The 72,089-nt window shown below is 39.6% G+C and overlaps 6 protein-coding genes and 1 pseudogene across 6 annotated transcripts; 5 read left to right on the top strand and 2 right to left on the bottom strand.

Moving 5' to 3' along the window:
• Window positions 1–2,900: 2,900 nt before the first annotated feature.
• LOC112197905 (L-ascorbate oxidase) lies at window positions 2,901–5,984 on the top strand. Its single transcript, XM_024338866.2, has 5 exons — window positions 2,901–3,228; window positions 3,333–3,425; window positions 3,870–4,082; window positions 4,177–4,365; window positions 4,604–5,984. Exons 1-5 carry the CDS (start codon window positions 2,938–2,940, stop codon window positions 5,588–5,590), a joined length of 1,773 nt encoding a protein of 590 aa, XP_024194634.1. The 5' UTR covers window positions 2,901–2,937; the 3' UTR covers window positions 5,591–5,984.
• An 11,146-nt stretch (window positions 5,985–17,130) lies between these two features.
• Window positions 17,131–18,156, top strand: LOC112199290. Its single transcript, XM_024340326.1, has one exon. The coding sequence runs from the start codon at window positions 17,131–17,133 to the stop codon at window positions 18,154–18,156; it is 1,026 nt and encodes a 341-aa protein (XP_024196094.1).
• A 35-nt stretch (window positions 18,157–18,191) lies between these two features.
• LOC112199289 lies at window positions 18,192–20,585 on the top strand. The gene is made up of 2 exons (XM_024340325.1): window positions 18,192–19,550; window positions 19,932–20,585. The coding sequence occupies exons 1-2, from the start codon at window positions 18,192–18,194 to the stop codon at window positions 20,583–20,585; spliced, it is 2,013 nt and encodes a 670-aa protein (XP_024196093.1).
• Window positions 20,586–49,733: 29,148 nt separating this feature from the next.
• Window positions 49,734–52,285, top strand: LOC112200968 (PLASMODESMATA CALLOSE-BINDING PROTEIN 3). Its single transcript, XM_024341977.2, has 3 exons — window positions 49,734–50,187; window positions 50,298–50,331; window positions 51,872–52,285. The coding sequence occupies exons 1-3, from the start codon at window positions 49,860–49,862 to the stop codon at window positions 52,092–52,094; spliced, it is 585 nt and encodes a 194-aa protein (XP_024197745.1). The 5' UTR covers window positions 49,734–49,859; the 3' UTR covers window positions 52,095–52,285.
• A 485-nt stretch (window positions 52,286–52,770) lies between these two features.
• On the top strand, window positions 52,771–53,772 carry LOC112199288 (putative ubiquitin-conjugating enzyme E2 39). Its single transcript, XM_024340323.1, has one exon. It carries the CDS (start codon window positions 52,771–52,773, stop codon window positions 53,770–53,772), a length of 1,002 nt encoding a protein of 333 aa, XP_024196091.1.
• Window positions 53,773–56,305: 2,533 nt separating this feature from the next.
• Window positions 56,306–59,556, bottom strand: LOC121052848. The gene is made up of 3 exons (XM_040518749.1): window positions 59,286–59,556; window positions 58,556–58,928; window positions 56,306–56,454 (listed from the first exon to the last, which is right to left on the bottom strand). Exons 2-3 carry the CDS (start codon window positions 58,866–58,868, stop codon window positions 56,306–56,308), a joined length of 462 nt encoding a protein of 153 aa, XP_040374683.1. The 5' UTR covers window positions 58,869–58,928; window positions 59,286–59,556.
• A 4,380-nt stretch (window positions 59,557–63,936) lies between these two features.
• On the bottom strand, window positions 63,937–67,645 carry LOC112199287 (annotated as a pseudogene).
• Between the last annotated feature and the right edge of the window lie 4,444 nt (window positions 67,646–72,089).

Here is a 72,089-nt window from a genome sequence, read left to right as displayed (position 1 = left end):
TGACTTTGGAGGGAACTGATCAAAAGCCTACACCATGTATCTGCAATAACTTTGCACCAACTGCTGCCCGTACGCCCGCGCGTGCACTTCCACATCAAGCTTCATCAAAAGAGACAGTTTGCACTCGATATTTGAGGTATCAAATAAAGACTACAGACACTAACTTAGAGACCAGCAAGCGTGGTAGCGAATTGACATATCACTTGCCGTTGATGGACTTCAACTTTAATGCTAGCTAGCCTTTATGTGATGAACCCAAATCTAAAATATCAAGCCATGCATTTCCTGTACAAACTTCTCGTCATATCACTTTATTCAGAAGATACTAACAAGCTAGGCAACAAGATAGCCAGGGACTGAAGACATGCATATCTCATGTAGGAGCATTAATCCTCCAACTGCAGCACTTCGATCAACTACTACGTACCTTTGCAGTCAAATTTTTCGGTTTGATTTGTTCAAAGTTGGTCTTTTAAAGGAACAAATCAAGACATGGTCCTGGGGATCCAACTACGTACCTTCACATGCAGGCATTAATCATTTCCCTTTATATGTCATGGATTCATCATCACGCCTCATGCTTCAGCGAAGAAGGAAACATTCCTGCGGACACTTCTTTCGCAGAGAAATAGTAAGAACTACGCGTGCAACTTGATAAAGTCATATATAGAGATGCAGTACGTAGCGCTAATATTGGACCTTTTCTCACATGATGATAGAGATAATAATGCTTACAGTTTCAGATTAAGGTAGAGTGTATGTGATTGCTATAACGATAGCTTAATTAGGAAATGTTCAATATATATGCGTTGAATTAATGAAGATGGAGCCGTACGTTTCTACGCAATTAACCTATTTGTCAAGTTTTATTTCCTCATCAGCTCGTCACTAAAAAAGGAAAATTCGCAGGTTTAAGAGTTTCTATACGTACCTTCAAGTCATCGGTCAAATCGGTCAAAAATTCTAGCTATTATGTGGCATTTTTCAATTCCCAGATGTGTGCAAAATCAAATGTTCGTATTAATGCTAAAAAAAAAAAAAAAAAAAAAAGAGAAACATTCGTATCAAATTTGCAGGTCTTGTGTTTACGGAGTGAGATAAAGTAGGCCTTATTTGGAATTGGTAAAAGCATTTCAGACCGCCAAAAGCGTTTTTGATAGCTACCGTTTGGCAAAAATAGTTGGAAGTGCATTTTAAATTATATAAACACTTTTTTGGTGATATTTTTTAAATAAGAATTTGGCATGTACTTCCTAAACGAAGCATTTCAAGTGCTCTTGACATTTTTATAAAAAGCTGCTATGTCTTTTTAACAAAGTCATTTCCAATGTTGATGAGCTGCAATCATATATTCAAATCTCACTATCATTAAGTCTCAGAGAAATTTTATATAAGACAGACATACCACTAGCCAAAAAATTTTAAGTGTATTTTAAAACCATCCTCACTTTATTAAAATGAACCCAAATTCTCCTTCTCAACATTATGGTAAGAGAAGTGAAATTCACACTCTCTCATTTTACAATCCACACTCCATGTTTTCTTTTTCAGTATCTTAATTTTTTTTTTTTTTTTTATAGTATGAATTGTAAACTATGTTATGTAATATACTAAAAAAATTAATATATAGTGTAGATTGTAAAATAAAAAGTGTAAATTTTATTTCCCTATGAAAACGATGGTTTCTGAACTTGCCATAATAAAGGCTGTGCTGATTTTGGCAAAGAACGTTGAACAGGTAATGGTGGTTGCCTGGTGGTGTATTTGAGATAGAGCATACAGTTACCAATTAAAAATAGAAATTAAATGGACAGTTGGAGATTTTCTGAACTCGCCATAAAGGCCGTGCTGATTTTGGCAAAGAACGTTGAACAGGTGATGGTAGTTGCCTGGTGGTGTATTTGAGATAGAGCATACAGTTACCAATTAAAAATAGAAATTAAATGGACAGTTGGAGATTTTCTGAACTCGCCATAAAGGCCGTGCTGATTTTGGCAAAGAACGTTGAACAGGTGATGGTAGTTGCCTGGTGGTGTATTTGAGATAGAGCATACAGTTACCAACTAAAAATAGAAATTGAATGGACAGTTGGAGATATGAATGGTGGGGGCTAGAATTTTCAACCAAATATCATTCAAACTTTCTTCTTTGGGAAAAAGTTCGAAACCGCGTACAAATTAATTTCATATTCAATGATTGTCTCTTTCAAGAAAAGGTGTCGTCGTAGTTATGTATCCGTTCTCATGACTTTTTAAAACATTGTATATATTTATATATTTTTATTAAACGTGCATCATTGACTGAAAAGACAATAAATAAGAGACCCCTTCGGGGATTAAGTCAAGTCAATTAATTATTAATATGAGTCTCTTCTTTTCTTGGAATTAACGTAAGAACGCTGTTTAACATATAACACAAAGACTAAATATGTCATATGCATCTGTACGTTATTATTCTCAGCTAATAAGGCTCAATCTTTGATTCCTAGCTAGAACAACTTTTCTTACTTTATGTAATTAATTAGGGTTTTTAGGGTTTTAAGACTCAACTCTTATTAAGTTTGAGGATCTTAAACCGAGTTCCAAGTTGTCTGTGGAGATTTTTTTTTTTTTTTGTCTAGGTTTATGAGCCTTTTCATTTTTCTATGAATTATTTAACAACCAAGAGTTAGCTATGAACAGATACATTTTTCTTGTTTGACTCGGCAAAAAATGTTAACAATGTAAATTTTTTTTTTTTTGTTAACAATGTTTTTAATTTCATCCCAAAAGGAATTTCCATGAAATTACCTGCAAAAAAGAAAAAGAAAAAAAAAAAGACCAAGTTGCTTCCTCAGCCACCAAAAGTTGACCAAAACTACTATAAATGGAGCCCTTTCATCAAAATATAATATCAGTTGCGCTTTGATATTATCAGTTGCTCCAAAGTTTTCAAGAAATGGTTGCGCTTTTACAGAGAAATAGCTGCATTTTTAAGTTATTGGGTTTGTGTTTACTCTTCTGCTGTTTGGTTGAGATTCCAGCAGTGGAGGCTAGGATTAGGCATTACAAATGGGAGGTGAAGTATGAGTACAAGTCCCCAGATTGCTTTAAGAAACTTGTTATCACCATCAATGGCGGAACTCCAGGACCAACCATACTTGCTCAGCAGGGAGACACCGTCGTCGTCGAGCTCAAGAATAGTTTGTTAACAGAAAATGTAGCCATACATTGGCATGGTATCAGACAGGTACATCCATACTCCAAATTCCAATCATTTATATTTGATTTCCTCGAGTATTCGTGTTTCAAACCAGTATTTTGTATCTAATTTGTTTCTGTTACATGTTGCAGATTGGAACACCATGGAGTGACGGAGCCGAAGGGGTGACTCAATGTCCAATATTGCCTGGAGACACTTTCAAATATCAGTTTGTTGTTGATAGGGTAAGTTTAGAACTTTCTGCAATGAACTTTAGGAGCTCTGTTTATGAGTTATTACGTTAAAACTGCTTGATAGGGACTGTTTGAAAGTGCTTGGAAGAAAAAGAAAGAAAACTTGTAGCCCTTCCTCTAAAGCATTTCTAAGTGAATATGAAGGAAGCATTTGGATTTTCAAGATCTTTTTTTGGCTTTTAACGAAAACAGTTCTGATAAAAGGAATTTCAACATAAGCACTCTCAAATAGACCCCTTACATTAAAGAGATTCATTAGAAATTAGATGCTTCTTCTCCAATAAGCAATTTAAAGTGGTTCTCAAAAACACATTTTTCCTTATGAGTACATAAGCAGAACAAATATAGACTATTTTTGAAACTATCAAAAGCACTCGCATATTCATAAATCAAGTTCAAGTTATACTGATCTTTATATGATTTGCCTTTTTATAGCCTGGAACTTATCTGTACCATGCTCACTATGGAATGCAAAGAGAAGCTGGCTTATATGGATCAATTCGAGTAGCGCTTCCTGAAGGAGAATCCGAGCCCTTCCTCTACGATTATGATCGAAGCATCATACTCAATGATTGGTACCACAGAAGCACTTATGAACATGCAGTAGGACTATCTTCCAATCCTTTTGTCTGGGTTGGGGAACCTCAGGTAAGTTCCATCAACAGTTTTGGTAATAAATTTAACCACTATTTCCCATTGTAACTGTGGTTGCTAATCAGTTTTCCTTTCTTGTAAATTTCAGTCACTTTTGATACAAGGCAAAGGAAGATTCAACTGCTCTAGCATCGCCACTCCAAGCTTAGAACCTGGTGTTTGTAACACATCTAGTCCTGACTGCTCTCCTTATGCAGTGACTGTAGTCCCTGGCAAAACTTATCGACTAAGGATTGCTAGTTTGACTGCTCTATCAGCCCTCAGTTTCCAAATAGAGGTAAATCATATATGTTCATGTATTTCCAACCATACATATTATGCGGTATAAGTTGATCCGCTAATGCTAATTTGTTATGCTGTCACGTTATCAATATAGATTCGAAGTTTATATAAAAGGACTTATTTAACAACATGTACAATTTGACAACATAACATAACACAGTATTGTAGAAAATTTTCTGTTTGCAAATTGTTTACCAGAAGCATACAATTAACATTGAAACTCTATGATGCAGGGTCATAATTTGACAGTGGTTGAAGCAGATGGGCATTATGTAGAGCCATTTGTTGTAAAGAACCTGTTCATATATTCCGGTGAGACATATTCGGTTCTAATAAAAGCAGACCAAGACCCTTCAAGAAACTATTGGATCACAACCAACATTGTTAGCCGAAATCCCACCACCACGACCCAAAATGTCACCACCACCACCCCACCTGGTTTAGCCTTTCTGAATTACTATCCTAACCATCCTCGAAGATCTCCTCCAACAGTACCACCAGTAGGGCCGGCTTGGAATGATGTTCAGCCTCGACTAAATCAAAGTCTCGCCATTAAGGCACACCGAGATTTCATTCACACCCCTCCCCAAACTCCAGACAGAGTCATTGTTTTCCTCAATACCCAAAACCAGATAAATGGCAACAGGCGCTGGTCAGTGAATAATGTCTCATTCACTCTTCCTCACACACCTTACCTCATTGCACTTCAACAAAACCTCACTGATGCATTTGATCAAACACCTCCGCCGGAAGGGTATGACTTTGTGAACTATGACATCTACAAAGTGGCAAACAACAGCAATGCTACAACAAGTGATGGGATTTACAGGCTCCAGTTCAACACAACAGTGGACATAATCCTGCAAAATGCAAACACCATGAATGCAAACAACAGCGAGACGCATCCGTGGCATTTGCATGGTCACGATTTTTGGGTACTCGGATATGGGGAAGGAAAGTTTGACATCAACAATGATCCAAAGAAGTACAATTTGGTGAATCCTATCATGAAGAACACTGTGCCTGTTCATCCATACGGTTGGACAGCTTTGAGGTTCAGGGCAGATAATCCAGGTGTATGGGCTTTCCATTGTCATATAGAGTCTCATTTCTATATGGGAATGGGTGTGGTGTTTGCAGAAGGAATAGACAGGTTGGGAAACTTACCTTCTTCTATAATGGGGTGTGGTGAAACCAAAGGAGTAACGCACAGACCTTAGTCATGAATCGTGATACTTTTGGAGTGCTTCACTCTGTATAGACGAGCGAGAGCTTCTATCAAAATCGAAGGACATATTTCCTGAGTATGTAGTACGTAACTACGTACACACGTTCTAGTTCTATTAGAACTTCCGTGCATATATTCATGCCAAGCACCACTCATTGATATATTCTTTATAGTATATATTTATTTCCAGATTTTTTGAAGTCATATTCAGAAAGAGGTCAAATAAAAGTATAAAACTGAGTTTAGATACCACCAGAGTTGTAATCTACTAATTATATCTTTGATTTTCTAGTCCCATTTTTTTCCTTTTTATTGTATAGGATACGTACATGTATATTTTTATACCAATATTTTGAATCATTCAATAAATTGAAAAGTCACTGTTAGCTCTGGTGTATATATATAAGAGTTCACACTTGAAGCAAACCATTGGCTAGTCATCTTCAAGTCTTGAGGCCAGGTATGTGTGTGTGTGTGTATCTATATATATATATATATATATATATATATATGGCAGTTCCTGACTTGTTTCTTGAAATGCAAATGGTTCAAGTTTCAATCACTGACTTGGAGTCTTCAGCCTGAAATATTATACTAGTGCAAGTGGTCAAGCTCCACGCAGCAAATATTGGTCCAATAACTTGCGCGTAACACTCGGTGGAGGCAGCACTATCGCCATGATGATAACACACTTTATCGTCGTCGACGGCTCCTCATCCAACAACGTCATCCTAGGGCGAGACGCCATCTCGGGACTTCAATGTTTCATGGTAGGACACATGCTAAAGATGAAGATACCCACCCCTGGGGACACCCTCACCATTAGAAGCGATCAGGAGTTAGCGAGAGACAGTGTAATTCCCTGACTGTCGCGAGAGGGCACGGCAGACGTGAGGTACTCTTGACCACAGACCTGCCCTCCCCATCCGACAAGCCTAACGACCCAGGAGAAGACCCCGAGACCCAGGACGACTGCAATACACACAATAAAAAGAAAGAGGATAAAAGGAAGCTCAAACACCCAAGGCCAGATGCCTTGGAGGACTTGATATCTGTCTCCATATCCGATACGAAACCGGAAAGAAATGTTAAGATTGGCTCCAAAACAGACCTACATTTTCAAACAAAATTAATTGCTTTCCTCAAGTCCAGACAGGAGGTGTTTGCATGGTTATACGCTGACATGCCAGGGATCTCACCAGAATTGCTAACCCACAAACTCACCATATCACCGGACGTCCCCCTAATCAGACAAAAAAGAAGGGTCTTCACAGAAGAAAAATACAAGGCCATCCAAGCAGAAGTCAAGAAGCTCTAGGATATTAGGTTCGTCAAAGAAGTATCCTACCCGACACCCGACATGGTTATCAAATGTCGTAATGGTAAAAAAGCCCAATGGCAAGTGGCGAATGTGTGTCGATTACACTAACGTAAACAAGGCCTGCCTAAAGGACAGTTTTCTCCTGCCAAGAATTGACCAACTTGTCGATTCCACCGCAGGCCACAAGCTCCTTAGTTTTATGGACACCTTTTCGGAGTACAACCAGATCGCCATGAAGCCTTCCAATCAAGAGCACACATCCTTCACTAGTGATAAAGGCCTATATTGCTACAAGGTAACGCCATTTGGTCTAAAAAACGCTGGAGCAACATACCAAAGATTAGTCAACGGCATGTTTGTAGATCACATCGGGAAGATAATGGAAGTATATATTGACGTATGCTCGTAAAGAGCGTCACCATATCACATAAAAAACCTAGGCATCATTTTCGACATCTTACTCCGATACGGTATGCAACTCAACCCAGACAAATGCGTATTCGGCGTCCTTGGAGGCAAATTCATGGGTTTTGTGGTTAGCGAGAGAGGCATTGAGGCAAATCCGGAGATGGTTCAAGCCATCCTAGATATGGCACTGCCAAAAACGAGAAATGGGGTACAATCCCTCACGGGTAAGGTTGTAGCTCTCGCCTGGTTCATATCCCGCTTAACAGACAAATGCACTCCCTTTTTCAAGCTTCTTAAAACTCACCACACAGAGAAAATTGATTGGGGACTCGAGCACGAGAAGGCTTTCAAGGGAATCCAAGACTACCAGGCGTCGGTACCAACTCTTTCCAAACCCATCCTCGGGAAAACCCTATACATTTATCTCGCAGTATCAATCACAGCAGTCAGTGCTACCCTTGTCATATATGAGAACAGTGACGAGTTACCGGTATATTATACCGGCAAAAGGTTCAACGATGCCGAGTCCAAATACTCTGATATTGAAAAGTTTGCCCCCGCACTCCTCACTGCTGCTTGATGGCTTCGACAATACTTCCAGGCACACACCATTCATGTCCTGACCAACCAACCCTTAAAGTAGGTCCTCCAAAAACCAGAATCCTCAGGAAGGTTAGTAAAATGGTCCATTGAGCAAGGCTAGTTTGACATCCACTACATGCCACGCACAGCCATCAAAGGGCAGGTTGCCATAGACTTCATTGTAGAATTCATACCTTTGGAGGACAGTGGATCCCCAAACAAGACGTAATCGGAACCCAGGACCACCCCAACGTGGACATTTCACGCCGACAAGTCCTCTAATAGCAAACTCAGCGGGGCAGGAGTGGTTTTGACGTACCCAGAGGGGCACACATACGAGTACGCAGTACAGTTCAAGTTCAAAGCCTAGAACAACATAGCCGAGTAAGAAGCACTAATAGCCGGCGTCCAATTGGCAAAGGAATTGGACTCACAACTCGTCTTAAACCAGGTTCATGGTGATTTCCAAGCCAAAGAACCACATTTATCCCATTATCAGTCCTTCACAAAGGCTCTACTCAAGCAATGCATTCCTCGCCATACAATTGCCCTGATCCCACGAGCACAGAACACTAAAGCAGACGCTATTGCCAGGCTAGCAACATCGCCACCCAACACCGATATCAGAAATCTCAAAATGGAAGTACTGGAAAAGCCAAGTATCGACAAACCATTCTCAGAGATTGTCACACCCTGAATTTTGTATAAAGAAATTCAAATCCAAAATGCGATAACCTAATAAAATCATCGACATTGCATAGAAACCTTTTCAATTTAAACTAAGCAATAACAATAATCCCAAAAGCATAAACTTAATAAGGATTCAATCACTCGAGACGAACGTTATATTAACAAGTGTTTACAAAACCCGAATGAAATGAATTACGAATGTAAATGCTCACTAAGAGCATAATACAAACAACAGTTAATAACAAAAGAGGTTAAGAACCTAAACTGCTGCAGCTACGCCTCAAACTCAGCTCTGGGGGTCCTGACCTGCAGGAATAACCGCTACACCATGGAATAGTGAACCGAGTTGCAACCAACAAACCTGATAAGCTTTTTAAGATCATATGAGTAAACTCTAATAAAAAGACACGAATCCCACATGCTTAATAATTTTCCCAAATCATGAATCAATCAAGTCATACAAATCAACACCACAATCAGTAATGATTCAAGTCCCTCATGGACAATAAATGAAAGGATCACATGAAACATTCTTTTATAAACATGTACTCAAGAGCACAATAACACAAAGTTATCTCCCAAGAAGTACAATGTACTCAAGAGCACGATAAGCAAAGTTATCCCCCAAGCAGTACATTGGCAAACAGACTAGAGCTCTAACTGAATTGTAACCTGTCACCTCGGCCAAGATTCAAGCATACAATATTATTGCCTCGATCACTAATGTGATAAAAGGTCCTTAGACAGAACATTTGAAAGTCCACTTGACTCAAATACTTTTCTCAAGCAAAACACACTTTTACACAATAATCAACACATCATGATAATTGTATGCTCGTGAGAGAAATGCTCGAAATAACAATTCAATCAACTCTCAATTATTACTTCACCAATGTCACACCATCCAATATATATATTCCACACACACACACACATATATATATATAGACACACACACGTAGTCATTCATGCCGGAATGACCACTAATACCAACTATAGTTCATATGTATTAAAACTAAGAAATTCATTTTATACTTAAATTCATTTTTTTACCTATAAGCCGTAACCCTATGAACCATAGTCGATCGGGTTCATATTATTTCAAACAAATCTTTATTTTTGAAAATGATTTACAATTATCAATCAATTCCGACTATTAAATAACTTGGTTCATAAATGAACCACGTGAGATTTACCCACCTCAAAATCCCGTTGCGTCTTCTCTTACTGTAAAGATATGGTATCGACTACTCTCGGTCAATTACCTAAGGAATGTATGTCACAACTTAGTACACGAATTGAAAACCTTTAAGTTTTGAACCCCCGTTTGCACTAAAATCCTTAAAGTAATGCCAATCGAGATGAAACTTCATCCGAGACCACCCGAGGCCTCCGAGATACTTATACGATCAATATTTCAAAACTACAAGTCGTTCGGACGGCTGGATCCTCATGGGTTGGAAATCGAAACAATCGAAACCATAAAATTCTTAACAAATTCATACTATCTCCAAAAATTATGTATTGTACATCGATACGGTCATATCGATGTATAAATTAATAAGTGGAATAGAAACTGTTCTTGGGGTGGCTGGAAGTGGTCGGAAACCATCACCACAGACGGCGGCGTCACAGCTGCTAACCACCGTGAATGGCGGTGAGACCTACCTGCAAATCTTTGTCTCAACTAGCCTAACAACTTTCTTAACTAACACAAGGTATGAATCAAAGTAAAAAGGGGCGAAATTTACCGAAAACAATGGTGGGTGGTCGGAAATTTCCCAGTTTCCGGCGAGCTCCGTTCTCCTTCCAACCTTCACTTTTGGCCATGATTTTCAGGGAGCATGATCAACAACTTGAGGCGAGTTCAAAGAGCTAAGAAACTCGAGCAGTGGTGGCTGGAAGAGGGAGAAACTGACGTTGACCTAAAATTGAGCTCGGATCGGGTTTTGCTTGGTTCTCCATGTAGTGGCGGAGATAGGTCGCAAGGCCACCACAAGTAGCTGTAAAAGGAAGAGGAGAAGCTAAAGCAAGAAGTTTCACAACCAACGGTGGCCGGAGGAGGAAGAAATCACTGGTGGAAGGAAATCGGGTGATTTCCGGTTGATTTGAGAAATCTGGGTTTTTTTTTGTTGCAATTTTCACAAAAATTCGTCCTTTATACAAAAATGGAAACCTTTTCCGAATGCTATAACTTCTTCATACAAACTCCGATTTTGCGTTCCGCATATGCACGAACTCGTACCGACGCACTCTACGACTTTCGTGAAGGAAGTTTATACAGAATCTAAACACATAAAAGGTCGATTTCTAAATCGAGCATTTTAAGCTTTTTGTTATTTTGAATAATTTCGATTTCTAGAAGAAAAAAAAATCCAAGAAGTAAGGCATCGAAACTAGAATTCGTACAAATGCAACCTTTATGAATTTAAAGAAATTAGCTTAGAAATTGAGGTCATTACAATGATGTTGAACCACGGAGAGCCAGAGACCACCCTCATGGATGGATCCATTCATTGATTACCTCTTAAAGGGTATCGAGCCAACAGACAAGGCTATCACCACCAGACTTCGCAGAAGGATGACAGTACTGTACACAGTATGAGAGGGAAAATTATACAGAAGGGGAAGGTCATTCCCTCTACTGAAATGCATCTCCATAGAGGAATGACAGCGAGTTCTACTATCATTAAACAGTGGGGTCTGTGGCAACCATGCAGGAGCCAGGAACTTAACATTCAAGGCACTCCGTACAGGATATTACTGGCCCACTATCGAAGAAGATGCTAAACGTATTACCCACGCCTGCCTTAAGTGCCACCAGGCCAATTCTCCAACTCCCCTCTCACACCATCAGTGCCGCTCTCCATCATCATCGCCCCTTGGGCGTACTGCCAATAGGGACTCGATTTCATCAGTAAGTTTCCCACAGCACTAGGACAGCTAAAGTTCGCTATCATTACCGTAGACTACAACACAATATGAGTAGAAGCTGAGGCCCTGGCCACTATCATGGTCGCCAAGGTCAGTAACTTTCAAGAAAAAACATCTTCTGCAGGTTCGGAATTCCTGAAACGATCATCACTGATAATGGAGCTCAGTTCGATAACGATACGCTGAGGGAATTTGTGGGCCAATACGACACAAAGATCCGATACGCTTCACCAGCCCACCCACAGACAAACAGCTAGGTAGAGGCAGTGAACAAGATCATCAAGTAAAACCTGAAGAAGCGGCTTGACGACGCTAAAGGCATGTGGGCAGAGAAGCTACTCGAGGTCTTCCGGGCAATCAGAACAACTCCAACGGAGGCCAATGGCAACTCCCCCTTCTGCAAGTCATTTGGCACTGAGGAAGTGATTCCCGTTGAACAGGAAGTCCAAAGCAATAGTGTGACATGTTTTGATGAACTCACCAGCTCGGAAGGACTGAAACTCAACTCTGGCCTCCTGGAAGAATGCTCAGAGCGAGCGCACCTTCGCAACATCAACAACAAACAACATATCGCCGGATACTACAACGCAAGGGTAATGCCTCACCTACTGTCTGTCGAAGACTAGGTGAAGAAAGAGAATATGCCAACTCCAACGGGGCTCAAGGCCACATGGGAAGGGCCATACGAGATCATTGAGGCCGTTGGACCTGCTACCTTCTACGTGAGAGGAACATATGGTATAATCCTCCCACACCCGTGGAACAACCAACACCTCTGATACTACCCAAAGTAAGGGCAAAGGCACCCAGGCCCCATACGCACCACCTCGCTATCGTTGAACTCCATGGCAGTGCAAACATCACCACCTAAGTTCCATTTTGTTGTCTTATCCAATGTATCTGGCAACTGCCCTAGCACAGCAATTAATGGAATGTCTTTATTATCATCACATTTCTTTTCAATGATATTTAACGAACAATAAACGACTATCGCAATAACTCCTGCTTATGCGATCAGGCCCCAAAGTGGCCAATATAACGGTTCAACACGCAAAAAGGCACGGGCACGCTGTACAGCAATCCCAACTCACTATCTCCGCTTTCCTACTAATGTAACTAAAATATCGCTTATGGCCGGTCTTGCTGACATAGCCAAAGCCTATCACTCACAAACCCTTGTGTTGCCGATCGCGATCACCAACGACAATAAAGTAATAATCAATGATATACGATACATTGCAGAGAACAACGACTAAAAGAAAATTGCTATACCAACGACAATAAAGTAATGACTCTAATCCAAAAGTAAAGTCGAACGATATAATACCCAAGATTAGCGATATCTCTCGCCCACAATTCAAAACTAAAGTCAAACGATATGATACCAAATGTCAACGGTACATTATTGCAATAGAATATAATAGCCAACAATAAAGGCCCAAAGGTTAACGATCAAAAGTAATGCCCAATGATAGAAATCCCGACGATAACGAGCAACAAATCAAAGAAACGATACATTCATTGACAATAAAAGAATGATACACAACAACAGGTGGGAAGTCATTTACTACAAAGGGCTTTGCGACCAATAACAATACATCAAAGTCTACTTGATTACAGAAAACGATATCCAAGCCTATTCTAGATAAATCAGCCCTCCAGCCAGCCTGATTCTTCGGAATATGAGGAGCCCCAATAGAAGAACACTGCCACCGACGCCGATGAGCTGGCCAAATCTGGTGGGAAAGACTGGGGGGCGGAGTCACTCTCTGCCCCATTGCCGCCTGATCTCCATCATTGTAGCCCCACCATACAGCCAGCAATCGATGCCCTTGGGTTTCTCACTTGAACGGAGACTCAGTTCCTTAGGAGCACCGATTGCTTAACCCCTCAAGTGATGAAAGGGCTGAGCCTACCCGAGATTAGGCTATAAAGCCTATAACCCAGGCATGAGATTAAGCTATAAAGCCTAGAAATCTAGAAAAGAAAGCAAACAAAAGGAAGAAAGGATTTTATATGCAGAAGCAAAATGAAGAACAAACAAAGAGCCATGTTGTGAGTTTGCTCCACTCCAATATCACCTAACCTATTTATAGGGAAAAGGCCATCGCCAAAACCACCCCCAGAGGTCCAACGGTTACACCACTTTAATAACCTACAATAATCACAACATCGAAAACCGTAAAGACAATTAATACATTCAATACATGGAGGACTATCACCCAAAAACACGCCAAATCCCAATACACTTCTCATATTTCCAAAACAAAAAGAAAGTACCAAAAATCAGCCAACCGACCAACGTTCCAACAAAATTCAAGGCATGTACACGTCAGCAGGCCAATCGCCAGCAAAATAAAAAAGCAAAATAACTACTAAGGAACACTATGCCTCACCATCAGCACTGCGTGCCTGCTCCATAGCCACATCTCACTTCCCGACGTTCTCGCCTTTTGGTGCCACCTCGCAGCCAACGGTTCTCGAATGACGATCCCTCCCCCACCACCTCTACTCGGGCCGCTGGCCTGCGATCTCGCCGCCTTTACTTGCATCTAGTGAATCATCTTGTCCTGGTCAATCCATCTAGTGGCGATACCGTCATGAATTGAATGCAAGGCTCCATCCGAGAAGGCCTTGTTTATCTTATCCTGGAAGTTGGATGACAAAAGATAATGATCCACGGCCTTGGCCGCACCGTCTCGCTTGGCTTTCTGGAGCTTGTCACAGTGACTCTCTACCGCAGCCCGCAAACAAATGCAATCATCAATGAAGGTACTAGCCTGAGAAAGCTCTTTGTCCACCTTCTTCCTTAACCGCTCCAACTCAACATTCTTCTCGCCAGCCTGGCGCTCAATAACCCTCAGATGGTCAACCTCTCTTTGTAAAGCACCGAGTTACCCCACCAACTTAACCACTTGATCGGGATAGGGAGCCAAACTCTCTAGGGCCACCCCACGAAGATCCAACTCGGCATCGCAATGTTGGACCTGGCCCTCCAGTTCTCGCAAGTGCTCTTCCACAGAGCGAACTTGGGCCCTAACCTCCTCTAGGGCATTCAAACCCACCTCGGCCCGCTGCAACTTGCCGGTCAGGTCCAAATTCGATTCCCTTAAAGGGGCAATGGCCTCCTCAGCCTCTCGCCGCCGAGACTCCTCTACCACCAATGATCGCTTCAGCTCCATCCTCCTCGCAATACCATCATCAATCGCCCGTCGCATCTCTTCTTGATCAACCTTTCCACAATCGAATAGACCCTGGAGCTCAAGTGCCCGCCCCCTCTCGGCGTCTAACTCACCTTACAGCAATGCGATCTCTTGATCGAAGTGAGCAAACAACTCGGCAGACGCTTGGTAGTTCATATTCACAGCCTGCGTCCCACACAAGACATTACAACACGAGACAAAAAAAAAAACAAGGAAAAGGTCTGCATGCAATGAAAGCACGATACTTACCCTCATCAACCTCTCCTGAGTATCTCGATACCCCTGGAAACGATATTCCACATTAACACGACCATGATTGCGATGGCAATTGCACAGATCCGCCACCATATCACTACACCAAAAACTGCATCACACAACGGTGATCACACAACGGAGAACAAATCCTCTGTTGTCTGTTGACAAGAATTGAATCAGACAACACCTTTAATAAATCTTCGTTGTATAAAGATACTCAAATTCTAAAACTTGTAGTTAGAAGGTGATGGCACAACAGAAAGAAAGTTTATCTGTTGTGTGAATGAAGAAAAAAGACCGGCATATTTCCCTCCTACCATTGAGTCAAATTTGGCTCCAAATTGTATCCTACATGCCATTAAAATGGACAACAGTTTAGTTACTTCCGTTGTAGGAATATACTTGCAAATCATGATACAATGGTTTTTAATGTGCTGTCGTGCAAGTGAGTACCAAAATTTGGATCGGTGGCTCCAAAATGACATCCATTCCCTCCAAAACGGGAACATTTGACCTCAATTTTTTGTTATGCTTGCAAGTTCTAACAACTGAATGAACTATTTCCATTGTGTGAATGAGAAATTGACTAGCCAAAGCGCCAAATGTAACATTTTGATTGCAGAGGCGGGAAATTTCCATTTTTTATTCCCTCAATGATATAACAAATCAGACAATGTAAATATGTCTATACGTTGTCTGAGTAAGAAAGAAAAAAAAACTATTTTTTAATGCCTTGGGCTAATTAGACAACTCGACATCACCGAGGGCACACTTAGCACTTTTGCCTCAGTATTTGCTTTAGCCGTCTTTCAACTCAAGAGAAAACCCCGAGCTTTTGTTGATGATGCCATCTTCTCACCATCGTACGAAAACACTTCTAACCATCACAAATCACCATCTTCTCCCAAACCCCGAGCTTTGTAGTCTGGATTAGCTTTTATTTGGTTAGATTAGGGTTCGAGTTGGGTTAGATTTGGGGTTTTAGTTCTACTGAAAAGAGGGATTGAGTTCTCACTAATCGAGTTGGGTTCTACTCAATTGGGGTTCTACTCGATTAGGGTTCTAGTTAGGGTTGAGTTCTCATTACATTCTGCTGAGAAGGAGGTTCGAGTTATCACCAATCGATTTGGGTTCAAGTTTCTGAAATCCTTGTGATTGGTGAGTTAAATTTGAGATTTCATTGTTGCTCTTCAGGTTTAAAATTTTGCGAATAAGTTCATTAATTGTCTTTGTTCGTTTGGTTCTCAGGAACATTCAATTGGTTTACTCTGTCTGAGTTCGAAAAGCATTTGCTGGGTTCTGCATGTATTGCTGTATTGTTGGTGAGTACTTTTCTGAAGCTGTAGCTATTAATTCTGAATTCGATTTTTGGTATTGTTGTCATGTGCTTGTATCTGAATTTTGATGCTTTCATATTGTGGTTATTCTTTAACGCATATTTGCTATGCTATTTTTATTGTGGTTATTGTTTAATTCATTTTTCTGTGTTAAGCTTTTTGGGATGAATTAGTTTGAGCTTTATGGTTGCTCTTCAGGTTTAAAATGTTGCGAATAAGTTCATTAATTGTCTTTGTTCATTTGGTTCTCAGGAACATTCAATTGGTTTACTCTGTCTAAGTTCGAAAAGCATTTGCTGGGTTCTGTATTGCTGTATGTTGGTGAGTACTTTTCTGAAACTGTAGCTATTATTTTGAATTCGATTTTTGGTATTGTTGTCATGTGCTTGTATCTGAATTTTGATGCTTTCATATAGTGGTTATTCTTTAACGCATATTTGCTATGCTATTTTTATTGTGGTTATTGTTTAATTCATTTTTCTGTGTTAAGCTTTTTGGGATGAATTAGTTTGAGCTTTATGGAATATAGTGACTGTTGTGTGTATTGTGGTTATTCATTAATTCATTTTGCTTTATATATTAAGACTTTTGGGATGAATGAGGTTAAACTTTATGGAACATAGTGACTGTTGTGTGTACTGTGGTTATTCATTAATTCATTTTGCTTTGTTTGGTAAGATTTTTGAGATGAATTTAGGTTGAATGCAAGTGGTTGTGAAGTAAAACAGTAACATGTGATTGTGCTTTTGTTTGTTGTGATTTTGTTTGGGGTTGTGATATAGAAGGTTTATTTGTGATGTAGATGGATAGGTCATGGATGCATGCTGATAGGAGGTCTTACAAATATAAGTTAGGGGTGGGACTATTTTGTCAATTTGCTGTAGACCATGCTAGAGATCGGAACCACATTTGTTGTCCTTGCACAAACTGTGGAAATGTGGAATATTTCTCTGCTAGTGTGATAAAGGATCATTTATTTGTGAATGGGATTGACCCTGGTTATGAGAAATGGACAGAGCATGGGGAGGTTGATGTTGAGTCGGCGGGATCAGAAAGTGATGATGATAGCATAGAGTTAGAGTCTCTTGAATCTGAATCAGTTAAGGATAATATAGGGGCAGATTGTGAAGTTGAATTAGATAGCGATGTGCGGTTGGAAGGTGATGAGGATGAGGAGATTTCAAGCGAGCGTAATGAATTCAGGCAGTTTGTAGAGGATGCCAACAAACCCTTATACCCTGGTTGCGATAGGCACACCAAGATGAATGTACTTGTGAGGCTTTACAACTTGAAAGCCAAGCATGGTATGACTGATGCGGCTTATTCGGACTGGTTGATTGCCTTTTCGGAGTATCTTCCTACTGGAAATGAGATACCTACGTCAGTGTATGAGGCAAAGAAGGTTTTGAGTGCTCTAGGAATGGATTATAGAAAAATCCATGCTTGCCCCAATGACTGTATTCTCTATAGAAAACAGTATGCTGATGAAATTCGATGTCCCCGATGTGGTATTTCAAGGTGGAAAGAATGCAAGAACAAGAAAGAAAGGGAGGGGGTACCTGCAAAAGTGTTGTGGTACTTTCCTCCTATTCCTAGGTTTAAAAAGATGTTTCAGTCAGTTGAAACATCTAAGAATTTAACTTGGCATGCCACAGAGAGAAACAAAGATGGCTTCATTCGTCATCCCGCTGATTCGAAATCTTGGAAGTTAGTGGATGAAAAGTGGCCAGATTTTGGTTCTGAGCCACGAAACCTACGACTAGCATTATCATCAGATGGGTTCAATCCATATAGCTCCTTAAGTAGCAAGTACGCTGTTGGCCAGTAATTTTGGTAACCTACAATCTGCCTCCATGGCTAGTAATGAAGAGGAAACACATGATGCTTACCTTATTGATATCAGGGCCTAGACAACCAGGAAACGATATTGATGTTTACCTTGAACCGTTAATAGATGACTTAAAGTTGTTATGGGAAGGAGTTAGGGGAGTTTATGATGCGATTAGAAATGAAAATTTTATTCTCAAGGCATTACTATTCTGGACAATCAATGATTTTCCAGCGTATGGTAACCTTTCAGGGAGTATAGTTAAAGGCTATAATGCGTGTCCGATTTGTCTTGAGAAAACAGAACCCACGAGACTAGTTCATGGAGGGAAGATGGCTTACACCATTCATAGGCGGTTTTTAGGAAGGCATCATCCATATCGAAAGCTAAGGGCTGCTTTCAATAACCGCCCAGAACATGCAGTAGCTCCAGTGCCATTAACTGGAGAAGAAGTGTTGAGCAGGTTAGACTCAGAAGTTCCAGATTGGCCTTTTGGGAAGAAATTTCCCCCTCCTCCTTATAAGGGGGCTGAAGATGAAACTAGGCCTTGCTGGAAGAAGAAATCTATATTTTTTCAGCTAGAGTATTGGAAGTTTCTCCCTGTTAGACACTGCCTTGATGTCATGCACATTGAAAAAAAAGTGTGTGATAGTCTAATCGGGACGTTACTGAACATTCCTGGAAAAACTAAAGATGGACTAAAAACTCAGTTAGATCTGGTGGAAATGGGTATAAGACCAGGATTACAGCCCAATGTAGATTGTCCGAAAAAGAAATGCTTGCCATTGGCAAGCTGGAACCTAACAATGGATGAGAAAAGATGCATGTGTGGCTCTTTTCATGGCATGAAGGTTCCTGAAAATTATTCTTCAAACATTAGTAGCCTGGTTTCAATGGATGAATTAAGGTTGAGTGGACTGAAATCGCATGATTGCCATGCCTTAATGCAACAATTACTTCCCGTTGCAATCCGTGGTGTGCTTGAAAAACCTGTCAGAATTGCCATAATAAGGCTTTGTCTATTTTTTAATGAAATCTGTAATCCCACTATAGATCCTTCAAGGCTTCCACAAATTCAAGCAGATCTGGTTGAAACATTGTGTGAGCTTGAAAAGTATTTCCCTCCTTCTTTCTTTGACATAATGATACATCTTACGGTTCACTTGGTTAGAGAAGTTGAGTTATGTGGGCTGGTTTGCTTCCGATGGATGCATCCTTTTGAAAGGTATATGAAGGTGTGCAAGGGATATGTTAGAAACAAAAGGCATCCAGAAGGCTGCATTGCAGAATGCTACATTGCTGAAGAGGCAGTTGAGTTCTTAGCAGAACTTTTCTTCGACGACAAGACTGTTGGCATCCCAACAGCCCCAACATGGAGGACAGGCCTACATCGGGTGCTAATATTGAGTCTGTTTATGGCAAGGACTTTGACCAAGCTCATCTCTGCGTGCTTCAAAACACCGAAGAATTCAGAAGCTACTTTGTGTAAGTCACCGAACATTAATATACAGCTATGCTTTTTAGCCTTCTTGTATTACTTATACACTAATACCTTCCATTAATGTGCATTTAGGGAATACTTGGAGTATTTGAAGCGGGAATTCCCAAAGAACAAAAAGAATGACAAGTGGCTAGTAGACAAGCAAAACTAGACTTTTGCAGATTGGGTGAAAGACAGGGTAAGTGGTAGTCAGTTTCACCAAAATTTAGATGATCTTGGTTGTGAATTAATAATTCTAAATACCTTGTTTTAAATTATTTTTTTAATTTTGCAGGTTGCATCTGACCTTATTAATCCTGGTTTTGAGTGCCCTGAGATTGTTAGGTGGCTAGCAGATAAACCATGCCATGAAGTACCTAAGTTCAGTGGCTATAGAGTAGGCGGAGTGCAGTATAACACAAAACGCCGGGATAATCTGCTGCAAAGACAAAGTAGTGGGGTTTACTTGGTTGCTGAAACGCCTCAAGTGGCTAGTGCTAGGGACAAGAACCCTATTACTCATGACATGAGCTTTTATGGGGTTATTACTGAAATATGGGAGCTAGACTACGATCATTTTAGGGTACCTATATTTAAGTGTGATTGGGTAGAGAATGAGAAGGGTGTTAGGGTAGATGAGTTTGGTTTCACTTTAGTAAATTTGAATAGGAAGGGGCATCAAAATGACAGCTTTGTTTTGGGAAAATGTGTGCAACATATTTTTTATGCTCAGGACCCCATAGATCATAGGTGGTTAGTTGTGTTGAAGGTCCCGAAAAAAGACTACGCAGATTCTGTTTCGATGGATGAGCTCGGGGACACTGTTATTTCCCATCATGCTGGTGCAAGTACTGTGCCTGCTATTCAGTCACTTGATCACGTGACGGATGAGGAACCGACGGGTTACCTGCGGGCAGGGGAGGAGGATATATTCGTTGATGGAGAATAGATTGTACCTTTTTGTATTGATTTCGCTTGCCATTGTTGTGATGGTTTCATATAAATCTGTTTAAGTGTGTATTTGTAACTCATTTGAAGCAAACTGATGTTCTACTGTTGTTAATGCGTGTTGATGGTTTGGTATAATATTTCTCTATTTCTGTACTTAGGAAGATCGCTGAATATTGGCTTGTCATTTATCATTTAGCTATATATATTGGTCTAATATTTCTGTACTGTTGTTAACCTTCTACTTGATGTTCTTTCTTTGACATATGTTCACTAATGTGACTTATATTTGTATAGATAATGGCGGCATCACAATCTACAAGTGTATCAAAGAAGGAAAAGTCGAAGTCCAAGGGATTGAAGCCTAAGAAGACAAAGTCTACAAAGTGCTCAACGGAAACATCAGTTTCTGCTGGTTCTCATTCAAAAAAGCAGAAGTCTAAAAGAAAAGAGCATGAACCAACCGGGGGTCTAAAGCTGCTTAAGCGCCATGCGGTGACTATGTCATGTATTTCAAGGCGTAAGAGTGCAAGACAGAAGAAAACTGTTCGGTTTAACAGAAAAGACACTCCATGTGGGAAGGTGGCTAAGGAGATGCAGTCCTACATTGGTGTATTGGCCCGTAGGAAGGTACCGATAATACGGGAAAACTGGAAAAAGGCAACTGACGAGGAGAAGAACAAAATCTGGCAACGTGTTCAGGTATACTTGGTCCTACATTATAATAATTTTTGTTTAGTATATGAACATTATTATTGAGGCATTCATGTTGAAATGTGTCAGGTTCTATTTTTACTTGGTCCTGAAAACAAGAAAATGGTTTTGGAATCTGCGGCAACAAAGTGGAGAGAATTCAAGTCTAGACTCACTTCAAACTACATTATTCCGTTTTTGAATGACCCCGAAGCCTTGAAATATCCCCCAGATGATTATCCTTTCATTCAGCCAGATCATTGGACTCTATTTGTCCAACAGCGGACAACAGCGGCATTCTTGGTATGAAATGCACTTGTTAACCACTACTCACTTAGTACTAGTCACAGTCTACCTTGGATTGATATGAAACAGCACTAGTGTAACTGAATGCCCTACTTTTGCAGGAAAAGCGTAATGTTCAGCAAGAGATTTGCCGAAGGAATAAATATCCTCATAGAATGTCCCGTAAGGGATATGCTGGATTGGAGGCAGAGTTGGTTAGTGTACACTCTTTTCTAACCTTTTATTTTTAAGTTTTTCCCATTGCTGGTCCATGGTCATTAAATGTTACACTTTGCAGGCTGAAGAGTTGGATGAGGAAGAAATCGATAGGGCCACTTTATGGGTCAGAGGACGACAAACCAAGGACGGTCTTTTCAAGGATGACAACACAAAAGAGACTGCTGAAAAAATAGTAAGTCCCAAAAATAAAACTGTGAAAAGCTGCTATTAGGTTTGCGATGGATGAATTGCTAATTATATTATAACTTTTTTAATTAGGCAAGCTTGAAGAAAAAGGTTGCTGATGGCGAACTGAGCACAAGCGGAACTAATGATGTCTTGACCTTAGCATTGGGGACTCCTGAGCATGCGGGTCGAGTGCGTGGAGTGGGTGGTTACATCAATCCCAATGCTTACTTCCACCTCCCTAAACGGAGAAAGGAGAGCCTAGAAGCAACTGTTAGAGTTAGTGTGCAGAAAATACTAGCAGAGGAGAGAGAGAAGATAGTAGATAAGGCAAGGGAAAAGATAATGGAGGAGGCAAAGGAAAAAATTATTGCTGAAGAGCGAGCTTTTTGGTCTGCAAAATTTGCAGAACTTGAGGCAAAGGTAAATGGAAAAGAAAGAGATGGGAATGGTACTGTTACTCATGGATATGTTTCTGGCCAAGGAAGCTGTTCACGCACAGCCGATGAGATTGCTCAACAACAAGCAAAAATTTCCTTCGAAGCTGAAGAAGGCATGAAATCTGTGGAAGGAACAAGAGTTTTGGAGGCTTTGGAAGTGATTGAAAAAAAGGTTTTGCGTACAAAGAAGGGTTCCAACAAAGTGGTGAAGAAGATACATCCCACCTGCCCCAAAGTAGTTGAGAAAGATGCGGCATTGCGTCCGAATCTGGATGAGAATGTGGAAGAAAATGTTGTACCAATTGATATAAAGGATCCAGACCAAGAGGAGGGGGCAGAATATGTGGATTTGACATTGCATGAACCCCTAAAAGTAAGTAGAAACCACAGGTTACATCAATAATGATACAATTAGTATGATTATGTATTTGTATATGTGGGCGTGTGTACATGTGCACTTGTTTATTAACAATTGTTCTTTGTGATTTGTCAGACAAAAAAAGCTGAGATTGACTGCAAGTTGGCAATAGGTTCCATTGACCACATTGTTGCTTATGCCACTGTCATGGAGGGTGATGATCCTTCTAGTACAGTTCATGGTGCTCCACTGGGCAATGGTAATATGCGTGTTTCGGTATATGCTGTAGTTGAGGAGAATGCAAAGATCCCATTTCCTGTGAAAGATGAAATTGAATCTGTTAAGCAGGCTATGGGGAGTTGGGTAGCATGGCCTACATACCTAATCATAATGTCACATGTGAAGGTAACCTACATTGTCTACGTTCTTCGATCTAGTTTAGATAGGCGTCATTATAGATAACTAATATACATTATTTTTCTGGATCTAGAAACCTGTCAAGGAAAATGTTGAGAGGAAGAGGAAAAGGAGATATATAGAGGAAGAAGACTCGGAGTTTCAGTTTAGCTTGGCGTCAATGGCACCTACATTACCAGATTCATTGAAGATGCTATGTATGTGGGGTGAGGATAAATTCAAAGGAGGGCGTACCATCTCCTTTTACATGGAACCTGAAGTCTTTGGATATTCTCGCAAGAGCTTCATAATAGGATCAGATGTTCGACGACTTGCAAGCATGAGGGAAGTCACTGGAAATTGCATTTCTGTGTACCAGAGGTATGAATGAAAGATATGTTTTTTATGAATTCTTCCTAATGCCTTCATAACAAGTATAGTTGCTGGAAGTTAATGACTTGGTGTAAATGCTTGTTAGGTACCTCTATGAGAAATTAGTCACATATAAAATGGTGGACATGGTTGCATTTGTTGATCCTTCACATATAGGTGCAGTAGGGTGTGGGAATGGAACTGCTAGGGCCCAACATATCAAAGATAGACTTGTAACTGCTAAACCAGGGCAGATGTTCATGTTGACGTTTAATTCAGGGTAAATCCAATTGGTTTTCTTTTTTTATATATTCTGTTAGCAATTAATTTTAGTCCTGTTGACCATATATAATTTTAATTCTTTCAAGGATGATCATTTTGTATGCATGCATGTAGTGATCACTGGATCTTGACAATTATTCATCCGGACGAAGGTACTGCCTATTTTATGGATCCACTGAAAAGACGCTTACCCACTGGAGATTGGATGTCTATTGTGGAAACGTGAGTCACATGTCTTCCTAATACATATTAAGATTAATGAAATCTATTTAAAGTAGGTTGTTACATCCTACCGGAAATGTCTCACAACTTCATATTCTTGTTTTGGTGTAGTGCAATAGGTATGTATAATGTTGCAATGAACAGGAAAGGTGCTCGGAGTTCTACAAAATGGATAAATTTGGCTGTAAGTTTCACCCAAGTATTTATGTTTCTTGAGAAAATAGAATTTGATTCAATTGTTTTGACTTGTTTAATTATCATATGTTTTTAGGGCATTCCTCCCCAACCTAGCAACAAGGAGTGCGGGTACTTCGTGATGAGATACATGAGGGATATCATTGAGGATAAGGACTTATCATTGTTTTCTACCAAGGTACAAAGTAGCTATTAGTGTAGTCACTAAACTCAGTTTCGTATAACTTTGTTATGTCAACGAACCATTCAACAAACTGATACAATAAATTGATTTTCAGTGGGAGAGGAGAGGCAATAGCCAATATACGCAAGCAGCTATTGATGAGATACGAAATGAGTGGGCGAAGTTTGTTGTGAAGAGCTATGTGTAGGCAGGCCATGAAGTAGGTTTTTGCAGAAGGAAAGCATCTTTTTTGTGCTTCTCTGCTGGTACATTTTCATGCATTAGATGGAGTGCATGTTTTGGAACAATGTGTATCAGCTAGCTTTTGATGTCCCAAGTAGATGGGCATGCACTAGAATGCTATTCTTCTTTTATTGTTGGCTTGAAATTTGGACAACTTTGTTTGGGAAATACTGCCTTTTGCAGTTCTATGTACAGAATGTTAGATATTATGATGGATTGCTTGATAGATATATTCAGAGTTCATTGGGTAAAATGGACCAAATTAAAGCACAAATCAATTCAGGGAATGGATGTTTGTAGCAATCATACAACAGATTTTCAGAAATGTCAACCAACGTTGTCTGAACAAAAAAATTCTGAGTATTCACACAACGCATTTATAGCTATCACACAATGGATTTTAATAAGTAACGTCGTCTAGTTTAACTCATTCATAGCTATCACACAATGAATTTCAATAAGTAACGTCGTCTAGTTTAACTCATTCATAGCTATCACACAATGGATTTCAATTAGTAACGTCGTCTAGTTTTAAGCTCATACAACAGAAAATACTAGAACACAGTTGTCTTACTTTTAATCACACAACAGCTAAACTACAAAACCGTTGTATGAAAATTCAACCCACAACGGCTTAAAAGCAAATTCTGTTGTGTGAACTGCTGCGCACAAGTACTGCGCATGGGTGCGTCCGGCATCTGTCGAGTTGTTGGACAACGGTGTTAATAAAAATACGTCGACTGATTTTGTATCATACAACGGTGAATTCACCGTCATCTAATTTTTCATCAGACAACATCGAGATAGACGACGGTGAGTCTTCAAATCAGACGACGTTTTTTCACCGTCGTGTGATGCATTTTTTGGTGTAGTGTATGCATAATCGCACCATGGGCAATGCCATCTCACCCAGAGTCCGCGTGACAGGACCCGACCCAGATTTCACCTTGAAATCCGAGGTGGCCCTGCGGGGCCCACCTTAGAAGAAATTCTTCCAAAAATTTGGCAGAACTTCCCCTAAAATGGACTACCCAAAACCTGTAGAAAGGAAATTTACACTTCTAAGTCATTCATCCTTATTCTCCTGGAGCCACCCTGCTCCCCAAATCACAACATCGTCCAATTCACATAACACAAAACACAACTTGAATAACATTAATCCCACAGGTAATCAGAGCAATTATAATAGAAAGGTAAATAAGGAAAACCTAATTCAAAGGCAAACGCGGAAGCCGTGCAGTTGACTATGCCTCAACTCCATGTACGCCCGACCTCAACTAATTTTGCCTGCAAACTAGGCATTTGAAACCGAAGGGCCCAGGGGAAAGTAGACGAAAAACGTTAGCGTGAGTGGACAAAAATATACAATTTTAAAGGAAAAGAAATTCATACTTTCCCACATTTATTTCATTAAAAACCGATGCATGCAACAATTAGAAAACACAATTAGCTTTAAATCTGAGGAGTTCAAACGATAAACTGACTAGCCTCGCTAGTCACAACATTCGAAAAGAAATATCGTAAAACTGAAATCTCATTTCTCAAGAAGATAAGACTAGCCCCATTAGCTATAGTGAAAATCGGACTAGCCCCGCTAGTCAAGCAACGATAAGAAAAGATTGAAACTCTGATACTCAAGAAATAAGACCAGCCCTGCTGGTTAAACGGAAAATCGGACTAGCCCCGCTAGTCAAGAATATAATGAGTAGGGGAAGATGATAGCCATACGAGTGAGCCTCCCAGGCTCAGGTGATAGCCTCCTAGGCTAAAGTACTCCCGTAATATACCCTTACGCCACTATGTGTAGCGATAGGATACTGGGCTTGAGAATTACTGTCACAGAGACAGTAACCACACAAAGGCGGAGGGCTTCGGTGATCCCATCACCTCGCCACAAAGGCGGAAGATCAATGCTAGCAATGATAATAGTCACCCAAAGTATGGCAACAGAAATCCGAAAACCCAGTAAATCCATAAATACATAAGGCTTCCCCATCTCTCGTAAAAGAATTTCCAATGACGTATCCCACACGCCAAGATAATCTCAAATTCAAATAAATAGGAAGAAAATAATAATAAGCATGTTTTCCGTAAACCGAAACAAAACCAATTTCAAAATCATCATCAAGGCATTCCCAATGCCAAAACCGAAGTCGATAAATAAATAAGGAATATAACTCCATCGAAATCCCATTTCGAAAATCCTTTAAAAGTCTCAAATCGAAATAGATTATAATTAAGGGTATAATTCCGGAAATCACCTCGGAAATAAATAATTCATCAAATAAAATTATAAATCATAAGCAACTTCAGAAACGAATCATTATTGAAAGTAATTATATGAGATAAAACGAAATCAATCTCCGAAATCAAATCACATGCTCGAAATGTAAAATGATAAATAATTAGAGCATAATCAAGGAATAAATGCATGCATCATTTACTTAAAAACAAAAGTCCACTCACAGTACTATTTCGACGATCACGTATACGAGTTCCTTCATCGAGCCAGAGCTCGGTACGTCGCCCTGTACACGATTATATTCCGTAAGCGATAATTCGACAATTTAATACGAATCCCATAATCAAACCCTCACCAATCAACTCTCCACTTGTTCTCGGATTCAACCCAAATTTTATCTCTAATACTAATTCATTATCTTAAAGGTTCCAAGTCAGAACCGAGAGATATCCGATGGTCGGATTCTCGTAATTCGATAATCGAAACTCTAAACTTCAAAATTCATAATTAATTCCAAGTTTCTCCAAAAATTACCAAACTTCACATACAAGCTCTACACAATTTATAGGATTTAATGGGCTAAAAACTGAAATTAAAACACTACCTTACACGCTTCCACGCGCCCCCACAGTGGCAGCGCGTGGGCCCCACGCGCCACCGGCAACCACCTCCGATGGCCACCAAAATTTGGCAGCACCATCTACTCAACAAACCCAACCTCTTTCTCAACTACAACAAGTTCCAATTTTACCTGGAAGAGCTCCAATTTGGCCGTTGAACACAAGCCCAGAAAACCCAAGAACCCTAGAATCGGGTTCTCCCTTATTCTCCTTCTACACTGCAAATCGTGGCTCAAGGCTAGGGGCAAAACGATCCTTGGCAAAAACCGCGCCTTCGACAGTGGTTTGGTGGCCGGAAATGGCTGAAATCGCCGGAAATTGCCGGAAAACGTCAACTGCTACAGTAAACTTCCAAGCTTCAAATCGTGACAACCCATGACCACCAGCATGTAGAGAAGGAGGAGGCGAGTCGGCAGCCACCAGGGTCTCGCCGATTGATGGCTGGACGACGGCAAATCTAAGGAGAAAGGGAAGAGGGCCGACGGGGGGAGAAAGAGGAAATAGAGAGAAAATCTCGGGGGGGGGGGGGGGGGGGGGGGGGGGGGGGGGGGGGGGGTAGGTTTCCGAAAATGGAAACCTACCACAGTAACTTTCCATATATATAGAAAGTTACCATGAACAGTAACCGTAAACAGTAACTTTAATCTTTCGCTTATAACTTTCACGTACGAACTCCGATTTTTACGTACCACATATGCACGCGCTCGGTTTAACGTCCTCTACAACTTTCATGAAGAAAACTTTCTCAAATTTTGACCCGAACGAAAGGTCAACAATTTAGGGCCACTAAAGCTACCGAAAAAAAAGTAAAGGTAAAACAAATTGTCGTTTACTGTCCAAATGACTAGTAAACCGGTGAATTTAGATTCTGGACGTTATACCGCGAGAGCCCTCCGACAACCTCGTCTCGAGAGTGGCAAGAACCCTCACTCTCACACCGTGAACGTGCCACCTCCTCAACTAGGGATCTCTTTCCCCCATGAGTATCGATACTCACATGCACAAGGGGACTCTCGAGACGGAGCTGTGAGGTAGTTCTCTTCTTCAACCCAGCGTCGTCCGTTAGGGCTGCACGTGGATTGGATCGGATCGGATCGGTTTGACTCCAAACCGTCTCTATGCCAAAGTAAGCGGTTTAGCATTTTGGACAACCGATCATCGAAAAAAATAAGCTTAATACCAATCCAATTCATTTAAAGATGGTTTGGTTCGGTCGGTAAAGCGGATTTAACCTATATAGCATTAACGTTTTGTTTACGAAAAACTCATAGTAAAATACTAAAACTCAATCTCAATAATAAAAATTTAATAATCAAAATCCAAAACTAATATTCAAAGAACAAAATCCAAAATAGTTTCAAAATTTTGTCAAAAAAAAAAAAAGTTTCAAAATGATTCACTTATTTGGGTTTTAAGCCTTTGGGTCTAGGATTCAATATGGTAGTATATCATTTTGAAAATCAAATTATAATTGGAGATTTAGAACTTACTTATAATGACTACCCACAAATATATATATATATATATATATATATATATATATACAGATCTTATCTAGAGCGAGGCATCGCTTTGAAATTTTAGAGCGAGGTTAGGGTTTAGGGTCACTTTTCGGTCGCATATCCACATCTCAACCGTTCAGTTTTTAGGTACTAATGTATAGATCATCTCTACAAAATTTCAACGAAATTGATGGTCTTTAAGGTATCTAACTCGCTTAAACCAATGGACGAACTGAATCTGTCCAACCTGAACCGTACTAGCTTTAAGGGAGTTATCAATGCCTTAACGACCATCAATTTGGCTGAAATTTTGCAAAGATGATCTATACATTAGTACCTAGAAACTGAACGGTTGAGATGTGGATATGCGACCGAAAAGTGACCCTAAACCCTAACCTCGCTCTGAAATTTCAAAGCGATGCCTCACTCTGGATAGGATCTATATATATATATATATATATATATATATATATATATATATATATATATATTATGTATATAATTTTAATTTTTTTTCCTATTATATTTAATACATATCGGTCGGTTCGGATTTCGCGGTTTAAGTAAAAGAAAAACCAAACCAAGCCAATTCATAAACGGTTTGGTTTGGCATTAAACCGGCTTTCATATTTTAATGCTAAAAAACTGTAACCAAACCATATTTACAGGTCGGTTTCGACTGGTTTGGCCAGTTTGTACGGTGTTTTGCACACCCCTACCGTCAGTATGAGCGCAAGTGCCTTGGGCTTCCTCCCCCTAGCCCGGCTGCACAGAGGCCTCTACCTCGGTCACCTGGATATCTTTATCATGTCCACCCTCTCCAGGGCCTCACTGCGTACCACCAGCCTCGGCCGCCGCCATCGAGACAACAGCAACTTGGCTCGTCACCTCCGCCTCCCACTATCAACGACAATGACTTCTAGTTATTCCGGGCCCTTGACATCGGCACCAAACACACCCTCAAGCTTCTCCAAAACCACGTCCTCGACCAGGCGAACCCTGGCGCTGGTATCGCTCTGACGACGCTCCACTTCTTCACATAACTCCTCCACAGAAATTTCCACCTCCAGGGATGGTGCTTGCTGCCCCGCAGCATCTCGAGCACTCTGCTCGATATCGAGGTCGCCTCCCTCCACACGAGTACCGGGGGAATGCCCCTCAAATCGGACATTAGCAAGCACACTTCCCCCTATCAGAACTTCCACCGCATGCACCGCCTCCCTCAGAACTCGAGGGGACTGCCCCTCTCGCCTCACTGGAGCCAGAGAATGCTGCCTCGACTCGCCCGCTGACTTCTCTGAGCACTGCATTGTCTTAGCGGCTGCATCCCGGGAGCGAGACCTAGCCTCCCCCAGCTAGTTATGCTGCCCTCGTACGACACCCTCATCAGCACCAACTGGCACTTTAGCATTCACGGCCCGACTATTAAGATACTCCAGCACATCGGGAAACCTCTGGTATCCATCATCTGGCAATTGCATGCTTACCCGATGCTCGGTCTCTTATACTCTCTTGTTCGCCAAATCCACATTGCAATGCCTTACCACTTCCGAGTCTTGCAATAACTCTTCTATGATGGCATCAATATTCACTTCAGCATAAGGGGCATCACTCTTGGTGGTAGACTCGCTGGGCATGTTGACTTAAAAAAAAAAAAAAAAAAAAAAAGAGGTGATGAACCATATCAGCAAATGAGCCACACTAGGGCAAATGAAAACGATACAACAAAAAAATGAAAGCAACCCCTCACTGGGGAGCCTTCCTAACTCAAATGTCTCGTATATCGCTAGTCTACACAGGCGATAAAACCACCTCTTCCCCTTCAGGAACTTGCCCAGAGCCCTCATAATATACTTTCGCTCTAGCAGGGTCAGACTGGTATCTTGCCTCACTACGATACAAAGAACCCCGCCATTAGCAACACTGTTAGCACTAGTAAAACAAGTACACTAAAAACGCGATAACAATACTCACAAATGGGCTGAAACCGACAGGAGCCCAATGCACCATATCGGAGTTCTGCCAAAGATCAGCAACGAGACAGGGTCTCCCCCTCTATTGAGTGTAAATGTTGGACGACAAATCGTTAATGATTTGGCCCCCACGTGACCTGAAGTTCACGCACTCGCTATCGACGGTCTTCGTGGAATACTACATTTTGAACATAGAGCTAAACTCATTGATACTCGGGCACTGCTGCTTACTAAGCTTCCACAGAACTAAGAACCCCATCATCTGCCTCAACGCGTTGGGCGATAGCCGCTCCATGGAAATATTAAGGCAAGATAGCAGATATTGCATTTCCTCCAGTATCGGAAACGATAGCCCGTGCTTTAGCTAGTACTCGTGGAAGCACGCCTAACCCAGCTCGAGATGACTGAACAATTCGTTACCCCTCAAGGGACTCAATAACACATTATCCGAGATGCTCCAAGTCACCCTCATATCGTCAATTTGCTCCTTCGTTATGCTTGGCCCCAGCTGATCAATAGACATATTAGGAGCAACGCACAATCGACCGCACGGCGATTGGGGAATCTCCAACAGCTCAAACTCCTCCCCTGGAACCTCGGAATCCACAACTTCCGTTAGTGGTTCAACACCATTCGGGCCGCCGCGAGAAGAACCCTCGCCATCACCACTACAAGCAGAGCCCTCTCACCTGCCACGGCCACGATGGTCACACTCCATGCTATGAACGACACTCAAAGTAAGTCAATTGACTCCTCCCTATGGCCTTCACCGACCCACCCCACGATAAAATTTTACAATCCAATCGGCACTAGTTAGGAGCCAAAACACAGGCACCGACCAAACCCAAAATTCACATCCCTAAACCTAACCCAGAAACACAAAGACCCAAGATTTCCCGGCCACTCTTAACTCTGAACAGTGAACCCTAAGCAAACCCACATTCCATCAACAATAAATTACCAGAACGAAACCCAGAAAAGGAATAAGCCAACGTACTTGTTCACTCCTTCAGATGAAAACCGCAAAGGAAAACACCAAAGCCATCTCCAAAACTGAAATTCAAAACAACAGACGAAAGATTGAAACTTTTGGGTACTAAAGGCTCCAACTTTACCCACTTTCTTCTTCAAAACTCCGTCCAAGCATAGGGAACAGTAACCGTTCCCATCCCCCTCCTCCGTCTATATATAGGGTCTACGAGAGTATGGGGACTGTTGGACGTGCAAGGACAACAACACCAGATCCTGCCACGTGCTCGACATGTCTGAGCGTCACGGAAGTTATGCGTCGTCGCCTCGAGTCCTTACCACTACGCCATTATTACCTGTTACGGAATCCAGTACACCAGACTTCCTGCACACGAAATGCTAATGGCAACAACACACATGTTGCCAGGGCATAGCAAACACGCCAAAGGATGCATGAAACCCTACCACGGGTACACGATAGCGATACAATGACAAAGGCAGAAAATGGTCCTTCCACCCCAGACAATTCTCCTCTTAGGTGGGGACTTTGGGGACTGAGGGGTAATGGTCATGCGGAAGCCACTTGGCTAGTGAATCGTCTTGCAATTCTGATACTTCTACCAAAGATAAACTCCCCATCCAAGAGAACTCTTGACCAGGGACTTGGGGGACTTATTGGTATACATATACCTCCCAGGCACAAGTACCGGAAGCACAAGGCTTATCCAACCTTCATAAGGTAACGAAAGAGCTCCCAGCCAGGGGTCCCAATACCCCTTGGGGGCCGTATCGGGAGCCCAAACGTCCCGCACTGAATGAAATGAAACCAAGCTCCTACAAACCCATTACATGAAGGCCATCCCCAACAACCGAAAAGAGGTAACTGTTTACCGTCGCTTTCTATTATCATTATCTTATAAATGATACTGACTTAGGCATCTGAGCATCGAAGGCCGGTACACTTGATCTTCTCTCTGACCTTCATTTGTTTTACAAATAAGCGAGACTTTTAGCGATAATGGCAGGTCAAGACACCCCGTGATTTGGCTGGATAGAACACCTCGCGATACAGCTGAAACATACTCCATCCAATTGCTCCATTTATAGGCTGACGTGGCATTAAAGTCAATGCCAACTCAGCGCCACGTAAGGTTTTCCAATTGTGAAATATCCATACTATCCATGCCCTCTATTATGGTATTGACTTAATACACATTTACGCAAGTGTACGTATCATTGTCAAGATAGGAAAATATTATGCCCAAAGTTTATCGTACCACGGGGATTAGTGGCTAACCCACAATCCTTGGGTAATCAGAAATAAAGACACTTAGCAAACAAAGGAAAGAAAAAGAAATAAAAATGCTAATCTAAGGCGCCAAGCCTTAGCAATGCTCGGCTTTGATTTTCACCAAAGCCAAATCAAAACTAAGAGCCTAGTGGTAGATATGCACAAATGAGTGGAAGAGCCTAATGTTTGGGGGTTGATTCTAACTTAACAAATAATAATGAAATGTAAAGCAATAAAAATAAAAATGAAATGTAAACAATAAAAATGAGAATGCCGGGTGTTAGGGAGGTTCCTTGACCCAAATCTCATGCGTCGGAAGCTAAACTAATATAGATGCAAATTTCCTACTTTGGCGGTAGTCGTATCCAAGGCGGTTCAAGGCTCAAGGACCGAAATTCCTTCTAATGGTATTCCTACTCTGGTTCAAGGGTCGTAGGAACTCACTTGGTATGAATTAGAGCCGGTTCAAGGGTCACTAATTCACATCAAGAGGCGTAGAGATCGAGGAATTAGACTACTAAGCGACCCGCCCGCGCAATCATGCAACGGGTGTAAATCACCATGCTTATAACCCCTCGAATACGAAATTTAAGGTTTCTAGCTTAGGAATTAGAGGGGGTCAAGCCTCTAACTCCGTCCTAGACATGCTCAAAATACACACCCTAGAGTTGACTAGGCTCCTAGACATGCATTTTAACCCAACAAAAATAGATATAAACATCCATCATATGAAAATTGCATCATTACATTAAATTAAACATCTTTTACACAAGATTTGGGTTAGAGCACACAACCCTAACCCCCAACAAGGAAATTACTCACAACCCATAAGCATAGACATCAAGATTACAAAATTCAAATAGCAAAGAATAGAGAAGTTTGGGAGAAAACAAGGATAGTCACAAATAGCTAAAAAGCTAGCATGACTAGCCTTGAATTACAACTCCCACAAAATACTCAAATATTGAATCTTGTAGAGGTTGAGCCTTTTGATAGATCCTTCAAGCTTTGTGTGAGTAGTCCTTCAAATCTCAAAATAAAATAGAAAGAAAAGAGGAAAAAATGGAGGAGAAGGAGGAGAGAGAGCAGCCCAAAAGGGTTGCCTCTGTTTTTTCGGTGGTGCGGCTACTGTTGGTGTTCTCTGAGAAATGATGAATTCATCAATTAAAAGGAGTGGCTGGTCATGAGGGGAGAAATTGGATGAGTAATGGACGGTTGTGATTAAAGAAGTAAAAACAATGGTTGGTGTGGGTGGCTGGGATTGAAGAAGAAAATCTGGTCTTTTCTTTTCTTCTTTTCTTCTTGCTGCGTGTCACATGCTCATTGGTGGAGATGATTATGTTAATCAAGCCATCTCTTCATTCTGTTTGCATAGCCCACGTGCCTCCTTCTATAATTAAACAATTGTCTAATTAGTTAAACATTTGTTTAATTAATTGAACATTGTCTATTAATCCCTCTCAATATTATTCTATTTTTCTTTTTCCCTCTCTTTTGCTCCGGTCTTGAGGCATCTCCGCCCAAATTATATCTCCTCATTCGAGTTGATCATGGTTGACTAATGTTGACTTTTCGTCTTTTTGTCGATAACTCAATTTGCTCCATTTTTGCACAACTTCTTCCGAAATCTACAACTCCGCTTATTACTACAAAATAAATAAAAATAGATTAATTATATATTAACTGACTTGAAGATTAGCTTAATTCTAATATGTAGAATGTAATTACGTGCATAGAAATGCGTGTAATCAGGTATTTAGGCCAAATCCTTCTCCGTCCATTTCTTATACAACATCAAGCCCTCTCTCCACTTTCCCATGTTGCAGCGACAGTGACCCAGATCGAGAAGCATGTTCCAACACGGATGTGATGCCCCAGAAATTCGTATTTATTTTCTGAGGATTTTCAGGAATCTAATTTATGGTTATTGGACGGTTTCGTGGCTCGTGGACGGAGCGGAAGTGTTTCAGACGAATTTTTATTCGAAAAGTGTGGATTTAAGGGGGGGGGAGTTCAAGATACGTTGAGAATATCCAAAAACTTTCTTCACAAAAGTTGTAGAGCGCATCAATACGAGTTCGTGGACATGTGGAACATGAGAATCGGAGTTTGTATGAGAAAGTTATGAGCAACTGAAAATTTGGGAAATTTATATAAATAGGAGAAATTCCAGGATTGTTCATTTAATCCCAAAATTTCCCTTTTTTCTCTTTTCTCCCCCGGATTCTCTCTGTTCTCTCTCCTCAGTCCGTGCAACCCGACTGTGACCCGACCCGGACCCATCTCTGTTTTCCGGCCACCAGCAGCGGCGGACCCTGGTTGAACCGACTCGCCTCAACTTCTGCCGTCGACCCTTGGTGTTGGTTTCACCGGTGGAGCACCCCAGAAGGAAATCGAAGGCGGCCTTAGTTGTACGATTAGGATCCGACGGGTTTTCCTATTTCCAACGACTTTCCATTCTATTTCTTCACGGTTTTGAAATCTCCTCCTCCTCTTGATCATCCCTATACCCGCCTTGAAAGACGATTTTGTGTGTGGAGTGAAAGATCAACGTTTGAAGATCAGCGGTGTACATCGAATCTGGAGCTTGATCAGACGGTAGCGATTGGCTGATCTTGCAAGCTTAATCTTGGACGATTTAAGCCGAACCAGACTTAGCTCCAGGTATGAAAGTTGCTCTACTCTTCATGATGAACATTTATGGATGGCTTGATTGTTGTCATTTTGAGTTTGGCCGGTGGTGGTGCACCACTGCCTGTGGCGGCGTTCCGACCATGTATGGAACAGTTTCAGATTTTATATATCATATACTTGTCAATATGAGCATTTCAATATATAATATGCAATTTTTGGAGATCATATGAATATATTGTGGTTTTTACTATTTCGGACCGTTTGATGATTCGATCCTTGAGAATTTGAGCGTCCGATCGACTTGTGACTTTGACATATCGATCGTATAAGTATTCTGGAGACATTGGGTGGTCTCGGAAGTGGTTTCGCCTCAATTGGCGTCAGTTTGTGAATTTTGATTCGATTTAGGGTTTCGAACGTTATTTCTTGTGTTTCATTGACTGAATCAAGGCTGTACTTCCCTTAGGTGCTTGACAAAGTGCATTCTGTAAGTAGTCTAGTGGTGTGAAGACGCAACGGGAATTTCGAGGTGAGTAATCTCACAAGGTTCATTTACGAACGGAATTACCTTTATTGTTTTGAGAGTTATTTAGTAACTGCAAACAATAGTTAGTATTAGTAGGCATTCCAGAGCGGATGACTACGTGTATGTGTGTGTGTGTGTGTGTGTGTGTATATATATATATACGTGAAATATATATGTTTTGGTGGATTTGTGGATTTATGGAAACAAAATGCATGAATGATGCTTTGTATTGTTTTGGGTTGTGGCTTTTCGGAAAAACAAATGGGTGTGAAATGATGATTTCTATTGTTTTGAAAAGCATTGAGATTTGTGTAACATTTTGGGTCCAGTGCGACTCCTTTAAATGTTTTATTCCGAGGGATTGTGCGGCTCGAGGATTTAATATCACAAGTTGACTTTTGGCAGTATATCGTAAGACTGAACCTTGGTCGAGTGACAGGTTACGATTCAGTTAGAGCTCTAGTTTGTCTGCCACTGTAATTTTGACCTATTAGATCAAAATTGAAAGTGCAGGGATGTTTTTGATGAAATTAGAAGTCCAGGGACTGAATTGATTTTAGACCTAAACCACAGGGTACTAACTAGTATTTAGCCCTATGTAATATATGACTCTGTGGAGCGGATCAATATTGACACAGTGGGTTCAGAGCATCAATATATAATTTGTTTAAAAGGGAAAAAGTTTTCAGGTATTTTGCATTGATGGCTGAACGATCACGCATATATAAGTATGAGATTGTATATTGATTTTTATTTGTGTTAAAAATCAGGGGTGTGACAATGGATCGTGACCACTTTCTCCTTCTTTTATTAAATCTGATAAGCACCAAATCGTACCCTCCTCCGTCCAATTCATGAGAAGCACTGACCCGTGTTGCAGCGACGGTCACCCAGCCTTCTCTCCACTTTCCGGCTACCTCTCGACATCGAACCGGTGTCGTTTGATTCCTCTTCTCGGCGCAAACTGAAGCCCGATCTTCTATGCTCTGAACGAGCGGCGACGGTGGCCAAGGTTCTGAAGAAAACGACGTCAAGTTGATTTTAATGGAGTCAAAGTCGCTCTGAGTCTAGAGTCGGGGGCCCGAGTCCTGAGGAGTCCATAGAAATCGACAATTTTTTTTCTTCCTGGTGCTGAGGTATGGTGCCTTCTCGATCCATGTGAATATGTGGTTGGCGCTACCATTTTCTGCAATTGAGAGTTTTGAGTCTGAGTTGACTCGGAGACGAGCGACGAGTGTGTAATACCCCAGAAATTCGTTAATAATTCATAATTGCTTCAGGAATTATTAAAGTGTTTCGTTGATATGATTTCGTGGTTCAAGGGTGGAGCAGAAATTAGTTCGATCAACTATTCGCTTGGAAAGCTTCGATTCAAGAGTTGACTTTTTATATGTTTAGATTCTGTGAAAACTTCATTAACGAAAGTCGTAGAGCGCGTCGATAAGAATTCGTGCATTTGCGGAACGCGAAAATTGGAGTTCGTATGAAAAGTTATGGCCAGCGGAAAAAGTTTCCATTTTGGGATATATAGGAAAAATCCGAAAAAAATATCAGAAAATCAGAATTTCCAAATCTGGAAACTCCTTCTCTCTCTTCCAGTCGGACCCCATTTCAACTGCCCGACTTGCAGCGGGCATATCTCCCAGATCCGGCCACCAATCGACACTATTCTTGTCCATATCTGTTCGCTTCACTCCCATCTTCAACTCTGTGAAGTTTCACGACCTGGGTCGGCCCGTGCAAGGCGCAGCAACGCTGACAAGTGGTGGTGGCGCAGCAACATTTTGCCATCTTGGAACTCACGATTCCAGCCAACTCCAGCCAAATTAGGAGGGGAGACCAACCGGGCTTTGTTCGTCTTGCCAAGCTCTACAAACTCACCAAGTTTCACATCTCCATTCAACCCGAGGAAGACGAATTTAATATTTGAGCGATTTTGCTATTGAGGTAAATTTCGGCCTCTAGACTTGAAATCTGACTTTGATGTAGTTGGGAAAGTTGTAATTAGAGTTGAGATGAAGATTTTTTGTTTAGGAAGTTTGACCAAATTACGACTTTGGCCCGGCGCCGCCGCCGCCACTGTGGTGGTGTTTTCCAGCAGCTTCTGACTTCCTAAGGGATAATTTATGTCCCTCATTGTGATCTACTCGTCAATACGAGCATTTCAATATATAGTTTGTCATTTTTTGGAAATCGTATGAGCAAGTTATGAATTTCAGCGTTTTAGGGTTTTAGTTTCAATCGGTTTTCGATCCGTGAGGATTTGGCCGTCCAATTGACTTGTAGTTTTGATATATTGATCGTAGGACTGTTCCGGATACTTGGGTGGTCTCCGATGGGGTTTTGTCTCAATTGACCTATCTTTCGGTTTATAGTTCACGTGTTACGAACTTTAAAATGGTTGTGTGTTTTGTGTTTTATTGAGTGTGACATTGATGTGATTAGGTGATTGATGGAATCGTGTGAGCGGAGTCTAGATGATTTTGTGCTTGTCTTGGTTTGTGTGAAGACGCAGTAGGATTTGGAGGTGAGCAAATCTCACAGTGTTTCGGTTGATAAATTAGTTATGTTTAATTTAGTAGATTTAATTGTTAGCATGCAAAATAGTATTTATCAAAATAAATTATTTGTTTTAAAATATATGAACTTGATCAACAACAACTCATGGGTAAGTTAAAACATGGTTTTGATATAAATGATCCTCGAATAGTTAATTTGTAAAACTATAGTTGATATTAGTGGCATCCCTGAGCGGATGACTACGTGTGTGTGTGTGTGTGTATTTACATGAAATATATATATCTTGATGGAATTGGCCATGTTGTTCACTTTTGTTGTGCGTTGTGAGATTAAGGAAAATAAATGGAATTTGAAAGGAAATAGGGTTTTGTCGGTTTGAGCTTTGATTGAAATGTGTACGATTTGATGATGGATTTGAGATGAGAACATATTATTTTGGAATTGGTTTTGCTATTGTTTTGGAGGTTGTTGGAATGAGGAAACAATACTTTGTGTTAACCTGTGTGTGATTTTGTGTAAATGATGTGGATTGTTGTTGAGTGATTGATGTTGAGGGAGTTGATATGGTGATTGGTGTGATGAGAAGATGATTGTGTATCGTGTATTGTTTTCTAGTTTATTTCTATTATTGAATTGCTTTATTTCCTTTGTAATCTCCTGAACTAAATTATATGCAGGGATTACTATGAATTCTATTGTTTGTTTTAATGTGATCTCCTGAACTAAATTATATGCAGGGATTACCGTTTTTTGAATTGTTTGTTTTAATGTAAATCCCTGAACTAAACTCTATGCAGGGATTTATATGATTTCTATTGTTTTTTAATGTGATCTCCTGAACTAAGTTTCTATGCTAGGATTACTGATTTTACTTAATTCAATTGTAAGTGGGGTTGTAGTTTGAGATTTGGTAGTGAGTTGTGAAATGAGTCTTGAGGTCATCATTTTGACAAATGATTTATGTTGAGGAGAAGTGAGTGTGATTTTCGTAGATTTGTCCTTGATATGGAAAATGATTTGAAACGTCACTAAGGTGACAACTACTTTTGTTGAGACAAATGAAGGATGGTTTTGTAGATTGTTGTGTTTCTAAAATGTTTGAAACGTTACATGAGTTTGATTGTTTAGTTGAAGTCTTGTGAAATTAGATGCATGAGTGAGAGTCAAAGCAAGTGGGTTTTAGTTTTGAGTTATCTTACATGAGCATGATATTGTAGAATATGAACATGTTGTTTTTGTGGTGACAATTGCATATCGATTTTGTTAGGTTGAGATGGTTTAAGCATGTGTTATGTTAGTTGTTTGGAGTTTACTCACACGAGCTTTCATAAGCTTACCGGGTTGAAACAACAAACCTGGTGCACTATTCCATTGTGTAGGGGTTATTGTGCAGATCTGAGTAATAGTCGTCAAAGCTGAGGTTTTGTTGCTATCGTAGCTTGGATGTAGTAGGGTACTTTGGTTTTAATCTTCCAGTATGTAGTGAGTTGTGGTGGGTATGTTTACTTATTGTATTGTCATTCAGTTTGATTTGTAAACTGTCTATAATGTAATATGTGACTCTAAAGAATGAGTCGGTATTGACATTGTGAGCTCAGTTGTTTAGTTGCTTAATTTAAATAGAAAATTTTCTAAGTGTTTTTCTTGTGCTTGTTAAGTTATCGCGTTTCGGATTTGAATTTCTTTATTCAAAATTCGGGGCGTGACAGAGTGAGTCGAGAAGAGGAAGAGCGCGAGGCCGAGAGTGGTACTGCTTCAGAATTTGAGAAAGGAATGTCATCATTGGAGATGAGGAGGACCAAGAGGGTTTTCGAGATGGGGAAGGGGGTAGATGGTGCCCGAGTCTTGCGTTGGGGCCGCCGCCTCTAGCTGGAATCCTCTGTGGTCAAGTTGGAGAGAACCAATGAGGACGATGACTGAGCTGCTAGGATTTTGCATTCGATTTTGGTGTACATGTCGAGGTCCAGCATGCAATTCACTAAGCTTTCTCCACTCCTTGTCTCGAAGCCCATCAGCATTGTTTTTGCCTGGCCTGGCAATAATTTTTCTTGGGTAAATGGTTGCTCTAACACATTTAAATTGGCTGTTGATGAACTGTTGTAGCATCTAAATGTCTGTGTATTCCTTTATTTTTTGTTTTTGTTTTTTGTTGTTGTTGCAGGTGTGGGGTTTGGAGTGACAAATTCAAGCACTTTGGTGTTATTTTTTGGTCAAGAATGGGGGAAAAGGCAAGGGGGTATATTGGACAATTTGCATGTTACATGGAATGCAAACTGCTGATCTGGTTTGCCTTTGAGTGCCACATCCGCAACTTAACGGCCCGATCTGATGAAATGTTAACTATGAGGAACGATCGAACGAAAATTGTGACTTTAGGGACTTTTCAGATTAAATGAGAATGTCAGGGACTAGAACTGAAAAAGAATCAGAGTACAGGGACTAAACAAAATTTAATCTTTAAATTAATTATATTTTAATTTAGTAGATTTAATTGTTAGCATGTAAAATCATATTTACCAAAATAAATATTTATTTTTATTTGTTGGAGTTGAGGAAACAATATTTTGAGGCGATCAGTTATATTGTGTTATTGAGATTTGAGATTTCGTGTTGAGGTAATACCTCCATAATTGTTGGTTTGACCTTTGTGGTGATATGTGTGATGATGTAGGTTGTTGTTGAGTTATTGATGTGAGATTGATGTTGTGGTGATTTGTGTTATCAGTGGATGAATGAGTATTTATTTTTAGTATTGAATTGCTTGATTTTGTCATAATCTTCTAAACTAAATTATACACAGGGATAACAATTTTATGAATTGATTTCTTTTTATGTAATTTCCTAAACTAAACTTTATGCATGGATTACTATGATTTTTATTGATTGTTTTTAATGTATCCTGAACTAAACTTATGAAGGGATTACCATGATTTTAAAGTGTGTGATTTTGGGTGATCTCCTGAACTAAGTTTCTATACAGGGATTACTGGTTTTACTTACTTCAAATTCGGAGTGCAGTTGTGGTTTGAGATTTGTAATGAATTGTGAAATGATTTATAGTGTCACAATGATGACAAATGCTTCCTGTCGAGAGGAAATTAGTGTGATTTCATGGAATGGTTGTTGATACTAAAAATGTTTTGAAAAGTCACTAAGGTGACAACTACTTTTATTGAGACAAATGAAGGACGTTTTTGTAGAGTTTTACGTTTTAAAATGTTTTGAAACATTACTTGAGTTTAATTCGTTTAGTTGAAGTTTTGTGAAATTGAATGCTGGGTTGAGAGTAAGAGCAAGTGGGTTTTAGTTTTGAGTTAACTTATGTGAGCATGATATTGTAAGACATGAACTTGATGTTTTATCGTGATAATGACATATCGATTTTGTTCGGTTGTGACGATAAAGGTTCTAAAAAAGGGGCTAGGCGCCTCCACCCTGTTCTAATTCTGGCCTAGTCGATCGAGCTTGGCGCTGGGCAGAAAGTCGGCCTCCTAGGCAGTGCTGGGCGGGTCTCTCTGGGCGCTAGGCGGTTGGCAATTAGGCGTTTCGGTGCCTTTTTTTTTTTTTTTCAACTCTTCCACAAAACACAAAACTAAACTGATCAGAAACCTATACACCAACCTCGCCTCACAGCCTCTCTCCCTCTATTCTCTCTCTCTCCAACACAGTGCTTTGAAGTTCTAATACTTTCAGGGCTTTCAATTTGTAATCTTCAATTCTTCAAGCAGCAAAGCAGATGTCCTCAAGGCTCAAGCAGATTTCTGGGTTCGATACTTCGATTTCAGTGAACAAGAGACAAAAGAGAGTAAAGAAAGAAGAAAGATGCAAAATGCAGACCATGAGAGAAAAAGAGAGATGCTGGAGATGAGGAGATGAGAAAAAGAAAGAAGAGAGATGAAGAAGATAAGACATGTGGGGATGGGGGTGGTTTGTTTTTTTTCCTTTTTTCTTTAAAGAAATAAGTGATGTAGTGGTTGACAACTAGAGCTTCATCATTAATTGCCCACTATTTTAAAGTTTCATCATCAATTAATCTGACAAGCCTTGAGATAAGTCATGGCTTGAGATAAGTCATGCATGTTAGGTGATTAAAAATTATTATTTATCTAGTTTATATCATAAAATAATTTAAAAATTAAAAAAAAAAAAACCGCCTAGTCCCCGCCTAGGCTCCTAGGCGTTAGTCCCCAAGTCACCGCTCGACTAGCGCCTAGCGTTTTTTAGAACCTTGCTGACGATTAAAGCATGTGTTTCTGCTTTGTTTGTTTGAATTTACTTATATGACTTTTCAAGGCATATCGGGTTGTGCACTATTCAATGGTGTAGGGAGTCTATCCTGTAGGTTAGGGTGAACTTGGTGGAGCTGTGATCCCTTGCCGTTACAGTCGTGAGTTTTGGAATTTATTTCTTGCACGCACTTGTTAATCCTCCGCTGAGTAGTGAGTGTGGTGGAGTGTTTACTTATTGAATTGTTATTTCAGTTTAATTTGTAAACTCTTTGTAATGTATGTGTGATTCTAAAGAATGAGTCATATTGACATTTAGGATTCAGGGCATCTTGCGTACTTATTTCAAAAAGAAAAAATTTCACATGTATTCAATGTTGATGTCTGAACTATCACGCCCAGTGTATTTCGTGTTTGTTAATTGTTTATTATTGTGCTTGAAATTTGGGGTGTGACACCTCAAAAGCCTTTTGAGAAGGAGAAGGATATGCATGTATCATCAATTCTTCTTCTGCTAATTTCATAGTGAAGTAGCAGCAAGTCAAAAAGAGAGCAAATGTTATATCAAATGATCCTACTCCCCAGACTTGGCCCAAACTTGGGTTCAATGGACTAATTGCATTGGTAATCAAATGGTCTCGATCACAAAACCAGATGCCATGCAAGATCGTGAATCCTCTTCTTCCGATCTTGCACTGCGACATTTCAGCCTCATTGTAGGGATGTTAAGCCTCCACATTTTATTAAGAAGCTGATCTTGAATGTTTTCAAAATTTATTTCTTAGTAAAGCACAGGCATATTTAATTGAGAAAACACCATTAGTGGATGGACACCAAAGAAATTGGTTATCAGACTGATAGAAAGGAATAAGATAAACTTTAATACAAGAACTTACGTAGGTAAAAGACCTTGTAACCTATTTTGAATTGTTGAATAACATAATGGGTGCGGCTATTTCCACCTTACCATTTTCTTTGTTCATCCTACTTACTCATTACACCCTACATTTTAATTTCAATTACTAAATTTACTTATGTAACCCATTTCTATTTCCAATAACATCCTTATATGACATATCCAATTAAAAGAGATTTTTTTTTAATGAAAATCTCGCATTTAATTTATACCAATAAAAAAAGGGTGGTGCTATTCACACACCCATATTTTCTATTCACACACCCATTCTATTTTTCTATTACTTTAATTCAATTTATTTTTACAAATTACCCTAACTACCCTCCTTTGCTATTCTATTTATTTATTTTTTTTTCCTTTTTTGCAAGTCAATCATCACCAAACTCTAAAACCTAAACCCTTGTTTTACTGCAGACGAAGACTTCTAAACTCTTTGTGATTCCTTCTTTTCTTTTCCATCAAAAACTTCTTTAGCATAGTCATTCCATCTCTCTAATGTGATGCTTTAAAATTCAATTATGGCAGAGCAAGAAATTTTAGACCCATCTTTGGAGAAAGTTTTACATCTGATTTGCAATGGAGACATGGAAGAACAATATGAATTTAATGATCATTCAAGCCCCTTTGAATCCATCATTTCTGGTAAGATTCTAACTCAAATTATTTGGTGTATTTCAATCCATTGCTCACGTTCAGTTTCTTAGCGATTTGGTGGATCTATGACCTTTAGATTTGTGTGTTCTATTCGTCTTAGTTTGATTTTGGTATGGGTAGCGTGTTAATCATGGTTTTGACTTGAGTTGATTGATAATTTTGAAGTCGTTGACGCTTTGATTTTTTTTTTTTTCTGGATACCTTATCGCATATATAACATGGTTATAATACTATGCTAGTTTTACATGTATTGATGTATAAGAACAAGAAACAATTGTTTCCTGCTGGCAATAAAAGCAAAAAGATGATATAACAAGGCTAAAGGCAGAGCTGCTAGACACATTGAAACTTTTATTGTATTGCACTAGTATGATTTAACAAGGCTTTGAAACATTGGATCAGAGATAAACTTATCAATGTAGGATCATATTTCTTATTCATTAGATACAATTGTTTCTTGTTCTTATGAGTCTTATGCTTTCTTGTTTGGCTGTCTAGAAATTAGTATACTAGTTGACATTATATATGAATGATTATTATTTTGGTGATCTAGGAAGTCAAGTAGAGATAAATGAAGTTGACAAAATGCTTTCTTTGGTGGAAGTAAATTTTGATAGTCAGGAAGACCTTCTTGCTGCTGTTCATAAAATTGCATTCATGGAAGGGTATGTAACTGTTATAAGAAGATCAAAACCTGATAAGTGTGTGTACATTGGCTGTGATAGAGGTGGTAAGTATCGAGACACAAGGATGGTTCCACCAGAGAAGAGGAAAAGGAAGACAGCATCTCGCCTAATAAGTTGCCCTTTTGAAATTGTGGGGAGAAGGAAACCTGAAGGTTTTTGGAAGGTGGATATAAAAGAGTTAGGGCTAAATACTGATTACTACCCTGTAGTTTGGGTCCAAAATCAATTCAGTCCCTAAACTTCTAATTTCATCAAAAACACCCCTGCACTTTCAATTTTGATCTAATAGGTCCAATTTGTTAGTTTTCTGATAATTGAGTTATTTAACTTGTTAACATGGCTCATATATGGCCTATGTTTTATGATGGGATGTCGAGGTGGCCTGCATATTCAATTTAGGAGTGAGTCCTACTATTAAAAATAAATAGTTTTTCAACAAATAATCCAACTATAACTTGAACCCATAACAGAAAATTAACGAATTGGACCTATTAGATCAAAATTGAAAGTGCAGGGGTGTTTTTGATAAAATTAGAAGTTCAAGGACTGAATTGATTTTGGACCTAAACCATAGGGTAGTAACTAGTATTTAGCCCAAAGATTTATCTCATAACCATGAACCTTCAAAAGATATGTCTGGGCATCCTTATTGTCATCAGTTTTCAAGAGAGGAAATCTTGAAGATTAAAGAAATGAGTAAGGCTGGCGTATCACCAAGCCAAATAATGTCTTCACTTCGACAGAGTAATCCAGATTTGCAAGCAATTTCCAAAAACATCTATAATGAAAAGTATTGAATTATGAAGGAGAATTTAGCAGGTCGTACAGTTATTCAAGCTTTATTGGAAGAATTTGGTCAAGCTGGTTTCATCTATAACATTGAGTATGATCAAAATGGTCGGTTGACTCATTTAATGTTTGCTCATCCACTTTCAATTGCTTTGACTAAGAGCAATACAAGTGTCTTTGTGATGGATTGTACATACAAGGTACAAGATGCCATTACTAGACATTGTAGGAGTCACAAGTTTCAATACATATTTCTATTCTTGCTTTGTCTTCATGCAAAAAGAGGAAGAAGAGGACTACGTCTCTAACTATGTTCAGCAGAATTTTGGGAGTTGAGGTTTATCCTTTGGTGATTATTACTGATAGAGAATTGGCACTGATGAATGCTATAAATATTGTTTTTCCAAGGACTGCTAACATATTATGTGTGTGGCATATTGAGAAAAATGTAGTTACAAACTGTAAGCCTCATTTTACAGAAGAAGATGATTGGGTTGCTTTCATCTCTACGTGGACTGCTTTGATCAATTCTCATGATGAATCATCCTTTAATGAAGCTTGGACTAATTTTGAAGCTGAGTACAATAACAATGTGGCTATTCTCAATTATATCAAAGGTACTTGGCTTCCATTAAAAGAGAAATTTGTAACTGCATGGACAGGTCAGGTTACGCACTTTGGTAATCGTGCTACATCAAGAGGTGAAGGTGCACATTCAAATCTAAAGAGATATCTTCAAGTTTCAAGTGGAGATCTTGGTGAAGTAAAGGAAAGAATTTGTCTTGCCATTGAAAATCAGTTTCATGAAATCAAAGCTCGACTCTCTAGTGAAAAAAATCGCCATCCACATAAAGTTGGGATTCCGTTCTTCAAAGAACTCGTTACTCATATATCTATCTTTGCACTTGATGAGCTGCATAAGCAATATGAATTAGCAAAGTCCAACAATCTTTCATCTCAATGCAAGGGTCATTTTTACAGAACAATGGGCCTTCCTTGTGTACATATGATTAGGGAGATGAAATTTGAAGCATTGCAATTGAACAGCATTCATGAACAGTGGAGGATTGATACAAGATCATTTGATCATGGTGCGAGCTTGGATGATGGAGATGAGATAGGTGTTCTTTTATCTGAATTCAAGCCTCTTATTCAGAAAGACAATACCAAGAGGAAACTCAATCAGTTTCTTGGTGCTTCTCTTCCATTATTACTTGAGCCTAATGTTCAACCTCATAAAGGTCGTCCATTAGGATCAAAAAACAAAAAGGAATCTAGCTCTACAAAGCGTGATCCTTCAGCCTTTGAGATAATGGAGGAAAAGTCTCGGAAATGTGGTCATTGTCAAGGTGGTGGTCATAATATTCGAACTTGTCCACTTAAAGACAAAGCTACCAAGCCTTCATTTGGTCTTGCAACTCCTACAGAGTAAAGCTATTAATGTAATTTTTTTTTTATCATTAATCCTTTAGTCACTTATCTTTACTGGAATTTTAGAGAAATTTGTTTGGTACTGCATGTACGTCCTTTGTTTGTTTGGTAATTGAAGTTAAAAACAGCTTTGCTGAATTTTTGAGAAAGCTGCTGATCTGCTAACTTCGAGCTCTCTATTACCCTGCTTAATGATCTCCAAATATCTTGAATTTTTGACATGTTCTTGTTCTATTAGTTTAAAAATGATCTGGAAATTTTCATGTCATTTGGACCCTTGGTGAATATTTGGTAAATTTTCTAAATCGTCTGCAGTAAAATAAGGGTTTAGATTTTAGAATTTGGTGATGATTGACTTGCAAAAAAGAAAAATATATATATATAGCAAAGGAGGGTAGTTAGGGTAATTTGTAAAAATAAATTGAATTAAAGTAATAGAAAAATAGAATGGGTGTGTGAATAGAAAATATGGGTGTGTGAATAGTAGCATCCTAAAAAAACTATAATATATTAAAGTTTCCTAACAAAATCACAATCTAATTTATTTCCATTTTTTTTTCTTTTTGCTTAAATGTTAATCTATTTCAATCTATGTCAAAAGATTAGTTAGTTAACAACTATGTACAATGAAGAAGATATTGATATTTTTCTTTCGTGTTTTAAATTTTTACTTTCGGTGTTCACAAAATGTATTACAAAGATTTTGATATAGTTAACACTAATGATTTTGTGAATTAAATAACGAATTCATGATGAAGAGGTAACAAAAAGACAAAAAAATAGTAATAAATGCAAATTTGGGTGGAGAAGATGAAGATTAATGTCATCCAATGAGAAATTAAGTAATTTTTCTATTTAATTCATTGGTTATTTATTTATTTTTTCCTTACAAATTTAGATTTTAGAAAATTAATGTACTTAGTAGTCATTTTACACTTGGGTAATATAGTCTTTCAATAATTCAAATGTTTGTAGGATGAACTAAGAAAATGGTAGGGTGGTAATAGACGCACCCTAACATAATTTTCATTCTGAAATGGGGACAAATTTATAATTAGACAGGTTAGATTTTGTCCTTATATGCTAGGGCCTAAGATAAAGAATTTTTATTTGCAACTAGAATGAAAATTAAACCAATTAAGAACGCAAAACTTAAAATGACAAAAAATTTCGCTCATATAAGTTCTAACATTATTATTTGTTACGAATCGAAGAATAGATTATGACCTCTTGTCAGTCCTTCTTATCTAATTATTTAAGTCCCTTCTTTTTGTTAATTATTTCAATATTATGATATCTGAGAAAATAATTGCATACTCATATTACGTTGGTAATCTATTTTTGCTTGAGCAAACTCAAAATATCAAAAAGCGTCCATTACGTCAATGAACACATATTTTACGGGCAATTGCGATTTTGAAACTACATCTTTGTTTACATGCACAACATATATATATATATATATATATATATATATATATTAAGAAGAAACGAGAACAGTTAATTCATTTAAGCTAATAATATTAGAAAGAAATTTGCCATTGTGTGGCTGAGAGGATATAATCTCCTCACACATAACATTGTATTGAATACATGTATTATGTAGAGATTCCTTATATCATTTCGGGACATACTCTAGATGCTTATTGTAATCAGGGGTTTAGGCTTAATGTCCCCCCTCCCCCCGTGTATTCGACAATTTCATTAATTAAGGTGTGAGGGTAGCCGCACCAGTTCTTTATTCAAAAAAAAAAAAAAAAAAACATTGTATTGATGTAAACTTAGACCCTAAATACAAGGAATAAGAAATAGAAAGTTTATTAAAGGTTAATCCTCAATAGACCTATAACTATTTCTTGTCGACGTGAACCGGTTTCGTTTACATAATAAACTTCGGCAAATTTAATAATCCAGCCACAAAGGATACTTCGGTAAGTTTAACAAGCCAGCCACAAAGGATAACCAAAGGATAAGAAAACCCCGCTAAACTTCCTTGTGACAATCGAACAAGGTAACAAAATGTTCAAACCGGATTCAATTCCTCGATCGATCTCACATTCTCACTATAAATATAAGAGCAAAATATAAAAGAAAAGCAAACAGCGCAAAAAGCAAAACAAAGGAAACCAAAAGAACAAAAAAGAACTCCCTCTCACTCACTCTCTCTTCCTTTCCCAACTAGCTACCTAGTTCAGCGGCTGCCTATATCTCTCACCACCCTATAACCCTCCACCTCTTCTCCATGGCAGCAACACCACCACCTCTGTTCTTCTTCCTCCTCCTCCTAACTACCCTCGTGGGTATCAATACTATCGGAGCCGAAGGAGCCACAACAACTTGGTGCGTGGCGAGGAGCGATGCCAGTGGCCAGGCTCTCCAGACGGCCTTGGACTATGCATGTGCCTCCGGCGCCGACTGTGTTTCAATCCAGTCCGATGGGCTCTGTTACCTCCCCAACACTATCCAAGCTCACGCGTCGTACGCTTTCAACAGTTACTACCAGCGCAGGGCTATGGCTCCTGGCTCCTGTGACTTCTCCGGCACCGCCACTGTTGCCCAGACCGATCCCAGTATGTACTACTCGATTTAGCTCCTCTCTTCTTCATTTTTTTCTGAGAAACATAACCCTGCACATTAATATATATATTTTTTTTTACCTTTAATTTTGGTGAATATGTAGGTTATGGATCTTGTGTATACCCATCTTCTGTAAGGTATGGTTACAGTCTCTCAACAATCTTATTGGCTTTAGCTATGGGAATGTTCGTAATGTCTTCTTTTTTGACTGGTTCTTCTGGTCGGTATTATTCCCTTTGAAAAAAAAGACAGGTATATTTGCCAGGATATATATATATATATATATATATATATATATGTTATGTGTTCTATACACTAATTTAGGGTACAAGTAGATTGTTCTTTGTAATTTTTGTTGGGAGATATTCTCTTAGATTTGTTGAACTGGAAGTTTCTTCATCTACACGCAAAATTGGCCGTTCTCTTTTTTCTTCTTTAGTATTTCTGAGCAGGAAAAATAAAGATTTGGTTATGAATCATAGCTAATAGAAAGAGATGCACTTTTTTGCACCAAGAACCATTCTCTTTGCCTTGGCTACCATCTCTGGAGTCTGGAGGAATCCCAGATTTCCATCCCCTCCCAAAAGAGAAAAATATGTAAATAAAAATAATTAAAAGCATTAAAATTCATCTCTTGGTTTGGTGAAGAAAATGAAAACACAAGCACATAACATTTGCCACATTGGTTAAAGGGCTTCTTCTTGGGTGAAGTTTCTTTTGGATGTTTGCCACGTGTCTGTGCATGGGTTTTTGTTGAGAATCCAACCGTTCATTTCCAAGGAAAGCCTGAAAATCTTGTTTCTATCTGTCAGATGACAGCCCTCCTTTCCAAGTCTTGGGTTGCTCGCTGATTTTCAATTTTCATAGTTCAGATTTGTAAATTTCAAAAAAAAAAAAAAATAATAATAATAATAATAATAATAGTAATAATTTTTGGTTATGGGCAATGAGTATGTACTAGTTGGCTTTGTTCTGTATCACACTAGACTCTTTTAGTAAACAATGTGATGGTACTTATAGTGACCTTTTTTTGGGGGGCAGCAGCTAGCTAGCCATTATCTGGTGTATAATTTCTGGGTTTGCCAGTCCAATAGGGTCTGTCAAAACATTATGCAAAAGGACTACCATTATTAAAAAATATTACAGAAAAGGACTAATTCCACATGTTTAAGTAGGGCCCTTCTAAGGTAGTAGTAAATTTTGACTGGTCTGGTCTCAATCTGAGTGAGGGGGACATCTGATATTAATGCTTCAGCTTCAAGTCTTCTTCATGTACGGGTCTGAAGCAGATCATCAGAATTCAGAACCCTCATAATTCAATATCATTTATTTGATTTCTGATTTTTGATTTTGGGGTTATTCCGGATTTTGGGGTTGTTCTGGTTCTCATTTGAAAATTGTATAGTTAGCCTTAACTTTTGGGTCATTTTGATTCCTAAAGAGCCCTGTCAAGGGTGTACTTAGTTTGTGCCTTTACAAGCATGGTCTGGCTGGTCAGTGGTCACCAAAGCAATGGTCCTATATGCACCACTTTGAGCACTTTTACCCTTTATGGTTTTTACCTCTATGTTCATTTTATTTAGTGTGTTAATTCACTTAATTGTCGTGTAAAATTGTAAATGAGGTCTATATGTTGGAATTTAAAACTGCTTAGTAACCATTTGTCCAAATTTGCAGCACGGCTGGAGGGACAAGTACCACACCAACCACAACTCCGACCACAACTACAACCATTCCAAGTCCACCAACAACGACGAATCCGACCTTTGGTAATGGCATTGTGGGTGGATTCACTCCAGTTACTCCAGCTGTTCCCGACGATTCAAAAGCAGAATCCGTTCAGTTTATGCTCCCAACAATCTTGATTCATGTCTCCTTTACTTTTTACTTATTCTTCTAGTTACCTTAAGTAAAACCCATGTAGGACTGGTTATTTTTTACTAATCAGGGGAAGAACAGCATTGGGGCCATTCTAGAAAAAGAGGTTATACATTTTTGTTAGAAGTTGGAATCTTCTTTGTACAACTAGCTCATTAAGCTAAGCCTCTCAGTTACGATCTGAACTTTGTAGGTCTCACAAAATCGATTCAATAGTTCAATATTATTACGTTAAAGATTTCTTTGTCAGTTTACTAATCCGATTTTCATTACACTTTCTTTATTTGATTGTCAAATCTTTGAAAGAAATAGAGTTCTACACCAAATGTGTAAATTTAGCTTTAACAAATGTCCACTTACTATACTAAAATTTTTGTGTATCCATTTACCTAATTTAAATATAAAAATACAAGTTTGACCTCCTAATAGTTAAAAAGTTAGAGATCTCGCCTCACTTCGGTCATGGGCCACCAGAATCCTAAAGTCAAGGTGATATCACCACTAGAGCTTAGGTGGGGAACAAATTCAATCCAAAACAGACAAACATGTAATATGCCCAAAACCTATAGGCACTAGGTTGTGCATGGGCTCATGATTCCTTGATGAGAATTGAGACTCCTGGTAATAAATAAGAGCACATTCCAATCACCAAAATCTTAAGGAAAAAAAAAAAAGAAGAAGAAAAGATTGTTCCTGCGATGACCGAACCAACCTTCAAGCAATTCGACATCGTTTCCGATCACTCAGACCACAACTACAGCAAGGAGGAAAAGCAAGGGCAGGGGAAGAAGAACAACAAAAGCGGAGATGGAGATTGTTTCACCAACAGTGGCAGTACTGTATACAAGAAGATCATGCGTGAGTGGAAAATTTTGGAGAATGGTCTCCCGGACACAATCTATGTGCGCGTGTACGAGAAGCGCGTCGACCTGATGAGGGCGGTGATTGTCGGAGCAGCCGGCACACCTTACCACGATGGCCTCTATTTCTTTGACATTAAGTTTCCGACTAACTATCCGAACCGCCCGCCTCAAGTCCATTACCGGTCGCACGGGTTAAGTACGAACGAGCACCTAGGGGTGAACGGACATATCTGCTTGAGCCTTCTCAACACCTGGATTGGTTGGGGTAAGGAGCGGTGGGTTCCATCTCAGTCGACGATTCTCCAAGTTCTTGTGTCAATCCAGGCGTTCGCTCTCAATGCCAAGGCCGAGTACCTCTCTGACAACGAGGTTGCTTTTATAAACAAATGCATATCGACGGTGTATTTGCTCCGAAATCCTCCAAAGAATTTTGAGGGATTCATTGCTGGACATTTTCGTAGTAAAGCACCTGACATATTGAGAGCCTACATCGCTTATGCAAATGGGCGCGTGCTTGTAGGGCACTACAACAATGAGACAGAGGTGGCATGCCTTACTGCGGAAAATAATTCACGTTACTATGTTCCCGAGACATTCAAGGACCGGATGGAGGAGCTGTACCCAGTACTCGTCCAGGCTTTTAAAAAGAATGGGTTTTCTGCAGAAGATTGGGTGGAGGAGGACTTGATTGTGGAGAGGAAACCCTTGAAGCCCTTCTCATGGCACGCGCGCAAGTGTTTTTTAGCTTGTCTGCCTTGTTTACCATGGGTGGCTAATGATGATGATGATGATGATCGTGATGAGTCATTATTGACAAGCAAAGGCAAATTAGATTGATTAGGATTGTTGATAATATATAGCGGCTTCAGTAGTTTAGCTGACTCCATGCAGATGTACGTACTTTAGTATTATTTATCTGCGTTCAATTACTATTAACTATATATCTGCCTCCAAAGCATTGACGTAATTGCCATAACAGTTTGTAGTATAAAATTAAAAATCACATTATAAGAAATATGAAGCCTCCATTGTTTTTTTTTCTTATAAGTAAAGGAAAGTGAGCATCCAAATTTTTTTTTTTAAATACATAATTGTGAGGAAGCTAATAGTATCACTGACCTAACAATGTCGTTTTTTTTTTTTTTTTTTTAAATAGAAGTTGAATTCATTAGATCAACAACCAAATGTTAGAGTCTATCATAACTTACATAAGCAAAACTCGACAAGAAAATCCGAACTAAATTATCTAAGCCAGAGCATATCATTAAAATCTCTGGGACGCTCACATTTAAGCGAGTCTATACAAGAATGAAAAAACCTCGCCTCTTACGGAAAGAAATCATTTAATTAGCCCTCACTTACTAATCACGCAATTGTGGTACAAGTAAGATACTAAAAACGTCATAGAAGACTCATAGAAGTTTATCCAACCTCACACAGGCTCAATACCCTAATAGATTAGGGCCCAGATTGCCTTGACCTGAGCCCAAGCCCGTAGGCCCAAACCCAAAACAAGTCTTGTCTAGCAGGAAAGCCCCTACCCCATCAGCCCAAGATTGAGCCCAGGCCCAAACCCAAGCAAACAGAGGAGGAACCTCTCTGCACCGTTGCTCCTTTGTCGTCGCCGCCGTCATGTCCTCTGGTGGCAATCCTTTGGACCACAGCATCGGAAGTGCAACAAATCGCCGGACCCACCACCTTGCCTCGACTTGACCAACTACGCCGCTTCCTCTACCACCATCGACATCGATCAAGCCTGACGCTGCAGCAGAATCAATCCACCAGAGGCCAACGATTCACGCCGCGCCTCCCTTGCAATCCTGCATAGTAGGCCGGAAGTCTGCCCTCCCAAGACGCTGTATTCCGGTATGACCTAGAAACCCAGACCAGAGTAAATCCAATCGAAGCCTCTCAGTAACGTCTCGAATCCACCAACATGACCACCGCCTATCGTGCCTCACAACCCCTCCAACACCGCACAAGGCTTTCCTCCACAAAACGAGAACCAGTACAATCTCACCAAACTGTGGCCAACGCTGGACGCGATCAGATCTGACGACCGTCGCTTTGCACGTCACCCTTCGCTAGAGAGATGCATGTTCATTCCATCTTGAGCCAAAAGTTAAATTCCATAGACCTAACAATGTCGTATGATTTTAATCGACCACAAAAATAAAGATGAACAAAATAAGAAATTTCAAATCAGTACATGAGTTGTTTAAATTCACCGACAATTCTTGCAATAACATTGATGCTCATTGAATGAAATATTACCCTATAATTTCCTCCAATATTTGAGATTGCAGTGCCAATTAGGGCTGGCCTGAGTCGGTTCTACGGTTTTAAAATCAGAACCCGGAACCGGAACCGAGAAGAGATAATCAGTTCGGGTATGGTGATTTTTGTATCAAGAACCGAAATAGAACCGAACCGACCATTCTCGGGTCGGTTCCTCGGTTTTTCTGTTCTAGTCAGTTTTCAAGGTTTTTCGGTTTCACACTCGGTTTTTCTGTTTTTGGCTCCAAATTCGGTTCGGTTCCACTTTCGGTTCCTCAGTTTTTCCATATAGACAAACTGTTTTTCAGCCTTTCCAGCTTCTAGTTTTCCTGATTTCCATACATACATTCAAATGATTCAATATTGCAAATACCATTCACTCATAAAACTCAACATTATCTACAATCTACATATTCAACAATCAACATCAACATAACAAATTAGAAATTCAAAGTCTCCTACTGAAACAAAACTAAAATTGAAATAGTTGAACATCAACATCAACATTCAACATCAACAATCAACATCAACATCAACAATCAACATCATACTGAGCAATTCCAAGTCTCAAATTGAAACAAACCAACTAAAATTGAAATAGTTCATGAATGATTCAATATTTCATCAAAGTGCATTACTGTAAACAATCAAACATTTCCAGCATGGCTTCCTCAGTTCCTCTTCATCAATGCAACTAGGCTTCCAGCCTTCCATATTCAATACCAAATCTGCATACAAAATAACAAATCTGCGTTCATTAGTGTTCAATGAAAACAGAGCTACACACAGATTCTTATAACAGAACAAAGCGCATGCAAACAAAACTAATGTAGCTCAGAACTCAGAAGACCCTTTTGAAACTCAGTATACACTATAAGAGATGATTAGGCACTCCTCACAGTTTAAGACATTAAATTTAGAAACCAAGTCAGGGTAATGATGTACAGCTAAGACTTTGGAAAATAGCTATATTAGAAACCAAGTCGGGAATCTATGTGTAGCTATATTAGGATACTTTAAAAAAAAAAAATGAACTTCAAATGAAGCAAAAATGTTCAGACCTTTATGCATCCTTGATTGTTGATGAATTGCATCATTTTTTATGCCTTTTCTTCTTGGTTGTAGGGGCAGAAGCTGAAGCCTCAGAACTCTTAGTTGTTTTGCCACTTGGGGCAGATGCAGATGCAGCAGCAATAACGTTCTTGGCCTTCTCAGCTTTCTCTCTATCCTCTTTTTCATGGTCTGCATGATGTCAAAACTCAAAACAGTCAATCTCATATAAATTGCCCAAAGTTGTTGTACCAATTTCAAAAACAGTAAACTAAAAACATCAAAAATACATACCAGCTTCAATCTGTTCGTATGACTCCATTTCCTCCATAGTTGGAATGTACTCCAACCCCATAATAGCATCAGCCTTCAACTAATTTTGTAGGCATATCAATTTTTCAACTGTTTTTGGATTTAAAGAGCTTCTGTATGGATCTATTACCCTTCTCCCAGTGCTAAAACTTGACTCACTCGCAACTGTTGACACTTGTATGGCTAATATATCTCTAGCCAATGATTGCAAGTTGGGATATTTACCTCCATTCAGCTTCCACCAATCCAAAATCTTCCAATCATCATTTTCAGCCGGTTTTTCTATAGGGTCCAGCAAATATCTATCAACTTCATGTCCCACCACAACATCGTTATTCTGTTCAAGCTGCCTATTCCAGTCTTCTTGCATAACAGCCCTCTTCCCACTAAGAATCTTTGCTTTGCTTCTAGTCTTACTAGTACCTGTTGCACTAGTACTTGGATCTTTACCCTTGGTCTTGGTCTGTCCACTATGTGAACCATTAGACTGCCCATACAAGTCACACAAGTCTACCACAAGCTGCTTTACGTCATCACATTTCTTCTTGATCTCCCAATCACACAAATTCAACATTGTATCACACAACCAACTAATGTTCCTCAATTTATACCTAGGATCTAAGACCAAAGCAACTAGGAAGAGTTTGGTTCAGGTCATCTAAGTTCCCAAAATACTTGGAATATTTGGCCTTCATCTTGACTGCCATGTTGTACAAGACGTTGTCTGCTTCACTTGAATCAGGCCCTACCCCAATAGAACTGAGATCTTCAAGCTCTGCTTCAATAGTAACAATATCATGGAATGCCTTGTGTGCAGTGGGGGTAAGTGAAGCACTAACATTAAGGGTCACATCGTAGAAGACTTTCAAGAACTTCACAAAAATTGCTGCATTGTCCCAATCTGCATCACTTGGTGGCCCTACCCTTTTTACAGGCACATTCTTCGTACTCTGATTTTCAGTTTCATCATCATCTTCATCTTCCTCATTTTCATCAAAGTACTTTTTATACCTTGAATCCTCCTCATCCTTCAATCTTTCAAATGCCTTTTTTAACTCCAAAGCTGTGTCCAACATAAGAAAGTTGGAATTCCAGCTTGTTGGAACATCTAAGATGCAAATTTTATTGCATTCAACTTTCTCCTGCCTTACACAGCTTTTAAATTCATCCAACCTTGCACCCGAACTTCTAACGTATCTCACAGCATTCCTTATGCTAGCTACTGACCTCTCCATCATATTCAGTCCACTCCTCACAATTAGGTTTACAATGTGAGCCAAACATCTCACATGCATAAACTTACCTCCACAAATTGGTTTTGTGTCCCAATTGCACATTTTTTTCCTAAGGTAATCAATGGCATGCTTATTGGCAGAGGCATTGTCAACAGAAATTGTTAAAACCTTATCTATTGACCAATCAATCAAACACTTCTCCAAGATTTTTCCTATGGTTACACCAAGGTGGTTTGGAACCACACAAAAAGCAAGCACTCTTTTGTGCATATGCCATCCCCGATCAATAAAATGGGCAGTAATTACCATGTAGTTTATATTCTGGCAAGAAGTCCAAGTGTCTGTTGTCAAACACACACAGTGAGACTTCAATTCCCTCCTCAACTCCTCCTTCTTGGCATCATACATGCCTAGAAAGGTTTTTACTATGACTTTCCTACATGGAACTTTAAACAAGGGCACAGCAACACTGCAAAAATACCTAAAACCCGGTTTTTCAATGAAACTAAATGCAAGTTCATCGACAACTATCATATGAGTTGCAGCTTCCACACAATTATCTTGTGACCAATTCACACTAACCAAAGTACTCCCACCTCTTCTACCATCACTAGTCAAAACCTGTTGGCCGGATTCTACATTAACTCTACCAGGGTATCCCTTACACACTATCTCAATGTGTTTCCTAAGAGAAGATGTACCATTTTCATATGAATTGCATGCCAAATGAGTCGGACAGTACTTACATTGAGCTCTCTTAGTATGGCCAACCACTTTCTCCACTCCATCGATAGTCTCAATTAAAGGATGATCCTCCTTCGTGAAGTGATCCCATACGTCCGACCTCTGCTTGCCTTTCTTCTTCTCTCCTCTTTTTCTCTTGTCAACAGAGCTCCGAGCAGTAGAAGCTCTGGTTGCTTTGGTTGCTTTGGTCGGTTTTGGAGCAACTGCTACTTGTTCTGCCGCGGGGTTGTTGCTTACAAGCACAATGTCATTGCTAGCGGATGGTTCGTCACTGGAAGCAGATGGGTTAGAGGAGCTAGCAGATGTTGCGGACATGGAAGTAGATCTCAAAGGCAGCAAGCTGTAAGCATATGTACAAGCTCAATATTCCCAGGCCTAAAATGAAGACGACAAGCAATTTTGTTTAGCAATATTTCCTAGCCTCAAAACAGATGCAAATATCTTTTTTTCATTAACAGTTAACAAAGCACAAAACTGTGCAAAACAGCAACAGAGCACTAGCAGTAGTAGCAGTCATATAGTAGCAGTAGGTTCTTCTATAATCTATACCGCAACAGATTACTCAAAAGAAAACCCATTTACCAGTTCACCTCAAATGCATAGTAAATACAAAAATGCCCAGTTCGCAATTCTCAAACCATCAATCCCGCACAGTCCAATCAATCCCACAGAAAATGAATATCAAATCATATACAATTTGAGAAGACCAGAAATGGATAGAGAGAAAACTACCTGTAAAAACTGGGTTTACTGCTCTACGTACATGCTTCTTCTTGTTGAAGCCATGGCAGAAGAATGAAAGTCAAGTGCCTCAGAGTTTTGGCTGCACAGAATCTAAAAAAAAAAAAACAGATTAGGTTCTTCTATATTCACATGTCAGGTAGCAATCAATTTATGCAAAATTCCTTACTCATTCTCCATCAATTATCAAGTTTTTCTAACTTATGCAAATCTAATGTTAGAAAAATGCAAACAATTTTATCAAAGTTTGAAAATAAAATCCACTCTGTGATCTATCAGGTTTCTAACTTATGCAAAAAAAAAAAACCCTACCTTCATTGTTAGGTAATCCATTCACATCTTCTTATCGCATTAGTTGCTCATTTACCCAACAAAGAACATGGAACCCTTCACAGAGTGATCAAAGATGCTATGTAATTAAGGAAGTTAAGCACCCACAGTAATGGGCTATAGCCTATGCCCTACGTTTAATCAAAACAATGGGAGTCTTCCACATCCCAAAATACTAAACAAATAAAATGTGAGATGTGGTTATTTCTGGTTCATAAACCAAGTGAACTTTGTGATGATAAATGACAAGCTGCCTCGAGAGAAAGCAATAATGCAGTGTGTCTTTCAAAGGCTTGGTGTTTTTCCATAAGTGGGTGTTTGAATACATCTGATGCATAGCATATAAGTTCATAATTCTATTTACATAAAAAGTAATTGATACTCCTCAAAGTGGTTTTTGATTCTAATTTGATTTGATGCAAGCTAACTGGTGTTTTTCCTCATGATTCCCTCATGATTTCCAGCTCGTGATGCACATCCCCCAAATGCATATCATATTACATCCCTACCCACCACAATTGTTATATGATCTTTGTGAATTATCAAAGTACCAACCATGACCAAGTAATTGCCTAATCAAATCGAATAAATGGGTTGCCAAATTAACCACATAGGATTCCAAATCGCATCAAGTAAACAAAACCGAGTAAGCAAAAACCATCAAAAATTGAAAGTTTGAAACAAACAAGAACAAAGTTTGAATTTTTATACCACAAATCTTTAGAGGCAGAGCCAGCACCTGCACCTGCTTTCTGGACTCCGATAGCTGCACGCCTGCACCTGCTTTCCGGGTCGACCTCAGACTTCAAGAAGACGGCTGAAGTTGTCATCAATAGTCAAACGCCTGAAGTCAACGGCTATGGAAAATAATTGAAAGACTGAAACTTGAAGAGAGAAGAAGAAGAAGAAGAAGATGAAGGAGAAGGAGAAGAGAGGGAGTGAAAGAAAAGCATGAGACTGGGGTCCAGACTTACATTGATGGTGGTCGAAGAATGGGGTCCAGATTGCATCAACCAAATCGCAAATGGCTAACACAAATCGAAGACGCAATGGTCTTGCTCGTCGGGGCGAATGGGAAATCGTCCGATCTTTGAGTGCGATCGTCTTGCTCGTCTGGGTTTTGAATCTTTCGATCGTCTTGCTCGTCTGGGTTAGAGAATGGAGTGAGGCAGAGAGTGAGGCAGTGAGCATCTGAGGCTCTGAGCGATACTGCGATAGAGGGTTAGAGACTAGATAACTAAAGAAATGTTAGGGTTTTGATCGAATGGATAGGAATTAGACATATCAGATTTTGGCGCCGGATCAAATGAGAATGAGTCTATTTTACAGAAATAAGCTCGGCTCTAATATCCACTTATACACTGACACGTGTATTTCAGTTCCAAAGGGATTTTAAAAACAAGAACCGAAACCGAACCGATAACACTTCATCAGGAACCGAACCGAGAAAAATGCAAATACATATGCTCTAAAACCGAACCGAACCGGGTTTTTTGGTGCTGTTCCTTCGGTTTTACGGTTCGCCAGGCCAGCCCTAGTGCCAATACGTACATTGCAATAACATCAATGCTTATTGAATGAAATAATACTTTATAACTTCCTCCAATATTTCAAATTGCATGCGGGAAACTTATAGATGATCAACAAACTTCTAAATCATTCCTCTGCATTCTAGAGCACATAAATTTAAGGGCTAATTACTGTTTAGTACCCTGTGGTTTTAGTCCAACATCAATTCAGTCCCTCGACTTTCAATTTCATCAAAAACACCCCTGCAATATTATTTTCTCGTCCAATAGGTCCCTCCGTCGGGATTCCGTCAATTTCAGCCGTTAACTGCTGACGTGGCAGTCCAACTCAGCAAAAGTGGGACCCACATGAAAGTCAAATACCGAAAATGACCCTAGCCAATCAGATATGGAAAAATCCAAAATAAACCCCAAATTTTGAGATTAGAGAGATTCGAACCCAGACCACAATGCATGCAAAGCCAAGCCCCAACCACCATGCCACTTGCACAACATTGATATATGTCAAACAACATAATATATATCTGTATACCCAACCAGATATGGAAATATCCAAAATAAACCCCAAATTTTGGGGTTAGGGAGATTCAAACCCAGACCACTATGCATGCAAAGCCAATCCCCAACCACCATGCCACTTGCACGACATTAATATATATCAAACAACATAATATATATATATATATATATATATATATATATATATATATATATATATATCCAAAAAAATCTGGGAAAATCAAAATAAACCCCAAATTTTGGGGTTAGTGAGATTCGAACCCAGACCACTATGCATGCAAAGCAAAGCCTCAACCACCAAGCCACTTACACGACATTAATATATGTTAAACAACATAATATATATATATATATATTATATTAATATTATATTATATTATAATATATTATATAATTAATATATAATATATATATTATATTAATATTATATTATATTATAATATATTATATAATTAATATATTATAATATAATATATATATATATATATATTATGTTGACATAATATATAAAATAAATCCCAAATTTTGTGGACATATACAGATATATATTATGTTGTTTGACATATATCAATGTCGTGTAAGTGGTATGGTAGTTGGGGCTTTGCTATGCATGCATTGTGGTCTGGGTTCGATTCTCACTGACCCCAAAATTTGGGGTTTATTTTGATTTTCCCAGATTTTGTTGGGTATATATATATTATGTTGTTTGATATTTATTAATGTCGTGCAAGTGGCATGGTGGTTGGGGTTTTACTTTGCATGCATTGTGGTGTGGGTTCGAATCTCCCTAACCTCAAAATTTGGGGTTTATTTTGGATTTTTGCATATCTGGTTGGCCAGGGTCATTTTCGGTATTTGACTTTCATGTGAGTCTCACTTTTGCTGAGTTGGACTGCCACGTCAGCAGTTAACGGCTGAAATTGACGGAATCCCGACGGAGGGACCTATTGGACGAGACAATGATATTGCAGGGGTGTTTTGATGAAATTGAAAGTCGATGGACTGAATTGATATTGGACTAAAATCACAGGGTACTAAACAATAATTAGCCCTAAATTTAAATTAGTGCTCTCCCTATATATGATGCTTATTTCATCTTCGATGGAGAAAGATAACTTCTCATATGAGAACAAACATGAGTCCACAAGCTTCACAATGCGATTATGGTTGTATAAAGGAACATGTATCATTCATATTAGCATGGCTAGATGATCAACCAACTGGATCTGTGGAACGGTGTGCGCATATTAGCATGGCCGCAACATGGGGACCAGAAAATCAATGCCAACTTAGTGCAGAGAATTGGGCAGGAAGTGTGGGTTAAGAGTAGGGGTTGGGGTGAGGAGGAGATGGTGGTGGAAGCAGAGGATATTGCAGAGAGGGTCAAGGAGATTATGGGAAATGACACATTGAGATTGCAAGCACTACACATTAAAGAAGAGGCTAGACTGCAGGGATGACAATGGGGCGGGTTGGGGATGGGGATCACAATACCATCCCCATCCCTAGGGTCATTTTCTACCCCCATCTCCGCCCCAATCCCCAATAAAAATATGTTGGGGATTCCCCGTCCCCATCCCCATTGGGGACTAAGCCTCCAAACCCTCCCCAAATCCCTAATAAAAATTTAATAAATAAAATAATTTTTTCTCATATTGTCTTTTTTAAAATCAAAATCTATAACAAATAAATTTAAAATATGATTAAATTCATAAATCATAATTCAGTGAGTGCAAAAGTCAAAACATCATTAAAGTAAAACTGTAGCTATTAAAATAAAGTAGTAAATGTATATATTTGTGATTTATATTATAAAAAATAAATTAAAATATATATAAGTTAAATATATGTATATATTATTGGGGCGGGTTTGGGAATGGGGATGACAATACCATCCCCGCCCCATCCCCAATCTTAGATAGTGGGGATTGGGGATCCCCATCCCATTCCCCATTTGTCCCCAAATTATCCCCCCATTAGGGGCGGGTATCCAATGGAGCTCCGCCCCGTTGGGGATTTTTGCCATCCCTACTAGACTGACAGTAGGAGATACTGGTAGTTCTACAAAGAGACTCACTGCTTTCATTGAGACATGCATGGAAAGAGTTTCAAGTTAGTTAAACCTTCCTTTTCTGAACCCATCTTCATATACAGATGGACTCCAGTACTAAGATCAGATTAGAAACAAATATGCAATCAAATGTTGATTGAACTGTAATCTCATCAAGTTTTTAAGCACTCTTATCAGGCAACCAAAACTGTAATAAGAAAGCAAAATAACCACTCTTTTATTATAAGTTACTGTTTCATAGGTAGTTCAACCATAGATTTATTTTCTCAGATAGTATGTACCTGTTAATGAGAAATAGCATTCTTCGAAATAACATCAAAAGTAACTCCATTTTCTTGTAGCCTTTCTTGGAGATCAGTTGGGCCAAATACAAACTCCTCCCTTTGGAAGATTGTCGCGTTGGCTCAGAACAGTAAGTGCACACTGAAGTAGAATTATAGTAGCCAATTTCAGGTCCCATAACTCTTGTTACTATTTCCATATCAGGATTTTTGTTTTCCTGAGAAGCAAGACTCCTGTCGCTGAAACCATGTCCAACAAACCACTTCTTAAAAGAAGCACTTCTCACCTCCTCATCGGAGGGACCCTGATTCCTGAACCATCCAACACTGAAAAATGAGAGAAACTTTAAGAGAAGCCACCTCCCAACGGAAAACTGACTCAGGAGCCCAATAAAGATTCCAACTGTCATGATCCGAAAAATGCCCAAGAGAGACTCGGTGCCTATCTTCACCTCGAAATGAGCTAGCTTCACGGATGACCAGAAGGCTTCTCTTTTTTAAATGTGTTCATCACTCTCATTCCTCCCTGCAAGACCGCCGGGATTTTCGGTCAGAGCTCCAAGTGTTCTTCGCACGACTATAGCATCTGCTGAAGGTAGCTTCACAGCCCAAAGACCAATCCTTTTCTGGTGTTCAATAGTTGGTCCTTTAGGAGAGGAGGACCAGGAATCTGCAAAAAGAAAAGTAAATAAAGATTAACCCATTGAACTCCCCTGCCCATTAAGATACTAATCTTCCTTTGTGCTCAAACCAAAAACGCTACATTTCTTAGTGTCTATAGCTGCAAATATTTGAAGGAGAACTCCAAGGTATTAGTCTATAAACTACGAATCCCCTATATCGTGCAGCATATAGAACTACAAAATGAACAAGTAAACCCTCTCTGGCTAGCTGAGTAAGGAAATAACATTTGTCTTGGATACCATTGTACTTCTAGCTTCTGAGAAAACTTAAAAATTCAAAGAAACTTACAATAAGCTAGAAAAGCAAGCTTAAATTTTTATTGGCTAGTTACAACAAAAGGATTAAAATTACAGTGTAAAATAGAATTACAGTACTACACTATCAATAAGCAAACAATTGATTACCGGAGTAAGAAATTTGAAGGAAGATACAACAAAATACAAAGAACCACAAGCTTCATTTGTCATTGTTTTCTAATTAACAGCACCTAAATTGTGACTAGTATAACATAAATTGAGCTAGCTAGTATAACATTTCATTTCTGTTCTCCCCTACATTACTATCCCAAAAACAGAACATAGCAGCAAAGTTTACAACTTTAAACAACCAAACCAATCAAGCAATCAACAAATCCAAAAAGTCTCGAAATTTAATCAAACTCATTACCTCCGGCCTCGGCTTTTTAGGTCTGGACCGCTGGAGCTCCATCAACTTATCCGCATTAGCCACACCGAACCACTACTAGCAAAACAACAATTACCCACAGATTTTAATCTGTGGGTAATAAGACTTTCTCACACGGATTTTATTGTGTGATAGCTTTTACTCACAGTACACGCACAGATTGAGTTACCGTGTGGTTTGGAGGGGGGTAATGCTCATCTCACACAGATTATATTGTCCGTGTGAATTTTAGACGTGGGCCTCAGAATCTTTCCATAAATATAAATTACCGTAATGGAACACAGTTCATGTGAACAACTCTATTTCACATGGATTTCTGTAGCAAATGTATAAACTCTATTTTACACGAATTTCTGTGCCAAATTGTGTTTCACACGGATTTCTGTGTCAAAACCTATAACCTTATTGACACGGATTTCTGTGTGAGATCCATGTACCGTAACTCTCACTGATTTCTATGTGTAATAGTGACAGCATTTTTAAAAAAAATATTTCTGCTAATTAATTTGTAACCCGAACATAATAATACTTTTATTTCTGTACAATAAATATACTTCAAATAATTACAATCAAGTGAACAAATCCACAACTCAATCGAAATGAATAAACTTTATATTCATAGCAAGATGTTCTTTACATTCCTAGTATACATTGTTGTTGATGGTGAAATATCACAAAGATTTTCCCCCTTTAACAACATAATCCTTGTCCAAGAATGAACATACATCAAAATGCTTTGAGGACTAACTCAAAGTAGACAAAAACATAACCATCAAACTAGATAATGGTAGGTGAAACTAACACTTTTAGTTCAGCTGCGAATCTAGAACAATTTGAAGCATTTCATGTTGATACACATCATTGATGGCCGAGGATGGAATCACAATAGAATGGTTATGGCATTGCAACTTTGCAACCACACCCCACCTAGCTGGTGAAAATCCTCTTTAAGCTTCTACTACAAATGTAATACTATAATAAGAGGAATATTTTCTTAAAGAAAGCAAGTGAAAACCAACTTTTAAATTATTGTTTATGCACACGGATTTCCGTTGATATTGTTATTGTATAAATTATTGTGGGCCCAATTATGCTCATTTCACACGGATTTCTGTTAGTATTTGTATTTTGCACGGATATCTGTGGCTTTTAACTACAGTAAATCCGTGTGTGTTGTTATTTTGCTAGTTGTTAACACCGGTGACTCAAACATCTCGAAGTTCCCACTTCCCAACACTTCTCTTCTCAGACTCCAAGCTCAGATAAGCCTCTACCCTATTTGGCACCGCCGCCCCCACCCATTGCCTCGAGTTGAACATCAACCCAAACTCCGCTGGAACAAAGTCAAACCCACAAGCCAAAATGACCAACGAGCCCTTCTCCGCCGCCTTATCTAAATAGCTGGCCTCCATCCTATCCATGAACTCCGGCTCTCCGGATAAGTCGAGATAATCACAGCCGATCTCAACGCACGCGCCAACGACGGGGTCGCCGTAGAGGCGGAAGGGGCCCACGCAGTTGAGGATGAGGCGGGTTTGGGAGCAGAGGCGGCGGAGGAACGGAGGGTCGGTGGTGTCGGCGGTGAGGATAGGAATGGAAGGAGGTGGGTTTGGGGCGGTGGCCCAGTTGAGGGTTTGGGAGAGCTTAGTGGGGTTGCAGCCGGCTAAGGCCAGAGACTTGAGAAGATAGGAGGAAATGTTGAGGAACTTGAGGCTTCTTTGACGACGTACTTTTTGGTGAAACCGGAGGCGCAGAGGATGGTGAGATCATAGGGAGGGTTGGGAAGGTCTGAGATGGTTGAGACTGAGTGACCGAGATTCAGAGAAGGAGGTTGAAGATGAGAGTTGACTGGATTTTTTGGGTGATGAAACCTATGTCAGTTTGGTTTTTATCAAGAACAGTTTGTTATGGTGTAGAGTGATCTTGTTAACAGATCGTGTCGTCTTGTGCATTCTTTTAATACAAGTAACCGACGTGGTGTACTGTGCATAGACTGAAGTATGCAACAAAACTACAAAAGAATAAATCTTGAATTGAAAATTTTCTTTACTAACAAAAGAAAGGTGTTGAAGTCGGTAATTATTCGGAAGTCCAAACTACAGCTGAGATTTTTACCTATGGTACATTTAGCAAATTAAACACAGAGAAAAGGAAGAAAAAGAATGCTAATCTATCTGAAATTACCAGTGCTAGGATTTGGTCCATGTCTTCGTGCTCGGTGGAGTGGCCATTCCTGGTGATCAGCTCCTTCATCTTGTGAAAGGCATGAATAAGCCGTTCAACTATACCATGATGCAATCTTCTGAGGTACTCTTTCGACTAGTCATGGTGATCAGGTCTTTGTCATAAGAGAGATTTCAAGCAATGATATGACTTGGTCACAACTCACAGGTCCACAACGGTTACAGAAAAAGATACACCAGAAGATGAAGGTGAGCCAACCAAAAGCTGGAATAAGGATTAGCAATTGTACATGAAGGCAAAGGCAGGAGTTCTACAAAAGATGCTAATACTATTCACGAGTTCACCCAAATCTGAGTTGGATTAATCCCATACAGGAGCCAACGACCTATATAAACCTGTTAAACGTATTCAGTAAATATTCCATTGTGAGACAAGCTAGTATACTGGTGGGTATGAGATACCCTCATTTACAACTATTTGAACAAAAATTTACTAGTATTTGAACCAAAATTACAACATTGAGAACAAAAGTTACCATATTCATTTACACTATTTACATATACTTAAACAAAAATTACAACATTGACAACGAATTTGTTCAAAATCTTGTAAAAATGTCGTAAGAGGTGTAGTTACCATTATTAGAACTAAGATTACAACATTGACAACGAATTTGTTCAAAAACTTGTAAAATGTCGTAAGAGGTGTAATTACCATTATTAGAACTAAGATTACACAAAGTATGACTCAAATTACATCTTTGACAACAAAATTTGTTCTCACTTTTGTAAATGTGGATATGAGATACCCACCACTATATATACTAGAATTTCCCATTCCATTGTATCCAATACTAGACAAATTTTTATTATTTTCCAACTATACCCTATTTTAATGAAATAAATGTTGAAGGATGTCGACATAGTGTGCCTCTACAAACTAGGGTTTAAGATTGTAATAGGAAAGTATTATAGGTATTCAATTGTATTCGGATTCTCTTATCTTTTGTATACCTTGTAACTCCCTATATAAGGGCTCCTATTATCAATAATAAACAGACAATTCTATTCTCCTACAACACGTTATCAGCACGAGTTCTAACCCTAGCTTTAGAAAAAGAAAAAAACCCTACAAGAAAAAAACCTTTTTCTTCTCTGCCGCCAACCCAAAACAAAACAAAAAAAAATCTCTCCGGCCTCAGACTCACCTCACCGGCCGGCCTCACCTCGCCTCACCTCACCGGCCGAACCTCTCCAGCAGTACCTGCAAACCCAGCAGCCCCGCCCGGCCGGCCCCCTCCCTAGCGCCCCCGCGCCCAGACACCACCACCCACTGCTGCCTTTGCGCACCCGCCTGCAACCCTCATACTTACCCACAAGCTTGCAGCCCCCCTGCCCACACCAGGCTGCGATCTGCAGCAGCACCAACACGTTCCAGCAGCCCAGGCCGCGATATGCAGCAGCACCAGCACGTCGAACTACAGCAGCAGCCCAGGCCTCCAATCAGCCTCCCTCCGCATAGCCCGCGCACCAGCCCCCTCTGCACACCGGCGAACTGCAGGGAGAAGAACCAGAGGAAGAAAGAAGTCGCGAAAAAAAAAAGAGGAAGACCGAAAGAAAAAGAGAAGGGACCCGGCCAAAGTAAAAAAAAGAAAGAAAAAAAAAGAAGAAAAAGAGTGGGGACCCGGCCGGCCAGAAAAAAAAAAGGAGGAAAGCCCAGAGAGAGAAAAAAAAAACACGCCTGCTCCAACATGCGCGTGTCCTAAAGCCAAATCACGTAAGTTTTTATAATTAAGGTTGCTGCTTTCTTGTATTTAAATTCCTTTTATTTTTTGCAAATATTGGAATATATGTTGCCAAATGATTTTGATATTTAACAAAGCGGAATTGTGGGGATTCACGCTTAACGAACTAAGAGTGTTCGTATGAACTAAGAGTGTTCATAATTAAACGAACTAAGAGTGTTCATGTGAACTACGAGCATTCACAATGCTTGGACTAAGAGAGTCCGTAAGCATCAAATTGTGACCATATTAAAACATTATTGTTTGGTCTAATCCAAAAGAGATTCTTGGAAATTGATTTCTTGGTAGCATAGCTCGGAAATCTCATTATTTTAGTTTTCGTGGAAGTTTAACTCCGAAACTAATATATTTTCTCTTCTTATTTTCAGGATGTCAAATGAACCTAGACTCGACTTTCCCATGCTTGACTCAACAGGCTCGGATTACCACAGTTGGGTAACCGATGTTGAGAATCATCTCACTTCCAAGGGAATATTACCCATAATCCAGACACCTAACCCGGATCTTGTGTTCAACCGAACATCTATAAAGCATGCTCAAGCAGTTATCTTGATGCGACGCCATATGGACAAGGCACTCAGATTGAAGTATATGTCGATCAAGGATGCAAGAGAGCTATGGGTAGCGCTAGAAGAGCGCTTTGGCAATGTCCAAGATTCCCTCCTCCTTGACTTGAAGGTTCAATGGAACAATCTGCGCTTTGCTGACTTCAAGTCTGTTGCTGAATATAATTCAGAGGCTCTTCGCTTACAATCCATGTTAAGATTCTGTGGACAACCTGTCACAGAGCAAGAGCTAATTGAGAAGACTCTCTCCACCTTCCCCGTTTCAGCCATTGTGGTATCAAAGCAATACCGTACTGAAGTCAATGCTGGACGGTTTCATCAGCTTATCAATATCATATCTATAGCTGAGAAACATGATAACATCCTCGTGAGGAATTATAATTCAAGGCCCATTGGAACTAAGAGCGTTCATGAGGCGAATTATAATGCACCCAAAAGAGGGCGCAAGGAGCGGAACCCTAGGAATAAGGGACATGGGGGACGTATGGGTCCATATAACCGCCCTAATCAGGAAGGAAACCGCAAGTTTGGAGTGGATACACGTGGTGGCAATGCCACACGTGGGAGAGGGGGTCGTGGTAACCCTATCCGTGGTAATGGAGCCATAGCTCGTGGTGGTGGCGCCATGGGTCGTGGTGGAGGCGCAAATCCTCCTAGGGAACGCTCACAACGTGCACCTCAATTGAAGGGAGGCAACCACAATGATATGTGTCATCGATGTGGATCTAGTGAGCATTGGTTCAAGCAATGCAAGGCAAGCGAGCAACTAGCTTCAGGATACAGGGCATACAGGGACCTGAGGGAGCAAGAAGTGTACCTTGCAGAAGAAGAAGAAGAAGAAAATGGTGGAGACGTTAATCTCACCATGGAGGACTTCAAAGCTGAAGATGAAGTGCACAAGGATGCTGCAGACTTTGATTAGAAATAGTCCTCTTTATTTTTCAAGAATCATGTAATAGTCAATAAATGACAATTGTATTAACTCTTTCTTATGTGGCATACCCAATAAAATATGATGTCTAGGAAAGTCATTGAGATAATTGGTACTTAAGCGAGCCTCGCTCCACCAACCTCTCTCTCTACTTTCCTGGTCATATTCGATTGGAGTTGCCAAATGAATAGAATGACTACAATGTGTCTCAGTTTGATTTTCTTTATTTTGGATTAGACCTTTTTGGACCATTTGATGTAATCATTGGCTACATTTATTAATAAAGTATCGTATTATTAAATGTCATGGACATGTTTTTAATTTCGAACTTTATTATTTCTCAGTATGTTTCCTGGAGAGTTGGAATGCCTTGTTGATAGTGGCACCACACATACTATATTGCGACATCGGCAACTATTTATATGCATGACGCCTAGTCGATCTTCTGTGACTACGATGGCTAGACCATCACAATTGATTCATGGTCGAGGACCAGCTCAATTTATGTTGCCAAATGGCACAAGTATTAATGTCACCGAAGCCCTATATGCTCCTAGGGCTGGAAGGACCCTATTGAGTTTTAAAGATATAAGAGCCAATGGTTTTCATGTGGAAACACATTGTGAGCATGGACAAGAGTTCCTTTGCATCACCTCTAATGACTACGGACATAAACGAATATTGGAGAAACTTATGTGTCGCTCTAGTGGGTTGTATGCAACCACTATTCGAGTCATTGAATCCAACCATATCATGAGAGATGACTTATGGGATTCTGACACATATAGGCTTTGGCACGATCGTCTGGGACACCCAGGTCGTGATATGATGATCCGTATACTAAAGACTTCACACGGACATCCATTTTTCAAAATGAAAAGAAGTCAGAACAAAAATTCGGTCCAAGGTAGGGCCAGAGCCGCCTACCCCCTGCGGCCCAAAAGTGGTATTGACACCACTAATACCTCCTTGGTTCCTTTCTTCACTTCTAAAGTCAATTGTGACTTTGTGGCTCAACCGGATTCTTCCATGGTTGCTTCTAAAGCCCATCTTTCATTTTGCAAAGCCTGCTCTTTAGCAAAATTAGGATCGAGACCATCCTATGCAAAGGACACTAAACAAAATATTCCATTCTTGCAACGAATCCAAGGTGATATTTGTGGACCTATCCAACCAACTTGCGGACCATTTAGATATTTTATGGTATTGGTT

This window comes from Rosa chinensis, chromosome 4 (genome assembly GCF_002994745.2).
Source record: "Rosa chinensis cultivar Old Blush chromosome 4, RchiOBHm-V2, whole genome shotgun sequence".
Lineage (NCBI taxonomy): Eukaryota > Viridiplantae > Streptophyta > Magnoliopsida > Rosales > Rosaceae > Rosa > Rosa chinensis.
Note: the sequence above shows the minus strand (reverse complement) of the source record. Positions and strands in the feature narration are given on the sequence as shown.

What these genes read in the sequence shown, in the direction of transcription:
- LOC112197905 (XM_024338866.2), top strand. Translation starts at nt 2,938, where the DNA reads ATGGTTGCGCTTTTACAGAGAAATAGCTGCATTTTTAAGTTATTGGGT. An exon ending in ATCAGTTTGTTGTTGATAGG is followed by an intron (nt 3,426 to 3,869) that starts GTAAGTTTAGAA and finishes GCCTTTTTATAG; the next exon opens with CCTGGAACTTATCTGTACCA. An exon ending in CCCTCAGTTTCCAAATAGAG is followed by an intron (nt 4,366 to 4,603) that starts GTAAATCATATA and finishes TCTATGATGCAG; the next exon opens with GGTCATAATTTGACAGTGGT.
- LOC112199290 (XM_024340326.1), top strand. Translation starts at nt 17,131, where the DNA reads ATGGATAGGTCATGGATGCATGCTGATAGGAGGTCTTACAAATATAAG.
- LOC112199289 (XM_024340325.1), top strand. Translation starts at nt 18,192, where the DNA reads ATGAAGAGGAAACACATGATGCTTACCTTATTGATATCAGGGCCTAGA. An exon ending in GGAGGACAGGCCTACATCGG is followed by an intron (nt 19,551 to 19,931) that starts GTGCTAATATTG and finishes TTAATTTTGCAG; the next exon opens with GTTGCATCTGACCTTATTAA.
- LOC112200968 (XM_024341977.2), top strand. Translation starts at nt 49,860, where the DNA reads ATGGCAGCAACACCACCACCTCTGTTCTTCTTCCTCCTCCTCCTAACT. An exon ending in TGTTGCCCAGACCGATCCCA is followed by an intron (nt 50,188 to 50,297) that starts GTATGTACTACT and finishes GTGAATATGTAG; the next exon opens with GTTATGGATCTTGTGTATAC. An exon ending in GTATACCCATCTTCTGTAAG is followed by an intron (nt 50,332 to 51,871) that starts GTATGGTTACAG and finishes CCAAATTTGCAG; the next exon opens with CACGGCTGGAGGGACAAGTA.
- LOC112199288 (XM_024340323.1), top strand. Translation starts at nt 52,771, where the DNA reads ATGACCGAACCAACCTTCAAGCAATTCGACATCGTTTCCGATCACTCA.
- LOC121052848 (XM_040518749.1), bottom strand. Translation starts at nt 58,868, where the DNA reads ATGTCCGCAACATCTGCTAGCTCCTCTAACCCATCTGCTTCCAGTGAC. An exon ending in CCATACTAAGAGAGCTCAAT is followed by an intron (nt 56,455 to 58,555) that starts GTAAGTACTGTC and finishes GACATCATGCAG; the next exon opens with ACCATGAAAAAGAGGATAGA.